Below are 72089 nucleotides of genomic sequence, written 5' to 3'. Positions count from 1 at the left end.
TCGGGAGTTTCCTTGTTCCATGCATGTAATTAAAATGATTTCCACAGCAAATTAGACAATCCAAGGGGTTTTAGAATAAATGTTTTCAACTTTTAGACAATGTATGGTTTAACCAAAAACAAATATGTTGACCAACAAGCTTTTTACCAGATGTAATAGATTTGGTTCTGGTATTCTTGATTTTGTTATTGCTGTTTTTTTTCTTCCTTCCACCCAAGATTGAACTTATGTTATTATTTCTTTGCTCTAGGTTGCACTGTAAAGAGTGTTTTTATACAGACAAATGGTTGATTACAAATGGCACATACCTGTCTCTAAAGCGTGTCAACGAATTAAATGTCTCCCTTATGCTTGTTTTTCCTAGCATTATCTTGAATTAACACAAAGAAAAAATCTTGATGGACAAAAACGAAAGTATTACCTCATTCTTAACTGTTTTCTGGTAAAAACGTAGATCACTGCAGCAAGAGAAGGCACGCAAGTTCTTCATCAAAGCGGGTCATCAAAGCGGCTGAAGAAAAAATGACACAGCACTTGTTCACTGCCAGGTGGTGAAGTGGAAACACACACACACACACACACTGTTAGTCTGAATTATGTCAGGGAAAACTGCATGCTTCTGCTTAATCTGTGTATCTAGCATTTATAATACTGTATGAATTATTTATGGATCTAAAAAAAGCTTTTTTTATCCCTTGCCTTCAGGTGCAGAAAAGGTGGCAGTAAATATGATAAGCTCTGGTTGTGTTAAGGTGGAGGCTAAGAATTTGAAAATGAAGTGATGTTTGCATCTAAAGACTGAACAGAAAGCCAAAATGATGGATAGTTTTTGCTCTTAACAACCATTGCATTTGATTTTTGCTTTTATTCAAGTCATGGAGAGGCAAACATAGGATGTACTTGTGTTTAAATGGTTACTGGCTCCAAAGAAAGAAAGAAAACATGACCGCAAATGATAAAGAGGAGGCGAGGGGTAGAAAACAAAGTTAGACATTAAATAAGCATTAATGAGCTGCACATGAACCCCCAGTGGAGAAAAGATACAACTTCCTGTACATCAGCCCGGGCCACCCAAAGAGTTGAAGCTTCTCTGCCAAGTGCTACAAAGTCTCCCAGATGTCATGAAATAACCTAAAGTTTTTAAAGCAAGTCTCCGACTACAGTTCTGCACAGATTTGGCTTCTGACTCTTCATAATGTCAACTTGCAGAGTCATCGTGTAAGAAACTTGCCAGTGCAGCTTCTTGGATTACATGAAGCAGTTGGCATTTAAAATAAAATTTGGCATGAAACAAAGACACTGACATTGAAATCAAAACTTGAAAAAAAATAAAATAAAATTGGCGTCAGCCAAGTGAGAGTGAGAAAGAATTTTTTCAATGTTAACGTTTCCTCTTTCGCAGAGGACAAATGCATTACTGTAATTCTGTAAATATGAAGTAGGTTGTTAAGGGAGAAAGTAAGTCCTCTCAGCCAACTATGTGTGTCTAAACAAGTGTTTTGGCAGACTTCAGGAGAAACATTATTGACTATATATACACACACACACACACACACACACACACACACGCGCACACACACACACACATTACCCCATCCAAACCCAGTAGCACAGCGTGGGGGAATAGCTGCACTGAACAAGCTGAGTCTGGTCTAAAAATTCTTTTTGTTGTCTTCAAGTGTATATATTTATAAATATTTTACACTTTTATTTCACACTGCTCTGGTTTTGAAGCAGAATTTGGATGAAATCTGCGAAACTGCAAATATCATACCGCAGCTGTTGTGTGATCCATGGCAAACTGGACAAGGGAAAAGAAACTGTGGCTATCTATCTCCTGTCAACACTTATTATGCAAATTTGTCCTCCACTAAAGACAAAAGACTAAACGGGAGACCACGAGAAAAGCATGATTATGACAACCAATTAGCAGTCCTGGTGTAGCTGCCAAAATTTTAATCATAACTATAGATCATTGGTGTTAGAAAAATGGAGTGGGGTCCAAAGTCAGCTTCTGCGCATGCATGTCATTTTTTCTCGCCAGGAACTGCAGTGATGAATAAGGAGCCAATATGATCCAAACACGACTGTTGCTAATTTGGATTAGCTGATAATGGGCTTTGTGAGTTTTAGCTTTCTGAATGTGCATGTTCAGCCTGATGTAAGCTAAATATGTATGGAACTAAATAATTCAACATTTAGTTTTAGAGATGTGATCTCTCGCTTCCTTTCTGTTGACTAATCAGAGACACTGCTGGGAGTTCATTGCTCTACAGAGACACAATTGGTAACAAAATATAAATCTGGATGAAACAGACATGGTTTTATGCCTGAGAGCAGTGGGGCAATGCCCCCCTCACACCAAGGCAGTGACAAAGCTCTGCCAAAATGTTTGTATGGGATTTATCTGTATAACTCGACAAGAACGATCTGGTCCTTTTTGTTAGCTTTTGGCCTAAGTGGTAGTACCTGGTGTTTATCTGTTTATTTGTCAGGGACAATGCAAAAAAAACACATTGTAACAGGTTCCAATAACTTGTACAGATGTGTTGCATATAGGGTTTCTAGCTGAAACTAATTTGCATCAGATGTTCTGCACTGCACCACTTGGTATAAAGTAGCTTGAGGAGTAGGGGAAAAAGAGTTGCCTGATTCACTGTTGTTGAGCCTTTTTCTTGCAGATGTTTTGAGCTGGGTGGTGTGCATTCAGCTTCTGGCGTTTTTCAACATTGCTCAAGGTCTCTCAGTTTTTTTCTAGATGTTTGTGACAAAAAGTCTGCAGAGGAAGATGGGAAAGAGAATATGAGAATGCATATTTAATTTATCACAAACAAATATACACATTGTTTGGCTGTCTGGTTTCTCCATTTGTATATTTGAAGGAACACTAACATTTGAAAGTACACTTTTAAATTCTTCAGTGTTTCTATACTTTTATCAATAATAAAGACACAGTTCTAATAAAAATGCATATAAAACATCTTCAAAATTACTTTAATCACTACTAAATGATAACATTAAGCATTCTGCGTGAAATCAAATGTGTACCATGGTATGTAATTTTGTATACTCATAAAATCATACTTTTTAATCAACTTTTTTCTTAAGTAATTGACTGAATCGTTTCCATCTTAAAAGCCTAACTTCTTGTGCAAAATATCTTGCAAGTGGGTTTGCAGCCTTTCTCACACTTTTGTTCTCTGAATTGAATCTGCTATCCTTGAGCTTGTGTACCATCAGTAGATACCTGAATAGCAAAGCAATCTTCCTCCCTCTCCCTTGCTCTTCTCTATTGTTGCATTGCATTCAGAGGGAGGATGAAGAGCTGGGAGGTCACAGATGGAGAGAAGTGTTATGTTTGTTCCTGTCTCTGCTCTCTGAGTGAATGTCTCCACAGATGGGATTACATTGAAAGGCGAACACAAATTTGCAGAGCACTGAAAGCGCTTTAGAGGCACAAGGCCATACCAGGCACATAGCTTACTGTACTTGTTAAAGAGTTTTTCATCATCCATCTTGTTATCAATATGCCATGGTATTTTGTATCATAAAAATGCTCACTCTGTTGCCACAAATTCTTGGTATACTGAATATGTTCTACATACTGAATGTGTTGTTAGGATGACTACATAAATGTACATACAGTGCTGTGTAAGGAAGAACGTGTTCAAGAATACACATTTTAATACATTATATTCATCAATTAACAAAATACAAAGTGAGTGACCAGAAGAAAAATCTAATCAATATTTGTTCTGACCACCTTTTGCCTACACTTACGCTTGCACAAAGTCAAGGATTTTGTAGGCATATCATCGGGTGTATTATTAAACAATTTTACATACAAATGTAGGAGGAACACAACTGGGTGAGGAAAAGCCAAACTCAGCTAAGAAGGTGAGGTTACTGAAGACAGTTTACTCTCAAAAGTCATACACCACGATAAGACTGAGCACAGCAACAAGACAGAAGAAGTGGTTTGATCCCCATCAAGATAGCAAAACTGTCTGTGTACCTTATTAATGTGTGTCTCTATGTGTCAATATTTGTGTTTCTATATGTGTGTGAGACAGAGGTAAAGTTCAATTGTAAATTAAGGATTAGGATTTGAAGATATCTTCCAAACTGCTCTGATTGGTTAATATCACCTGTGTGTAACTGTATCCGGAGAAAGTGTCCTGTCATTAACGCGGAAAGAATGTCGGTCAACATGCAGCATTTGCTCATTCACCGTGAAAAAAAAAAGACAGTGACTTGTTTCACAACAGAGTGCCACACTTGGTCCAGCATGCCAGCTGTAGCTTTTTTGACACAGACATCGTTCTGGCTATGTTATGTTACTACCAACATTCCCAGGGCAGAGGCGGATCAAATCTGATCCCCCTTTCCAGCTCCATACCTTTCATAAAGTGCAGAGAGCTGGCATATTGGTGTAATAACCCCGGAAATTAAGGCAATGTGAAACTGCCAAATTGAGACATAGCCCTCTAAAAGTTCCTATAGAAGAAGACACAAAAAAAAGCTTAAACTGTAAGTCATTGTCTGTGAAATTACCTCACAGTCAGTTCCATATGGCATTTCTGAACATGTAGATATGTAATTTGTGTGGATAAAGGATGATGTAACACATTTTGACTCTCAGCCTACATCCACACTACTACGTTTTTGTTAAAAAACAGAGTTTTAAAATGAAAATGATCTCCGTCCACACCAGCGTTTCAGTTGCATTTCCGGGTTGATCTACGTCTATATTAAAATGACTGAAAACACACATCAAGTGGCCATTCACGTTGTCACATACTGGCTCAGGGAATGTGACAAAGAGGGAGTCCACGCAAGGTACTTAGTTAAAACAAGGGTAATTTATTAAACTAGGTGCGACAAAGATGCCACAGCATAGATGGAACCTGCAAGAAGGGAGAGACCAAACTGAATACATGGGCCAGCTTTTGTAGCCCATGGGCCCAAGTGAGCGCAGTCACCTGAAATCTTTCCCAATTCAGCCAATTACCTGCTAAGGTACCTTCAAACAGTGAGAGGGTCGTCAAAGCGTATACTGGGCAAGTCCGTGCCGGTGTAGACAGGAAGCAGATTGTCTCTGCAACTGCAGAAGATTTGCCGAAAGAGGAAAGCACTACTACAGATGAATAACTATGCATGGATTGAAAGTACTATGGGAGTCCAATATGGCGGAAAACAGACTGAGAGTTGTAAATATGGCGACATGCACAGTACAAGTGTATACGCGTATTACAAAATATTTTTATAAAAATACCGAAACCAAAACACTGTCAGTAGCATCATGTTTTTGCTTTGCATGACTGATAAGACCCAATCAGGAAGCCAAATGTCAGTGTTTGTGTCATTGTTTTTAAAAGTCCTTAGTTTTCATCTGTCCACACTCAAACGCTACCCTGGAGTTTTAAAATGAAAACAGCAGTGTTTCAGACTTCTCCATTTTAGATAGGATGGGAGGTGCAAACATAGCAAAAGGTATGCATTTTAAAACTAAAACGTAGTAGTAGTAGTGTGGATGTAGCCTCAGATGACAATGGAGCTCTTGTCACCTGGGAGCTCACCAAGCCAAATGTATGAGTCTGTTTGGTTCCATAGTTACTTGAACCAGCACAATGTTGTATAAACAGTGAAATGAGGAAATGAGAGCAAGTTTAGGATAATTTTTTTAACGATTTCACAAATCCTCCACACTTTAGCGATGTCACCCACTTCAACTGAACATTCAGTCCAATACACACCCATTATAAATGGAGAAAAGGACTGAAAAATCATAAAACTTAAATTTAGATATTGTAAAAACCTAAAGATATCAAAAAGTTGAGTTCAAGTTTAGTAGTTGTTACAACTGGTATCAACAACAGGGTAGCATTAGGGAAAGGATCCAAATGCAGACGGAGGAGGCAGCACTATGACAAGTGACTTATGCGGTGATTCATCTTTCAGGCAGGTACAGACATACAAGTAACTGTTAACAGAAACTAGAATGCAAACCCCAACAGGGCTACTAACTAGGAATGAACTAGCAAGGAACAAAGGAAGTAGCTTAAAGTATTGTCTCGTACAGACCGTCTGTACGAGACAATACTTTAAGCTACTTCCTTTGTTCCCCCCTAACCCCTACGCGAAAAGTACAATTTAGCGTCACGCCCTTTTAACAAGTTCTTAATGTTGTGAAACAGTTGATGTTTGGTTAGCGTTAGGTATCAAAACTACTCAGAAAACGTTTAGTTTAAATACTGTAAGTAAGTTGATGTTATGTTACTTAAAACTTTAAATAAGTGTTGACTCATGGTTTCACACTTATACACAGACCCCACTCTCCTGGGTGAAAGTCCTGTCTGTGTTTAATTATTGGCTCATATATATCATATATTAGATCATATAGTGGTTGGTTGGCATTGTAACTGCTGATGAATGATTTTGTTCAAATGATCCACGCTGCTGTGCTAGCTATGCTTTCTCCTCACCCATTTAGTTTGGTTGTTCATGGATACTGCTTCAATGGTATTTTTGGGCCTTGGGACAGAATAAAATCAGTCATACTCATGGCACATTCACAGCTTGTCCTTGCTATCAAGTTCCAGAAAATGAAGTTGGTTTGTTAAATAAGGCAATATTTGGCATTCATTGTCTGCAAGAGACTGCAAGATAGCCTACCCTAAAACAACCAGAAGACGCCAGCACCAGTATCTCATTACTGTTGCTCATCAAGGTTGCACAACTAAACACATGGCTGCCATTTGACAAATCAGCAACCGTTAATATGTAGCTCCCACAATCCTGTGTTGTTGCAGTTACGTTTACTGACATAAGTCTCTTCTTATTTCATGTACTGCATGCTAATTTTAACTCCCCTATGCCATTTAGCATGCTCTTTAGCATACTCTTCTGAGGCTGGTCTATCAAAATATACAATAAGCAAACACTATGTGCTATTTCTGTGTCTGCAGCTATGCATTTTCTTCTTTGCTTGGGCATGAATCTGCCCAATAAATCATTATTTAGACACCTGTAGGGTAGGTAGGGGTTAGATGTGATGTCTAGGCAAAACAGATTCCTCAGTGAAGGACTGCATCACCCCTCCTGCAAAATTTTGTCTCTGAGAGTTTTCTTGTAAAACATCCTGCAGTGGATGTAAAAAAAAAATGCATTACATAAGTAATAACTAATAAGAATAATTAATAGTGGAGAAAAATGTAAATTTTTAGTTTAATGGCATCAGATGTTGGACTCTCAGATATCTAACTTTTAACAAACACACCTGCAAGTTAACAAACCATGCTTGCTTCCTCACCTACATTAAATTTTTTGGATGATCAAGAAAGTAAAGTAAACCACAATTAAAAATGTTAAACACATAATAAATGTATGGATACCTACAGTATCGCAGCAAGTTGCAGTGAAACCGCCAAAGATGTCTTGTTACAGCTAGTTGATCACTGGCCTCAAAACCAGACTTTTAACTGGCTTATCTGTAAACTTCATCAACAAACTGTACTGTCTATGTCTTATATGTCTCATTGATAAGTTTAATATTTTTTACTTGTCATATTTAAAGCAGTGAGGAGTGGATTATCCCGGTGAAATAAAGTAAAATAAATAACAAGTTTCCTGCCTTAGAAATATAATGACTGCGTAAAAATAAGCACATTACAGTAGTAACAATGAATGATAATTATCTGATCCACTCAGCACTAAGAGATCTCAAACACACAGAGAAGTTAATCAGGAGCAGGTGTACCTCCTTGGCCAACGCACACCATCACAGCTGCTAACAAGTGCTCCAGTGATTCCTTGTTTATCAGTATCCTCCTCAGTTACAATGTTCTCTGGTTTTGGCTCCTTGAAATTGTAAAAATCACACTTCAGTATTTGCTGAGACTGTGTCAAGTTTTTATTTCACACTAGGGCCCAGCTTTGGAAGCAGCTCGACAGTATGTGATGGTTTTCAGTGCCGGGTGTGTACTGTAATGGACTGACAAAACATTCAGCCATTGCCTGTCAGTGCCATACCATGCAGCTTCAGACACATTTAACAAATACGTGTAACTGTGGCAAAAACCACTTTTAGATAGGTGTTTAACAGAAGAAACATAAATCATGTTCAATCATGTTTGAGTTTAATGGTTTAATAAATTCCTTATGAATCGATCACCAGCTTAAATAGTCAACATTTTCACATTACACTACTTGTACAACATGCGGAAATTGCATTTAGCGTTAGGTTATTCCTACTACAGCTATGAAATACTATACAAAAATAACAATATTGATCAAATGAAAATGACAGCATGGATATTTTACGGTAAAGTTTTTCTTGTAAAGACACATGAGTGCCTCCAGTGATTTAACGTTTTGCTTGGTAGTGTCAGGAATGAGAGGCTGTCTGACAAAATCATTGCTATACACACTAGACCTTTAAGATGCTTACTGGCATGGACTAAAATATGAGCACCCCTGCATGTCTGTCACGTAATGCACTATTTATTTAACTTGTCGCAATTACAAATGCTTTGGTATTCTCATGTTTGTTTCTTTTCTTTTTATTGGAGCCGCACATAAAAGCAGAAAAAAGCCAAATCTGAGACATTCCACAAAGAACTCCAAAAAATAGACTGAACAAAATTCTTGGCACCTTTTCAAAATGTCCAGAAATAATTGTATTTCAATCATGTGATCCTACTTTACTTTTTATATTTATATTTTTCTTTGCCTACCAACTTCTATTACTATTTCTATTCATTCCTTTCCTTTATGCCTTAATGTGCAATGTGTGCAACTGTGACACAAAATCCCCTCTGGGATCAATGAAGTATTTCTGATTAATATGTAATCAAACTCACCGGTAACAATTCACAGATACTGGCAATATAGAAATACCACTTACTATCGGTTCTAATGGATAAATTGACTCAACCTTTGTGTTGTGTGTCTGTGTGTACCACACTGAGCATGGACAAAAGGAAGAAGACCATATAGTTGTCTGAGGATTTGAGAACCAACATTTTGGAAAAGCATGAACAATTGGACATGTTTTCGGGCGAAGTAGTGCATTATGTGACAGATAAGCAGGGGTGCCCATATTTCAGGCCATGATTGTTTTGACAAAATAATTTTAAAAATTGTTTATATTTTCATTAAAAAACTTAGTAACTGTGTAAATGACAATACTCTTTACTTATTAGTGGGCTACAGTATATGATTAATATGAACTTTGCTTTCAATAAAAGAAGTTAACATCAGTAAAACTTGAATACTTTGGCCTACCTTACAATGCTTGATGGACAGTCAAGTTCTGTGTCCTGGGGGACACCACAGCACCCATAGGGTGCCCATGCAGACACAGAGAGAACATGCCAACTCCACAGAGAAAGGCCACAGATTTCCAGATTGGGTTCGAACACACAGGCCTTGCTATGTCCCTGAAATGCCACATGAAACTAGCCTATACTATTAGTGTATGTTATTCAGTGACAACATGTGATGAAGTTACCTGTGTTAGCAGTCATGTATCTTATTGTGTCTTGTAAATGAGAGAAGCAAAAATCAATCATGTTATCCGTCCTTAGTGGGGTTTAGATGGGTTTGTAGACAGAAAATGCAGATGAGAGAGATTTTCTGTTATGCTGATCTGTATTTGTCTTCCAAAAGCCCTGTTGTGGCTTGTGAGCCTGTTGCTATGACAACCACCATTTGATGCTAGTGGTGTGTAGGAAGGCAGAGAGATATGGCTGAAAAATTAGCAAACGGCTTTATGCATGTTTTATAATCTATTCATAATCTCCATGTATGCGTGTTTGGAAGAGGAATACACATACTCCAGAAAATCACATTCATTCAAGTTTTGAGTAACACTGCGTCATATTCCTTCCCATGATTCCTTCCCAAAGATTATTATACTGTAGGCCTAAATGCCCTTAAAGTGAATACTTTACTTTGAGTATGATGAATACATAGTTTTCCTTCATTAGCTCACTGTATTGCATCTTTTGCTCATCTCCCATGGAGATAAAGTAGTGACCCACACCTCTCGTGAGAATCAGTACCACCCCAGTCCCTGCAAGTAACATATTTCCAATTTGCTAAAAGGTCAGCCTAAATGTAATCAAATGGTGTTATTCCACATGGGTATGCATAAACAACTGACATTCAGATTTTGACTTTTAGAAATACCTTATTGATTAAAGACAAAAAAAGTAACAAGTACAAAGTATAATGAATAGTGCCCATTAAACCATGTCAGTATAGTCAAATGTCGAATCACATTGTTAGGATCACCACAGTACATGAGTACAGTAGGTCTATTATTTAAACATGGTTAAGAATTACATTCATGGATGAGAAGCTACATTGAATGTTATATGTATAATGTATAATGTCACTGTGATGACATCTTGCTATGCATTTATTTTTGCTACTGTCTAATAAATCAAATCAAATCAAAAAAATATATCTAAGATGATGTTTACATTTTCCATCCATCCATTCATCGTCAACCGCTTATCTTTTGTACAGGGTCGCGGGGGGCTGGAGCCTATCCCAGCTGACATTGGGCGAAAGGCGGGGTACACCCCAGGTCGATGTTCACATTTTGTCATTTGCAATTTTCAATGTTTCAGAAAAAAATACATCACCATTTCTGCATAGATCTAATGTGCTATTTTAAATTACTGTGGATAGAACAGTGTTTATCAGCAGTAGCCTGCAGCAATTAGGAGAAAGAGTCCCACTGTTTATGAAAGTAGTTAAGTACCGGTGCAGACCCAAAGGCAGCCCTCATAAAGATAACTCAGAGATATTGCCTTTCCACATGAGCAGAGAGAATACAGTAATTAAAAGGATATAAAACCTTTAAAAGATGTTAATTTATTTATTTATTATTTGTCCCAAGAGCATAAACTAACATAAAAATGTACAAAGTTGGTCAGTGTCACTGAATTGTACTCTTTCCACTGTGTTAAAACTTTAAATCAAAAGTTGGGGACTCAGTTACACAAGCTATGTCACAACTTAGCACATTTCTCCTGAGTGATGTTCACAATTAAATGGATTGTTTGCTTGGACTGTTTGCTTTTGACATAGAAATCACAGATGCACCACCAGCTACAAGCTGATCAAGATTATGGACATCCGGCCTTGCAGTGTTGTGGTAGCTATGGTAACCTCAAAGAGCACCAAATGTTCTACTTGAAGTGTGAGGGTATCATCTGTGACACTGTGCCTCCATCCCTGTACGGAGGCAAAAACTGTCAAAAATTCACATGAATGCTCCAAGTGTCCACATGATTTCCTGTTAAGGGGCCTGTCCTCGCATCTCTGAGATTTTGGCCACAATTCCAATAACGGCAGTGAATAAAATGTTGTTTATGATGCTTACACAAGTTCATCAGCAACATATCTTTTCAGAGGCAGTGTGACATTTATCAGTCTGTATGATTCACAGAACACATTGTTAATAGTTCAAAAGGACTATTGCTTTAGTAGAAAGTAGTCCACATCAAGGACATGGGTTATGTCATTGGTTATGCTTTGAGCAGAACGAGCCTTCACCTCCGTTGTTGTAGATAAACTTTTTTTGTAATTTAGGTAAACTAACCCTTTATTTAACTGTAAATTACAAAATAAAAGTAAATAGATGTACAGACGCCTAATTACAGAAGCTTATGCATTCGCATGAGAGAAAAGAATTCTGCTCTGTTTATCTGAATTCACATAATTAATTAACAAGATACTTAAAAAACCCAAGAGAATAGGTCATTTAGCTCAATGTCATGGAAGCAAAAATGCGTTTTATTTGGTTGCCTGTCAGTAGCGTCATATCCCCTTTTCACCAGATGAAATAAGCTGAGCAAACATTACCTGCAGAAAAATATTGAGAAACTAAGTCATTATACTGAGAAAGTTTCTCATTATTTTGAGATACTAAGTCATTGTGTTGAGAAAGTTTCTCATCATTTTGAGATACTAAGTCATTATACTGAGAATGTTTCTGATTATTTTGAGATACTAAGTCATTGTTTCGAGAATGTTTGTCATCATTTTGAGATACTAAGTCATTATACTGAGAAAGTTTCTCATTATTTTGAGATACTAAGTCATTATTTTGAGAAGGTTTCTCATTATAAAGACTAACAGGATCTTTTTTTTCATCACATTGGCATAAATAGGCTTCCATAAAAACTGTATGCATTATTTTCTGAGAAAACCTTTTTGAATGTCTTCAGAAAGTGCTGTAATAGCCCCACAGCTGTAATAGCTCCTCTGATGCTTGAGAGAAGTATGCCTTCAGACCGTCAAAGGTTTCCATCACAGGCCCCATGACTATTGGTTTTGGTTTCTATGACAACTAAGTTGAACTATAAGTTGACTCATCTTTCACAAGAGTACAGGATTGTGGAGAAAAATATTTTGGTCAGAAAATTATTTCAGAGACAATCATGCAGTGTCAAGGAAAAAGGGAAAGAAATCCCTTTTTCTTAAAACAATGACGAGAATGTGCAGATGGAACAACATTGTTTGATCTGTTGATGTATTAGGCATTTTTCTGCAGTGTTTTTTTTTTCACAGTCCTAATTGTGCTGTATGCCTTATCTGTAAATCTCTATCTGTTGCTCAAGTGGGTTTTGCCTATTGAGTTTCCATTAGAGAAGCCTTATTTACACCTTTGAGGTACATACTTATAGCATCTGCCTGCTAAGAAAAACTTAATGACAAAATGTGATCTACACCTTAAATAGAGCTTGTAAGTCAATACATGAGCCAGCTACTGTATGTTAAGCTTGATATTTTTGTCACTTTATGTTCTATATATAAATCCGAGACACAGCAACGGCATATGATGTGACAGAAACATAGCCCACATTCTCTATTTAATATTCCTCCATGAAGAGACTGCAAGGGATTTCAGATGTGAGCGAGAAGACAGACATGTTGAAACAGTGAAGCAGGGGAGTCACTCGAGTCCATTCATAGACTTACAAATGCTGGATTAACTAGATGCAGCCATGGTAACATGAGGATGAGCAGAGCATAGAGTAGTTTCAGAGAAGCAGTGAGGTACTGCCTGCGAGCTTTGTGACGCAGATTCCACTTTTGCTTATGCTTCTACTTTATGACAAACAAAAAAAGCCTTCTCGTGGATAATTACAACTAATCTAAGTCACATTAGATAAATATACTGCATGCGGAAAAGGATATGTTGTTTTTGTTGGGAGGAACCAAGAAAGGGCTTTAACTTTTATAATATTTTAACCTTCACTGAAATACATAAGGCAAGAAATAACTTGGGCGATTGCTAACATTATAGGAATCCTGCATATTGCTTAGAGCAACAATGACTGTTGAAGGTCAAATTCCCTGTTGAATGTAATGCAATTTCTGGCAGTGCAAGTGACAATTTAAACTGATTTCATGCCAGAGCTTCAAAAATTGAGATAAACAGAGTAACAGAATTAGAACTGTGCCTAATAAATGGCAACAGAAGACCTCCTAAACTAATAGTAAAGGCAGCGTGTACTATGAGTCAAAGGTCAGAGAAAGACCTAGCAAGATAGTCTACAGGACCACCAGAGTCAGTAAATCTAGTCATATGATTGTGCAGACTTTTCAGCCAACCAAACTTATAGCACTTTTACTTAAATTCAACATTACTCCGCATATTGCAAATACCCCTGTCGTCTCAGAAAGTTGAAAATGATCCTCAAGGTTGCTTTGAGGATCCTCGCTATGAGATTTGTGCGAAATAACTTTTAGTGTCGCTTCTTCTTTCAAAAGGCACCAAACACTGCAACATCCATGTCCCTTTAGAGGCTGTTGCTATGGTGACAGCGTACCAAAATCAATGCCAATTTAGCTGTTGTGTCAAGCACATAGACATAATTATTAGAACATAAGCACATAAATAGGGAGTTAAACCATATTTTACAGAAGCTGCTCTGAGAAGACACTGGAAAGTGAAGTCAAGTCTTAATGCTGTCATGTTGCGTCTATCATTTATGACTTGTTCTGGAAATAGTTGTGTCTCAGGCACTCTGGGCTGTCCCTGAAATGGAGATACCTTTTATTTAAGAATATCTCAATCTACCGTGTACCTGAGCTCGATTTTTTAATGAACTCCCCACCTCCTACCTAATGCTTTTGTTCTACTTTTGCTACTGTTTCACAGGGGTTATATTTATATTTTAAAGTGGGCTTTTACTTTATACAATTTCAAATGTGTCTTTCCCCATTAAAATTCCGGTTTTGTATCTCACGTTGAAGTCTCAAAGACTTAAACTTAGACAGCTGACGCAGTGATTGACTCCCTCCTGCAGTGGAGGATTGGAGGAGGATTATAAACCCCCTCTCTAAAATGATGACAGTGATATAAGGGATTCTAGGATTCAGATTGGTGATACTGCACAACTTGTACTGCTTAGACAACCACAGTTCTGGAGAGCCATGTTATACCGGGAGTCAGAAAAGAGAGTAGGTGGTTTTGTGGGTAGGTGGGGAGCAGGTTAAAGATGCTCTATCACTCGCTCTCCTGTTATCCCAATGGCCTTATAGCGGCATTACTCATTTTAGGAAAGAGACACTCCTGTTACATAAGCCAATGCTACAGAGTCTGCCTACCATCTAAAATCCTGCAGATCCTCTGTATACCTGTACATAATTGCAATGTGCTACCAATGTTCAGATCAGTTTCCTCTTAAAAATGCTCAGCTGCCACATGCACACAGTGGTCTCTGCAAAGATATACAATTTCAGTTTTAGCCGGGTAACTTTGGAGATTTTAAAGGCAAATGTTTACATCATAAAATCACTGTTTCCAGTATTTCCTGCTTCCAAAAGGTACATTTCACACATAAATGATAGGTGATCTTGAGTGATTATTATTGTTGTTATTTAACAGTAGTCTTAACCAACAGAATGCATTCAGGCTCCATGACACATAGAATTTTCTCACACACCTGGTCTGTGAAGAGGCTGAGCGTGATACCTCCAGGAGTGCAACAATTAGGCTGTTAAAGTTGTTTCTACCTTGATTCATCACCTCTCTAGGGGCTTGAGTCCTGTACTGACCACACCCGAGGAGAAGAGTCAAAACGTTTCTTCCCCCACTTTACTTTGTATGTCGTGCTTCAACTCTGAAGAAGGCGAAACAGTCCATGTACTATTAATCTGGTATTGCTTACATTACTGCCAGTCATTTTTCAAAGCGGCTTTGGAAATACATTTTCATACCCCCCAAGCAGCACTAGGTGCAGCTCATTTTAGTGCTCTTTGACAGTCACTTTGCAGATACTTGAACTTAAATTCATGACAGATGTTAAAATGCAGGAGACAGCTTAGGAAAAGAACCCTTGACTCATGCTCTCTATGATCAATTCAAGCCCATCATGAAGATCTCCCTTGTCTCTAAACATAGCATTGTTGTTGGCACTGACCCAGTGAATCGGATGTGTGATTTTGAGATCTCTCGGTTTACTGTAGCTTTGTCTCCATCGTACCCTGTGGGACTTTTTGCCTCTCCATGGGTTGGCGGTTCATATCTTGAAAAGGCCTTCATCAGCTGAGAGCAGAGCTGGATCTTACTGTGCAGAGAAATCAGCAGAGTAGTCTACCATCAGCTGCTTGCGTGGGTTGTGACGGCTATTGAACATTCTGGGATGGTGTGTCTTGTGTATCAAAGTATGTTGGTTGTCCCGCCAACATTTTGTTGCAAAGTCAGGCTGTGTTTGAGCAGTGTTTTCTACCTTCCCATCTCAAGTGGGTCTTGTGACAAGTTAATACAACTGTATCTGTTCATCTTTTCTGATTCAGCTTGTATTGTATGCAATCATTTGGTCTTGCATTACTGTAACAACACAAGGACATGTGAGTCCAGTGTTTTTTATTTTTTTGTGGAGACATGGGAGAATTGCTCTTGCTCTGGGGAGATGGTCTTGTTGAATGACTTCAATGGCACCAACTTCCGGAGGGACTTTGAGGAGAAAAATCTTTTGACCCTGCTGTTTCTTTTTGTTGCAGGATGGCTAACGTGCAGAAGCTAACGTCACCCCAGCTGAGCGGTGGGAACATCACCAGCGTCACTGTTAAAAAGTCCTAAAGATGATGATAGTATTACATTACATATTGCTGCAATGATGCACGCGCACATAGACACACACATACACCGTTAAACACCGTGCATCGCTCTAACGCGCGCACACACACCTCCCCTCCTTCCTGCATCACTGCCCGCTGTTACCATCACACATTCACGTAATACTCCCTGACTTGTTGGAAATGCTGGAGGATCATAAATCTCTCTGATAGCACACTGACTGTAAAAATTCTGTGGAAGGAAAAAAGTGAAGCCAGCACCACGAACATTCTCAACTATCATACAGAGGATTGGATTATTGATTATTACCAGTTTGCCTCATTGAAGGTAAGTGAAGGCAATTTGCATAATCTCTGTTTTACCATAACAAGACTGCAAACCTCTGCTGTTAAAAACGCGATAAGTGAAAAGATGCTGAGGAATGTTCTCCGTGTTTATTCATTACTGTCATCTTGACCTCCTCTACTAAAACTTTTGCCCCATAAAACATTTACTTTGAAATATCAAGCCGTGCTCACGTGATTTATGAAGCCTGCAGGATGCGATCTGTTCAACTGCAACAACAGTCTAACCTGGGTGATGCGCAAATACTGTTTATTTAAAGTGTCAGTGCTACTAAAACAGTGAGGTTGTCAGTAGTCTACATTTCCAGGTTATAGTAATCGATAAAACCTGCTGTTAAAGTGCACAGCTAATTCTACCCATTACAAACCGCTCAACAAGTTAATTAACAATGTGAGCTTTACAGTTGATAAAGAATTGCTCAGTTTTACATAAGGCATGCTCTTGATGCACACAGATTGCAGCACGCTTTGAGTTCACATTTCCAGTCTCACAGTCTCGCGGTGTCCCGGTGTCCTTGTCATAATTTGTCATCATTTCACACGCAAAAGTGCTTGTGATTGCAATACCCACTTAATATCCCGATGCTAAGCCACCACTTACACATAGGCTACACCCCAGAAGAGGGAAACTGCTCTGACAAGTCAGAGTGCCTTTCCGCCACTGAATAAACCATAAAAGAAAGACATACAGGTGTGTGTGTGTGTGTGTGTGTGTGTGTGTGTGTGCGCGCGCGCGCGCGCGTGTGTGTAAACCTTCAGAGGTCTTTGCAAGGGATTCAATGTTGTGTGGTTTTAATTTCAGCACTGGGTTAAATTCACTTGGATCAGTCCTAGGGTGTCAGATCAGTAGCATATTATGTAAATTGTGCAAAAAAGTTCAGTGTCAAGTTGTTGCAGAACTAATGGATGTTCACATGAAAAGGGATCTTGTGTTGGAGCACACTAAGAGCAGAAAACACCATGTGGGGATTTTATAGACACAGATGGTAGCCTACTATTGGAAATATTCATGGCTTATTTATGAATGGCTGACATTTAAAGATTAAACAAAATCTGAGGTTTAGAAAGGAAAATTGTTGAAAAACACATTGAGATAGCCCCCGTGATGCTGCTGCATGTACCACTGCTTTTCAGATTTTTAAGACATTTTTTTACAGGTGTCTGTTATCATTGAATGTAATGTATAATGTTAAGCTTATTTGAATAGAGCTACAGTCAAGCTTCACACTGAATTGAATGTGTTGCCTGGGTCATGGTGTTTGTCAATGGACATTCAGTGACAGTTAATTAAGTTGAAGACACTGTCAGATAGCTGGGGCACACACTCTTTTCAGACCAACAAATGTAAATACAAATTTATTTGTTATTATTAGTGTGGCTAATGTTCCGTAGGATTTTCTTTTGTAAACTCTGTTTGTATTCTGATCATTAAGTGGAGTTTCAGTGAAGTGGCCGCATCAGTAATGTCGATGAGTGTGCAGGGAACTATTCCGCACAGACAGTGCCATGGTGCATACTGTAGCACCTGGTGACCATGGCAACAAAACAACATCAGAAGAAACTGGACAGATGAGCCAGTGATGCCGGTAGAAAAGATAAATGGTGGACTCAAACCATTGCAGAGCCCAAGCACAAAAGAAGACTGATTCGTGCTCATCAAAATGTTCCTCCTCTCTCCGGACTTTGGGAAAAACAAACATATTTCTCTGCTTTTGTTCATGTGTGATGTAATGTCCATGAAAATTAAAAGTGTAAATGTGTTCTTTGTGTTCACAGCTACCGAGAGTGACATTTACACCATAAATGAGGCATTACAGGCTTTAAAATTTGGCTCATACATCATCACCACCATCTGCCCCCTGTCACCAAGCCTTTCCCTTTGAAGAGGCTCGCCTGCAGCCAAATCCACAGCTCTCTCTGGCCTGCTGCCACTGTCTGACATGACTTTGACATAATAATAATAATAATAATAATAATAATAATAATAATAATAATAACATAATCATTATTTAATCAAACAAAAGGCCCCAAACCACTTGTCAGTCGTCATTCAGTGATGGAACAACATTTTAATTGAGATGGACCGTGTGACCCTTTTACACTTCAATATGTTGAACATGAATTAAATTATTAACAAGTGGATTAAAAAATGGCAGTCGATTCATGTCACCCAGCTTCAAATTAAGACATTTTAAGATTTAGCACTTCTGTTAGGCCAATTGCTATTTTATTAAATGCCACAACACTAAAATGTATCATCTCTTCTGCAAAGTTGGAATATGAGCATCTGGCATATTTTATTTATTATTACTTTAGTTGTAATGTTCCCCTTTGGCCCATCAGTGTAATTCTTCCAACAGCTGGAACACTGTTTATCTGCACATTTTTACCTCAAATGATATCCTCATGATATCATTTAATGTAATTTCCACGGTTAGTTGTGCATGTGTAACAAGTTAAAGATGTAGGAGACCAATTACTGTTATTAACTGCCAGAATTCTCTCGCCAAGTGAATCATTTTTCCTAATGTTGTCAAAGTCAGGCCAACATGTGTAGGATATAATCCCTCCAACTTGTGTCAAAGCTGAAGCAACAGTGTCTGAAAGGTGTTAGAGTGAAACATGTTTTATTTTAAATTATAACATTTCCCCTCAGGCTGCAACACAGAGTGAAGATGCATCATCCATCCTTTGTTTTTATTCTTCAAAATTAGACCTGTGGTGGGTGTCTATGTCACCTGAGATATCACACTTTACAGGTGGATAGATAAAAGAATGCATGAATTATAGAGTGACATAATTTCTCAGAAGCGTAAATAGATTATTAATGCCCATAATCTTAATCTTCTCACATCTTACAAAACATCATAACATAATATCATATATTTTTGTGGTTGAGTCCAGTTGGTAATGTCATCCAGATGTGTGTAGTTTATTTCTAGGAGACAGGAAGAGCATGATGAGATGGCAGCTTTATGATCCCAGTATTTAAAACAATCACGTCAGTCAATTTCATTTCTTCAACCCAAAATTGCATGTTGTCTTTTTTGCATTTCTCTTGCTTTTCTCCCTGATTCACAGAAGTTGCCATTTTCCAGTGTGTATTATTGGTCCTGTCACTGATAGCCTGGGGGCAGTGATTCGTTTGCTCAAAGTAGATTCTGAAACACCTACAAACGTGTCCTGAAGAAAAACCTTGAGATGCCCTAGTCTCGATCTGTTTGAGACATGGTTGCCGTTGTTCTCATAATAACAAAGGATGGATGTTCTTCTTCACAATTTTCATTCAACCATACAGCAAGTCATAATGTAAAAAAAAAAATATTGAAACATTACTGTCACAGATGAAATCATTTAAGTTGCCAATTTTTGCTATACGGCTCTAGGTCTTATAGTGTGCATATTATGGCCGTTATTTCTGGAAAGCAAAATAATGTAAAATGGAGAGGTTTTACCTTTAACTACGCTGTTGGAACTTTAATTGGACACAATGCACCAGCTCTGCCTTTGTCATAATCCCCCAAGGGTGTCCACAGTTAAGTTTTCTCTTATTGCTGAGTTCTGCGACAATCTGTAAAAAAAAAAAAAAAAAGAAATAATAAAAAAAGAAGCATTTACATTCCCATTAATTAAGAACATTTCATTCAGATCTTTCAAAAGGCAAAGATAAAAGATTCCTGATTCAGCAGTTGTGAAGTGCCTTCTATCGTTTTCTTCTTCTGGCGAAGGAGAACAGCCTATTATCTCCAAGACTGGTTTGAAAGGAGGAAAAACACGTGCTCACAAAATTCTATCTTAGTAATCATACTTACTGTTTAGTGATTGGTGCACTGTGGTGCTGCGAGTCAATGCTTCTGGGAACAGGTGTAGGGATCTATGATTCATTGTGTGATCTAATGATTGCATTAAATGGTCTCACATCAGCCTCGCCCCTTAACTCTGCGTGGCGGGCGCGGTATTGTTTGTCTTTGTGAGGTGGCTGTTGGTGATGTGGTTATTTTGAGAGACAGAGGCCACCGAAGTGTACCAGAGAGGCCCATTCAGGATGCTAAGAGGCTTAGTTTCTAAATAATAGCTTGAATGGAAGATTTGGTTTGAGCAATTTCTCATTGACCACAAATCTGATGACGTCTGTGGATTGAATACACCACATAATGAAAGAGTTTAGGCATGACAAAAAGAAAAGAAGTTCATTTTGTACATCATATGTGCTTCTATTGGTTTGAATGAGCATCATGGCACAGGAGTGAGGCATATATTGTGAAAATAAATTATTCTGATACCCAGGCAACGCAGTTGTTTGAATCTAGGTGAGACCCAGAAAACACTAATGGTGAATCTGGATATTGTTCTTGCAGGATCCATGCAGAAGATAGGATTTAGCTGGAGCATATCACCCAAATGCTTATCAAACTCCAGACTAATGTTGTACTGACAGCCCTCCTCTTTAGGACAGACGGGCATGCTATTGTATGCCTCATGTTGATCAGGCAAACGGTCTACTGAAATGCATCACTGTTTGGGCTAGAGTGTCACAGTAAGAGATAGACTCTTTATTTGAGTAGTTTGCAACATTCTCCAACCCTCTTTACTCACCCCCAGGAACCTTGTTCTTTACATGTGTATGCTTCTGGATAAAATAAAGCCCTTAGTAAAACTCCTTGTCTGGGATGAAACAATAAAAATAATGGCTAAATAAAAGAGACTTCATCCCTTTTGGGTACTCGGAGTAGACCTCCAAATGCACTTTTACAACATTAGAGCAAGTCAGTACAGTTAATAAATCAGCATCATGAAAATACTACACGTTGTTGGGTCAGCTAGAACCAATTTGGATCATGGGATTTCAGCTTTAAGATCGACAAACATTAGAAATGTTATGGTCAGGCAAAATTGGAGCTTATACTAAAGCCGAATTTTTAAAAATCAATAGAATGTTGTATTAATAAAGTATTTTCCTGAGCATTTGTTTGATATTGACAGAGCACCACTTCCATAAATATTGTGGGAACTTTCCATATACAGCTAAAAGTACTTTGGTTGTCACTTCTAATAACTTTTTCTCTGGCAGTAACCAAAGAGCATTAACTGCAGTAAAGATCAGTCCATCAGTCCATCTTAGAAGCTTAGGTAATATCAGAGGCAGGTCATCTTTTTAATGCTGGCATGAGCACTTTTAAAAAACTGAAATAAAGATAGAAAAACAAAAGTATTTTGACTGGCAGATTTAACGACTTCCCATGTAAAGAACAAGTCATACAATCTTTCTGTGGAAGAAATAATACAAAATAACAAAAGGAACTTGCAGCACTGGAGCATAGCTACTTTAAAACCCTCTAAATGTATAGGACTGTATTCAAATGAATCAAAAACTTAATGGATTATCTTTTTTCACCCTGCAGCGCAGCATATGGATCAAATCAGATAAGCTATCAGTATGAACAAAGAAGCTTTAATGAGGAGCATCAGCGGAGAAAGACTTTTTTAAATTATAACAACCAAGCAATTTACATAAGGTTACACTTTTTATATCAGCTCCACAGCAGAGATCTGCAAAGAACAGAGTACTGAGTCCCCTTGTGGACAGTAGCACAATACACAGCTTACTCTCTTCAATTAAAGGACTCTCTTGATTCACAAACACAAGAGCTTCTGCATGAGACATTCTGCTTGTAATACAGTAATAAATCACATTCGTAAACCATCCCCTTAACTCTCCAAATTTCTTTTTATATTTATTAGACCACTCTTTGTTGTACTACAGATATTACAGGATGCTAAAGCTGGGAGAAATCTCTGCCTCTGATAGGGTCTTGACTGAGGCTCCAGACAGAACCTCAGTCAGAATCTCTCTACTCCCACTCTTCTGTTCTGGCTGCCATTTCTACTGAAATGCCTGCCAAAAAAACTGGGTCTGTTTTCCACAAGCATCCTATTTCACCAGTAATATTTAGCTGCTAGTGGTGGACCGGCATAGTATTCTGCTGTGCAACTGCAATGATTCAAGTCACCCTAATTAAAAGTATGTAATTTCCCTTCTGCAGTAACAAAGGTACCAGTGGGAAGAACTTTTTCTATTAGTTCATTTTATACTAAAAACACAGAAAGTTACTAATGAAATAGACATTGAATTGAAAACACTAAATGCACCACCAAGATATATATATATATATATATATATATATATATATATATATATATATATATATATATATATATATATATATATATATATGTACATATACAAATATATATATATATATATATATATATATATGTACATATACAAATAGGTTGTGAAATTGGCATAGATATGTGTAAAAGTAAGGACTTTGTGTGGGTGAAATTCATTTATTGGGCTTTTAGTTGTCTAGTTAAAGTATGTAGATTGCAATCATTTATCCTGCAGAGTGACCACTGACTTTGACTAAGAGTTCATTTTTTGTTTTTTTTTTAAAGCTACTCCATTAAGTACTGTAAGATGATATGAAAATACATACTGGGAGAAATTTGTCTACCATCAGGATCTATCTATTAACATATCTCAGTGTGTGAGGCCATTGTGTACAGTACTGCAAATAAATGAGCAGTTCTGGATTTGTATTTGATTTTTGCATCAATGTGATGATGTACCTTATTTAAGGCATTTAATTCACTGGTTTAGCCAAAAACAGACATTCCTGTCTGATATATTATCCATAAAGTTCTCAAGAGATTAAGAGATTAGGTAAACTATATCTAAACTTAACGATATCAGAAATGTCATCCACTGTGATATAATGTTTTATCCATCCTCACACCTACCATTAAGGCAGGTGACTCCAAATTGTAGCATTTGTTTTACTTGTTTCAGCAAAACTATCTAGCGTGTTTGTTCTGTTCATTATCACAGCAAATATGTTATCATGCATATATACAGTATATTGTATCTCATATTGTGATGCTGATTCAGTGTTCAAACATTTCCCTCCCAGATCTACTTAATTGATGTAAAGCTCTTGCTAACCATTGATTGTGAAGATGTACCTCAGTGAATATGAATACTGTGAATAAGTGCAGTGTGCATGTCATTATAACTGTGGGCAATGTCATCTTTCAACAGCTAGCAGAAATTAAAGAACAAAACTTTTCAACACTTATTCCTCCAGAGCTTGCAAGTTAACAGCTTTCTCAGCTTACAAGAGTCTTTCAAATGAGAGAGAACAAAAGTTACTGCCATAGTGCAGGGTCAAGTCCATCTGACTATTCTTCGGTGTAGAAAGCAGACACATGAATAATGCTCATGCTGCTGCTGCAGTACAGAGCTGACTCACTGCAGAGTGGAAAGAAACAAGCCTGGCAGTCTGACAGAGCTCACAGAAGATGCTATTGGAAAATAAAAATTTTATTTTGCTTTGCTCATGTGGTAATTTGAAATAATTTGCTCCCACTAGCTCATTTACACTTACCTATTATCAGATGACCCAGAAGGTTTCGGAGAAAGAAATAATGATGCGACCAAATAGCTCCCTGTAAATGTGTGCATTGATTTACTGCATTAATTTGTGTTAAGTGTCAACGCCGAGCAGCATTGTCTTCCATTTCCATTACGGTCATTAAATTAAAATGTTTTTTCAACAAATACGACTACAGCTCCAGATGTAGGCTTTTCTGATTCAGGTGCTCACGCTTCAAATCCACTTTGTACTGTGGAGATGCATGTCTGACGAAATGTTGCTGTACTATACAGGTAAATCTAACATGTTGCACATTGCTGGCAGGTTGTGTTGTGGAAGGATAGTCCCTGGCTAGGGCACGAGCTGCCATGCCATTTGGTTGTCTGACACTCGGGGAAAAGAAGGATTACAACAATCCCTCAGAGGTGACCGACAAATATGACCTCGGACAAATTGTTAAATCGTGAGTACATCTTTGCTTCGTTGATAAATGCATAAAGACGTTTTGGGAATTTGCTCAAAATACATCTCCTTTTGTCTTTTTTAACAGAGAGGAGTTTTGTGAGATATTCCGGGCGAAGGATAGGAACACCTTGAAAATGTACACCTGTAAAAAGTTTCACAAAAAGGATGGAAGGAAAGTGAGGAAAGCTGCCAAGAATGAGATAATGATCTTAAAGATGTAAGTGAAGTTTTACACTCCTTATTATAAAGCTTACATGTCTGTCTGAAGCAGGTCCTGGCATTGAGACAAAGTGTAATCACAAATGATCAGCAAAATTCTTTCTTCAGGTCGAACCAAAGACATAGTAAAGTGTCAAAAAAACAACGTCCTGAAGTTTTGCCTTTGTGCACTCTAAGAGTAATACACAATGGCAGTACACTACTGTTCTTACACTCCCATGCAGGTTTTACTGTACAAATTTCACACTCCCTAAAGTCTGGTGATGGACTTTTCTTACTATCAACAAATCCGATGAAAAGACCAAAACCAACAATGAACACACCTTTCTAACAACTATTGATTATCCTTTAACACTTTATTTTGAGGTGCCATAGTAGGACAATATTTGGTATTTTGTTATAGTAATTGTTGCTGCAATGTAGTCACACTTGCACCATGAACAATACACAATAAATGCCAACAGAACAAGTGATGATAATTTATAATTATAATAATTACATACTATTATTGTGATTTGTTATTACTGATTAATTCAAGTTTGGGTCCAATCAACTGGTGTTTTAAAATAATAATATGATTGTATTCTTGAAATTATCAGTAAATCACTTTCCATGAGCTCTGAACCTAGCTTTAAAGACAGCCATCATTAAACCGCTGTCTAAATAACATCTGACATTTTGAACAATTATAGACCAAATTTCCAATCTTCCTTCTATGTCGAAATTACTTGAGGGGGCGGTCGCTGCTCAACTTGCTGCCCACATATCCAACAACAATCTCTTTGATACATTTCAATCTGGCTTTCGGTCCTGTCGCTCCACTAAAACTGCCTTGACCAGAGTAGTCATTGACATAATAATTGCTGCTGATTCTGACTTAAGTTCAGCTTTTGACACCATGGACCACAGCATACTTCTAAGCCACCTGGAGAAGCATATTGGTATCCAACGGATGGTGCTTTCATGGTTTCACTCAACGAGGAAGTTAAAACAATACAATCTCTGAATCTTCTGCAGTAAAGTTGGGTGTCCCCAGGGATAGGTCCTTGGCTTCTATTTACACGCTTCCCCTTGGTAACATCATCTTCAAGTATGGTATTAATTTTATTGGTATGCTGATGATACACAGCTATATGTACCTGTAAAGCCAAGTTGCCTTTCCAACTCCTAAATTTTGAATTTTAAAAATGGATCTATATGAAGTTTTTTCTGTTAAATGCTGATTGTTGGACCAGCCAAACAACTGTACGCGGATTTCCTGGTTAACACTGACTGCTCTATCATTTCGGAAAACTCAACTTTCAAAAACCTTGGAGTGATTTTTGATTGTCATCTGATATTCCAGTCTCAAATCAAGGCTATTAGAGAGACAGCATTTTTTCACCTGAGTAACGCTGGCAAAATCCAACTGCTTCTATCACTGTGTGATGCTGAAGTTGTTATCCAAATGTCTGTACCTTCCAGACTGGATTATTGTAATGTCCTTTTCTCTGATCTTCATGACTGCACTACTAGAAGTCTTCCACTGCAGCTAGAATCTTGATAAAGATTTGAAAATTATACCACATAACACCCATTCTGGCTTCACTTCACTGGTTACCAGTGCAAGGCCTTGCACCACCTTAGCTATCTGACCTAGTCGCCCTCTTCATTTTCTCAAAGCTGGTCTCCTGGTCATTCATTTATTAAACAGAAAAAATCAATTGGCTTCAGAGCATTTGCCTACCGTGCTCCTTACATGTCCTGTCCATTACATGTCAAAGAAACATGTTAAATTTAAATATTTAATTCACTTCACTACGGCCTCTGTCAAGTCCAGTTAATGTGTTTGTTTCCTTTTAAATTGTATTGTAACACTGGTTTTCAAAGCTTGTTTTTATCCATTTTACCTCAGCTGTCCTGAACGTTTGGCATGAGACTGTATAGCTTGTTAGTTTATACTACTCATTGACTGTTTTTATTGCTTCCCCCCCCCCAAAGGGTAAAACATCATAACATCCTCCAGCTGGTTGACGCTTTTGAAACTAAGAAAGAGTACTTCCTATTTCTGGAGCTGTGAGTATTATTAGAGGCACTTGAGAGGAATGTTGGCTCAGGCTGGTGTGCACTGTACTTCCTCAACTCGTCTAAATCTGGTGTTTTATTCAACATGTGAAAATTGTTCTGCATTCCTGTCATTGAAATGTGACATGCATTTAATTTGGATGTCCCATCTCTTCAGCGCTACCGGCAGAGAGGTGTTTGACTGGATCTTAGATCAAGGATACTACTCTGAGAGGGACACCAGCAATGTTATGAGACAGGTGTTGGAAGCGATAGCTTACCTGCACTCTCTGAAAATTGTCCACCGAAATCTTAAGGTATATTGCAGTGCTGACACCTAGTGAATAATAGTAGCATTTCACCACAGGCCAAATAAGATGTGTATGATAAATGTTATCCAGCCTGATAAACCTTTATTTGTCTACTCATACAGCTGGAGAACTTGGTGTACTTTAATCGTTTGAAGCACTCCAAAATTGTTATCAGCGACTTCCAGTTGGCAAAACTGGAAAATGGATTCATTAAGGACCCATGTGGGACTCCAGAATATCTTGGTAAGTGACTGTAGAAAAATAAAAAAGTTTTAACCAAGTCAATTACCTATCATCAGAATGTTTAAAGCTTACGTTTGCTTTCAGCTCCTGAGGTGGTCGGGAGGCAGAGATACGGAAGACCTGTGGACTGTTGGGCCATAGGTGTCATTATGTATATACTGTAAGTGCCCAGTAACATGCTCACAAATATACTACAGTAATGTTCTGAAGTATATTTAAGTGACTTTATAAAAAAGTTTGTTGTCCTATAATGTTTTTACTCTGCCAACTCAATAGTTTGTCTGGAAACCCTCCTTTCTATGATGACGCTGACGAAGATGACTCTGACAATCGTGATAAGAACCTTTTCTTAAAGATTTTGTCAGGGGACTACGAATTTGATTCACCATATTGGGATGACATTTCAGATTCTGGTAAGAGATAATCCGTTTATTAAAATGCACGTCATCATTTGGGGAAGCAATTTCACTGTTGTTATTATATTTATTTGTTTTTAAGCCAAAAACTTAGTGGCATCTTTGATGGAAGTGGACCAAGATCAGCGATTGACTGCACAGGAAGCCATTGCTCATGAATGGTAAAAAAAAAAAATAAAATTAAAGTTAATGTTCACACCAACAAAACTGCAGTTGTGAATTTTGTTATACCACAAATATGGTAACATGCCAAAAAATGTTTCCTCTTGTTGCTTTTTTCAGGATTTCTGGAAATGCTGCCTCAGACAAGAACATCAAGGATGGTGTTTGTGCACAAATAGAAAAGAACTTTGCCAAAGCCAAGTGGAAGGTACTTTTCATATATCTCATACATCAATATATTTTTGCACATCCTCATATTGTAAGTTTTAGACAAATGGTTATGTTCGTAATCATGACTCTACTAGGAGGACTTTAATGCAGTGTGTATTTGAAATATTTTGGAATTGCTATACTCAAACTTCAAACTCAAACTTCTTTGACTACTTCAAAATTAATTTTTTTCATAATATTACCACCATTTTAAACTGAATAAACATTCATAGACAGTACAAAAAATATTTGCAGCTTACCTTTTATTTTCATAATCATCTTCTCATGTCTAAATTGTCAAAACATGTTCATGTATCCCTACAATTGCGCCAGTTTGATTTAACTGATCTTTAAAACTATTTCCAAAGTTTATTTTAGTTGTTTGTGTGCTATTGGAGATTTTTCCTTGCTGAAGCCTGTTATTTTTCTTATCAAAAAAGACAGTGTGCATTCCAGAGGGTGAGACTGGATGTTCAGCATAAAAAATAACACTTAATTTAAACTCACTGTCTCTTTTCATTACTCACAGAAAGCTGTTAGAGTGACCACGCTCATGAAGAGACTTCGAGCGTCTGATCAGGCTGATTCTGGGGCCTCCACTCTTGCTGCAGGGGCTGCAGCTGACCCCAACACACCCAGCGACGGTCCTGCTCCTCCAGCTGGCAGCGGCGACAGCGTTGCTGCCAGCATAAAGGCTGCTCTTAGCGACAAGGCTCCTGATACACAGACTGCCACCATGTCTGCACTCTCTCTGCCCTGTGCAACCAGACAGGAAGTGCCGCAGCCACAGGCACGGTGCAATGGCGATGTTCCCCAAATGTTGCCACAAAGAAAGGGAGACTAGGCATTAAACAAACACAAAAAAAGAGGACCCTTGCCAACCAACAAGCACATGTGCAGTAGAGCCAATCAATTTGGCATGATGATACCATGTATATGCTGTTCGACTATTCCCCGGTTTGCAGAATTATTTCACAACACCACGCGTTTCATCATTTTTGCCATCTGTACTGATTGGTCTATTGAATAGTGTTCTCAACTCTCCCTCGTTATTTTGTGTACACGTCCCTTTAAAGCTAGTTGCAAAGTAGCTCTTCTGTTGTTTCCTTTTCCTTAAAAACTGTAAAAAGTCATAGTGTTATTTAGTGAAATCAATCTTCGATCTTTATTCATTAGCTCATTGTGTAGAGGTGTATTTGTCTGTTTTAACAAATTGCTAGTTTTCAGCTTCAGAACGTACAATCCTGAGTTCATGTCTTGTGACTTAAAATTTTGAGTTGAAAGATTTGGTAAATTGATCATATAAAAATTTCAAAATATGTAAATTTATTAGAATAATTTCCTGCATGCACGTTTGAGTAAACTCTCCAGAAACCATGCTTCTAATTAGAATATATTCACAGTTACAAATATTCCCAACATAGCTTAAAACTTCAAGATTAAACATTTCAAAAAGATATTACACCAACTGTATGACATACTGATGACTGTCAGTTTATTAGGTAAAAATCAGATACATAACATCACTTAGTGCACACAAATTAGATATCTGCAGGTTTATCTTCAGTTCAGTACAACATCAGTCAACTTACAATTTTACAGCAGAAAGAAAGCATATTTTTTAAGTTTAAGTGCCTTAATATTTGTTGCAGTAAAGTACTGAAATGTTTCAAAAGAAACAACTTGATTATTATTGCTTACTGATTTCCTTGAAATGGTTTAGCTGTTTGCTTTTATGTTTAGTTATCACTGCTGTATTGATACTTGTGTTTGTTTTCTTTCGAACTTAAATTAAAAGACAGAAAACTCAATGTAGAGCACTGTATGTGAAGTGATGTTTTAGCTGTAGTGTCGTCACTTGTAATTAGTGAATTTCTAGTCTATAACTGAGTCCATATACTGTACCACTATGTACATTTGCATTGTATACATGTGTATTTTTTTATTTATGTGTGTATTTGGCAACATTTAGCTGAGCTAATAGGTTGCTACAACGCTTGTGGATGAATAAAATGAGCAATACTAATATTGCTGAAACTGTGACATTTCTGTTCCTCACTGACAATATTAATATTTGACAAGACAAGCTTCCACCAATCATCATTTCACTTCCACACATTTTTTATTGCAAAAAATGCAAGCAATCCTGGTCATCCTGGCATTAGAGAATATATTTGTGCACATACTTTGTCAGTACTGTAGCTAGTTAAAGTTAGTATAATTTATATATAAAAGAGTGCTCATATCAGAATGAAATGAACCCGCTTAATCATTTTTAGGGGATGCAAACCAAGATTTCTGTAATTAATGTCAATTAATACAGAGAATGAATAACGAATCTGACACTGATATATATAGTTTCCATTAAATAAATTGTTGTAGCCAAGGTTAATCTTTGATATAGCTTCAAGTGACTAATATGTTTTTTGCCAAAGATCATGTTAACCAAAATTAGGCAAATTACACAGTGGTAAATTAGATAGCAGAGGAATTGTTTTTTTGTTTTTTGTTCTTAAATAAAATCAAAATGGATCTGGACTTCAATCAAAAATTAGACAAGTTATACAGTGGTAAATTAGATAGCAGAGAAGTAGTGTTTAACAGAGATAGTGGTTTGACGAATGATAAATCAAGTTCTTGCACTGATTTGGCCAAAGACATTCGTTTATTTAAAAATACAGATCATATCGTGTTATCTGTATGGTTCCTGGTATATCATAGCCTGGGTTCCTAAAATCGAATTTGACAGTGGTTGTATTTATTAACCGCTAGATGGCAGCAACGTACCTGACAGCGTGTAGTTTAAGTGCGTGCCGAGGAAACAACGAAGAAGAAGTCGCTCCGTGTCCGCAGTAGCAACAGAAGAAGAACGTCCGTCTCCATTTGTCACCAGTTCATTGGAGCAGTCGACGGCCTGGGCGAAAATCCACTGAAATATCGAAACTGAGCTCGATTAACAAGTAGGCAAGGTGGGTCCTAAAGAAATAATATCAATGGAGAAATATATAGTTAGTAAAATGTTCTGTATTTCAAAGGATGCTACCCAACTGCAAGCTGACGCAAAGAAATTGGCTTTTAACGTTAAGTCAGTGTTAGCCACGTTAGCTCTGATTCACCCTGTGAATGGTCTTTTGCAAGGGGCTAACGTTGGTTGTAATTTAATAGTCTTTAGCTCGCTAATTTAATCACGCCTTCGTTGGCATTACAATGCGACTGTTCCCCTGAATTATTTTGTTTATTGCAATAAAATCATTTTCAGTACCAACGTCGCTTGTTTATGTTGTGGCGTAGTTGTGAAGGCCCAGTGATGGCTATAATTAGCGGGCCACTCGTCTGTCTGTCGGCCAGCATTAGCAATCACACCACCCAGTGTTACTGGCCCCAGGTTTGTCATATTCAGCCATCTTTTAAGTATCTTCACTGTAGCACCGAAATAACTCTCCAACATATAACGTTAAACAATCACGTTTATGTGGCCATGCGCTCATAGATTTCTGATGGGATTTAGGGTTGTGCAGTCCAAGTCCAATTCTTATCAGTTGTATTATGATGGATAACGTTATACCTGCCATTGTGAAGTCACAAGTGGTGCATTCATGGACCGTCAAAAAATTATGCAAACCTTCAACTTTGCTTCCAGATAAGATTCTGACTTACAAACATGTGGGATGGACCAGGGCAAGGACCACGGGGAGGACCACCCTTTCGGTAAACGAGCATCATTCAGTCATAGTCATAGATTTAAGACAAATTTCAACTGTAGTAAGAAAATAATATAGTTTTTCTAGTAACTGCGCTTCTGTGTGTGCCTGTATTGCTGTTTGCTAGAGTTGGGCTATATGGTTAAAATCTAGTATCACACTGCATTTAACTTTGTAATGCAGCACTGATGTGGGCTATTTGGTAATAATAATGAACTTAATGTTTCCCACTAGTGATATTTTGTTGTAAGCTTTGGTTATGTGAATATCAAACAAATCAGTAGACTAATATATTCATATAAATATATATGTTCCAGTGGTGATCATCGTGGAGAAATGTTTCGTGGCAGAGATCGTCCCATGCCTGATTATAGAGGCAGAGATGGGATGAACATGGGTCCCATGGGTCATATGGCCCTAAGGCCTCTAGATCTACCACCTATGGACATGAGGAGGATGGATGGGCCACCAATGAGGGGGCGAGATATGGACCCACGTGATATGCGAGGTAGAGAGCCAAACAGAGATTTTTTCAGACCTGGAGAAGAGCCGGACTTCAGTCTCAGAAGGAACTATGAAATTTCCATCAGAGACAAACTGATGAATTCCTCTGATTTCCCGGGACCAGGCAGGAACTCAGACATGGGAGGGAGGGGTATGCCACCACGGGAGCCAAACAACAGATTTATGAACATGAGAGACAGAGAGTCTTTTAATTACAACATGCCACAGTTCAACAATCCCAACAATGATGGAAGAAGAGGGTTTCCCATGGACCGAACAGAACAAAATGATGGATTTAGGGACATGCGTGACCGGCCCCCAATGGGCATTGGTGATACTGATCGCTTTGATATGGACTTACTGCCAAGAGAAAGGAGGATGATGGACACTGACAGAAGAGGGGGCCCACCTTTCAATCCAAGAGGTGGATTTGATTCTGATATGGATTTCAGAAATCGTCTTGGACCATCAGCTGAATTTAGAGGTAGGGATCGGTCTCCCTTAAGATTTGGAAACAGTGATGTCGCTCCAGTGGACAGGGCAAGACCAGACATGCCTTCCGATGTTGCTGGACCTCAAAGATCAGAGATTATGGGTGCAGAAGTCAGAGAGGGAGAATATCCGGATTCAAGTGGCAGTCCCCTCATGGATTATCGCAGTGGTGAAGAGATGACTCTTGCAGAAGAATGGAAGAACCGTCGAAAGGAAAAGAGCCCTTTCTTAAACATGGATAAAGGGATGGCAGGTGTCCCAGAACCCAGCTTCCCTGTAGGTTTTGGCAGAGACGTGAATGTTGGAGATCCACCACCATTTCAGGAAAGGAATCGACCACCTGTTGAATTCCCAGGGAAAGATGTTGGCTTTCCTCATGGTGACCACTTTCCTGCAATGGATCTACCATCAATTGGCAGAAAAGCTCCACAAGACCATCCACTCCCTGAGAGAAGTCCCCTTACTGGCCCTCTTGGGAGACAAAATGAGAGTAAACATTGGCTTGGAGAAAGGGACCCAAAGCATAGTCAGAATAAATCAAATCGTGACGAAAGGCCCCCTTACCATAAAGACAAGATTCAGCCCTCACATGAGATTCAGGTGCCAAGTGATTGTTTTAAAGGGCTGAAAGATATCCCACACAATCAGGGACCTGCCAGAGGTAAGATGGGGGCAGAATGTGATTTCCAAAGCAGCAGCGCTGTACAGGCAAGGGACCAAGACTACAGGGACATCGATTACAGGACAGGGTCCGGGAGGGATTTTGATTACAAACACGAGGCGCTTCAAGCAACAGAGAAACTCATCAAAGAGTCTAAACCAATCGCACCCTCAAAATTTAGTGAGTCTGGTTCTCAGGTAGGTGTATTTTTATTTTGTTGCAAGTATTTGTTTATCAGTAACAATTGCAGTTATTATATTTTGATGTCATAACCAGAATTTGAATAAAATTTATATTAAAGGATCAAGATTACAGGAATGCGTCAGTGGAGGACAAAGTTTCCAATACAATATCCATAATTGGTATTCCAAAGACTGCCACGATGGAGCAGGTAATCATCAAACAGAAAAACAACTTTATATGTTAATTATTATGGTTACTAGAGTGTTGGTATTAGTTGGCATGGACTTAATTCACTCATTTTGATGTTCTCTTGCAGATTCTTGGTGCCTTTGCAGTCCGTGATGGTGTGCCAATGCAGGGGATGAAAATCAGAAATGTCGTGCCAGGTAAGAATGAAGTTTCTTTGTGGAACTGTAAGGGGCAGTCGATTGCTAACATGTCCCTCGACATTTCGCTTTTACAACATTCGAAACGCCGCATTCTATCTTTTTGTTTTTTTATGTTCTTGGTTGCTTTTGTTGGTGGTGGTCTGTGTGAACTTGCTCAGTAAAGAAGGAAGGGGGGTTCTGTTATGCCATCCTTTTTGATGTCTGAGGATGTGGGGTCATTGTCAGCAATTAGAGGTTTTTACCAAGGAATCAATATTAGGAGCTTTTGGAGAGTGATCGTTCCCAGATGATTTGTGACAAGTGACTCACTGAATATGTCCTTCAGGGACACTTTATCTTAGTGAAAAAAGAATTTCAACAAACCTGAAATGGAGAAACTGCCTTGCTAGTGCTTTGTTCATCCTTCTGATCTAAACATCTGCTTTAGAGTGGAAGATTTCCGCAGTGGATCGCTGTAGGCATGGTTATAGATGATGCTGTGCCTTTTTGTGAAGATTATGTCTCAAAGGCCGCTCATTTTGCCAAAATATCAATGTCTTATAACAGAAAGGGATATTACCTGCTTTTTTTTTATTTGACATAAACACGAGTAGCAAATCTTTGTGGTGGTGCGCACCACGCAGTTGTTCACTGCCACTGGTCTGGAATATGTCTGTTTAGGCTTGGCTTTATCAAAGCCTTTGCTGGCAAAGTCTGATTTGACATCAGTCTTGAGAAGACTGAATAGAAAAAAACAAACAAAATGTGTGTTTTCCTGAAAAGGTATGTATGTCAGTAAAGGTGTAAAAATTCGCTCACACTGATCCCGATGTATTTACGAACTGTCTTTAATGTTTTAGTGGGTGACTGTCATTACTGGCATTGACTAACAAAAACCCATCTGTATTTCAAATGCTGTCCCCAGGTTACAGCTACGATACGGCCTATGTGGAGTTTTTAAACCTCGAGGATGCAGTCCACTTCATGGAGTCCAACAAGGTGGCCCATCCTCGTCACTCTACGAAGGCCATCTCTCCCATCAGGATTATGAGGGGTTGAGAGGGCATTTAGTAGATGGGGGAGGGAGAGAACGTGGGAAGGGGTTGCTATAACTTTTAGTGAACTTATTTTGGTTGAGGACATGAAGATGTCAGTTGTTGACATTTTTAGATGATAAGATGTTAAACAGTTGTTCCTAATTTTACACAAATTAAATTGTAAGTACATATCCATAAAGCCATGATAGTATTTTAAATTACTTGTTTGGCACTTAAGAGTTAAACTGTGTGTGTGCACAGATATACAATAAGTTTCTATCCCATTGTTCACTTGCCTTATTCATCTTAAATTTTCAAATTTCAACCCCACACTGCCTAACCCTGGAAAGGATTTCACCAGAAAATGCAGATATTTGAGTAAAAAAAAATCTGCCCTTATGTGGGATTGTCTAAACGGTTAAAGGTGGGGTATGTGATTCTGGAGAAATACAATACCATAAGAAATTACCACGATATAGAGCGAAGAACGACCGTAGCTAAGTTGTGGGTTAGCAAACCGTCGCTACAGTTGCTACTGCGAAGCTAATGTTCAGAGAGGACCAGATGTTTCAGATCCAGCACACCAGCCTCAGACAGCGAAACACACAACTCTCCTGCTACTACAGTTAACGTTACAACAGCATATCTTGAACTAGAAAATAAGCTGAATGTCTTTGGGCAAGTAATTTAACTTTGCAGACACACAAATCATGGCTGGAAGAGGGTTTACTTCATATTTACAGAGCCATGGTTGTGTTCAAAAAGCTGATTTTCTTTATTTATTAAATTTTTTTTTTTTTAAAGCAAACACACAATGGACAGCTAGCGGGCCATGAGGAAATTTTAATGAAAAATATATCTATTGGATTAAAATTGCATACCCCACATTTAAGGTTTCATAATATTAGGACAATTGGACTGTAGGTATCCGCCATTTCCTGGGTTGTGATTTAGCCTTTGTAATGAAGAGGATTGAATAAAATTAACGCTTGCAGCACTTTTGAGTGTTAGAAAATATTGGTTTCCTTTTTGCGACTTGCGAAGAAGGTTCTGTTGTCAAGGAAGCAACTGCAGTTTTGAAAATCTTGCCTTACCAATGACGGGGTGGGGGGGGGTGTTACGATACAGGTGAGAAATGAAATAGGATCCGGAATTCCAGTTTGAGTAACAGATCCGTGAGATTGAGCACGCATCAGATTTCTTTACTCGCGACGATTGTGATGTCAACAGTAGACGGAGTAGTATTGCGTTCCAAATAATCTTCCAGGATGTGTATAGAATTGATTGGTCACCACAGCACTTTGTTGGCAGGATGTCTCATTGTGGTCGGGAAAAAGTTGACCAAGATTCTACTTTTTTGCCTGAAAACCCTGCATTTATTGGTGGAGCCCTTGCATTGGCACCCCTGCTGCGTTGCCGGACTAGCCCTGGTCAAATTAATGAGATGGCTATGTTTTTGTTTTTTTTTTTCACACAGGGCTAAAGTTGGTCTGAATGCAACCTTATTACTCAGAATCAGGGTGCAAAAATATCATTGTTGTCCACCAGCTAGTGAATACTCAAAGTGTACCAACCACTCAGTAGATTACCATGGTTTTTTGGCTGGCGAGAGAAGTAGATCTACCAGTCATTTGCGTATTTTACCAGCATTTTGGCTGGTGCTAATTTTGAACACTGCTCAGAACCCTGTGTTTACAGTGTAATTGTTTAACATAAGGTACCTGTTGTGTTAGCTTACCTTGCAAGAGAAAATAACTTTTTTTAAGTTTTTTTTTTTTTTTTTTTTTTTTTTTTTTCCAGAACAAGCTTTGAAAAACAAAATTTTTTCAAAAGTAATGTTAAGACAGGTAAAACATTGTAGTGATCTGAACTTTGGTAATTTTCACAGCCATTAACGGGTCTACATTGTTTCTGGGAGGTTTTAGTTTTGCTAGCGGCGTAACTTTATGGAAGACATGGTCTGTCGGTTGGTCCTCTTGTTAACTTTGGTACAGGTGTTCATGGTGCCTGGAGGATGAATCCTGATGCCTTTCGGGATCCACCACCATGAGACCAAATTTGTGGTTTAGTGTGAAATTTCTCAGCAACTGTTCGATGGAAGATTGCATTTTGGTGCAGTCATTTGTGGTCTTAATGCACATTGGCGGTCCCCTGACTTTCTGTCTAGCGCCATCATCAAGTCAAAATCTTAATTTGTCTAATACTTCGGTTTATTTATTTAAGTTTCTTCAAGAGTTTGATTTTTCTTCTCACTGAGCATTACAGCCTCACAAAACTGCTAGTGTGGCTGCAGACTCCTTATCTTGTTGTCTTTAGGTCTCTGCGGCAGATCTTCTTGGCAAAATTCTTTCATCAGTTCAAGGCATTTTCAATCATCTTTGACCTTCTTGAGTGCATGTCCTCTTGATGGTATTCTCATCGTTAGTAGATTTTGGACTCCAGGATTTCTTCTTTCTTTCTTTCTTTGAATTGCTCTAAGCAATTTGTGAACAAAGTTCACATCTCTACTTATTAACCAAATCTCCAACACTTGCCAGGATTGTTGTGCTTTGATCATGTCTGTAAAATGATGGAGTTGCTTGGTGTCGTTTGAATTGCTGCTGAATTGTGCAGCAGTTTGTTTGGCTCTGCTATTTCTATTGGTAGAGCATTTGGTTTCACACAGCTTTATTTTCACTTTTTTCCAATATTCTGCAGCTTGTGATAGCTCAGGATAAAGATGATGCAGTGTGGTCAGTAATTTAATATCATCAAAGATTCAAATACGCTGTCACATGTGGTAAAGGATGGCTTCTGCTTTGTGCTTTATGGTATTGCTTTATGTATAGTTTTAATGGTTATTTTTGTTCTGTGTAAATGAAACACTGGATTTAAATCCACCTTTTGAGATGCACAACCCTCATCAGAATTATGGATGTTAAAGACAGTACTACCGATTTGCAAGAACATTTAGATGTGCCATGAGCTTCCTTTTGAAACAGCTAATGCAGTCTTGTCTTGATATTGGATTATTTACAACAGCATAGTTTGGTTTGTAGACCTTATCTAATGAGAGTATGGTTCACATTTGGCACCACAAAGTTCTGTTTTCTCCTGGATTAAGCTATCAGCAACTTGCATTTTGATAACAAATTGATTTAAGTCATTTTCAAGCAAAACTTGCTAACATTTCCTAGTTCCAGCTTTTAAGGTGTGAGGATTTTCTGGTATTTTGTGTTAGTAAACTGCATGTCTTTGAATTTTGGTCAGACAAAACAAGCAATTTGAAATTGTTACCGTGGGTTATAGAAAGTTTTGGTCCAAACAATCACTCGATTCGTTGATAGAATAATCGACAGATTAGTCGATACTGAAAATAATTGTTAGTCACAGCCCTAATTCAGAGTTCCCTTATAAACTATTTAGCCTAGTATATGAAGCATGATCCTTGATCTGGGCTTTGCACACCACCATAAGTGTTCGCCCGTTTGATCCTCAGCAGTGAAGAGGAGGGCTAAACCTGCCACAGTGCATGTTGGGTGTCATTGGTATTATTGATATAAGTCACCTAGGTTGTATGATGCTGATTGATCATTTCTGTTCTTCTTTCAGGGATCCCTAAAGGTTGGCACTAGAACAACGTCCATGAAGTACATCCAGCCAGACGAGTATGAAAGAAGTGTTAATGTGAGTGCAGTGACAGGAAATGTATACGTATCTCAATTGTCAACCCAAACAAAAGCCAGTATTTTAAATATGGTTGGTGCATGAATAAAGGCACAATAAAATCAGAATTTATTGTACCTGTATATTAAACTTTCACGTTATATATTTGGCCTAATTGACACAGTATTTTTTCAATATAGAAACATAGCCATACTATAATAACCAGTTTCTCTCTTTAACAGAAATACTGTTATTAGTCATTGATTCTTCTAAAGCCTAGTTCACACTACACGATTTTTAGCCCGAATTGCAGCTCGGCGAGCTCGGAGACAATCAGGCTGTAATCGAGAGTAAATCAGCAGTTGATCGGTGGTCACCAGTTATGTGTGAACTACTCAACAACGCATCAAAACAGCTCGCTGACACATTTCTGACCCATCGCCAACGTCTGCCGGATATCTAGCATGCCAAATATCTGGAGGACTCAGCCGACTCGACATCCACATCCAGCCAATGAGAGCAGGCAGCTGGCGGAGCAGGCAGCTACTTTTTCACCGTAATACTTTACTCAACTCCAGCTCTCTCTGTAGCTCAGACAATCCTTGCTACCTGCATCTGCTAATCCATTCGTCAGGTGCCACAGCTGCTGTCAGCTCATGTAGTGTGTGACCCCTGTCACCGATCAGCCACATAGTGTGAACGCCACAGCGACTTCAAGACTCCCATCACAAGACGGCAAGTTGTGTACTGTGAACAGCACAGCAATCGGCCGATGCTGAAAGTCGTGTAGTCTGCCGAGCCTTTAGCCATTATTTCTGGGGGTGGAAAAAGAAAACTATAAACATTTCCTGCAGTTGTTTTGCAGTAAAGACCTTGGATTATACTCTGGATCGAGTCATTGTTGTGTGTTAACAGTAACTGCAAATAACAGGGACACATTAGAGCAGAGCAGAAAACGGGAAAGCTGAAATTAGGACTGGTGGCTTCTAATAGCTATTCTGAGATAGCTTGGGGGGAAATAAAACATTAAGAAGGCCCAGTCACTATTTGAAAATTTATGGTCTCCATTGTATGTATGATCTCCATGTAAAGTATCGCTTCGCTATATTGTTTACCATACCACAGTTTAAGATCAATGTGTTCATTCCTTCCATGTCTCTATGAATTAGGAGTCGGATCACAAAGTACCTCAAATCCAGATGCCCCAATTACCCAAACCAGATGAACCTGTAGAAGACTTGAAGACCAACCTGAATGGGTCAAAACACAAGGACCCTATTGAGTCGTTGTCCCACAGCCAGTGGCAGCGCAGTTCTGACTTGACTCCTGAGGCCTGGCAGCAGCAGGTGGACCAACAGCTCCAACTGCAAGAAACTGAGCAGCAGGCAGAGTCTTGGGGCAACCGCAACCCTCCTCATCACACTTCACACCAATCTGACTCCGTCTTTAGAGATAGCAAAAGTATGTTTACTTCATCTTTTGGGTGTCCGCTAAAGCTTATATCCATAAACACCATGGTACTATTTATGTGATATTGTGATTCATAAACAAGTCAGATAAACAACGTTTTTCTCGTCACCATACAGCCATGATAATAAAAAATGTGAAGCCCACCACGACAGTAGAGACTATCCTGAAAGCCTTGGATCCATTTGCATATCTGGATGAAAGAAATGTTCGCTTAGTGAAGGCCAAACCACCAGGAGCCAAGTGCTTTTGCTTCGTTGACATGGACTCCCATGAGGTACCACAAAATACGAATGCACACAGTTTGCTATTGATTTCATAATTTCATGTTCTTTCAAAGTTTGTGATTACCGTCTTTGTCCAGTGTTTCCCTGTGATTTCCCAGCACATAGCATTGTCATTTCTTTTTTTGTAGCAAGTGACACGTCTGGTTGAGCTCCTCACTAAACCCAGACCCCTTTATATTGATGGAGTCAGAGTTTATGCCGAGGTTGCAAAACCCCTGAAGAACCAAAAGTAAGGCACACATTTTGCAAAGATTTTATTATCAGCTTTTTCTAGTAGAGGAATCTTACCTCATTTGTCCCTGATGATGATTATCTGTCTGTTTCAGTTTCAGAAGAGACTTTGATAAACCGAGCACTTCCATCCTTGGGTATCCACCTGAGGCCAGCATGGTGGGGGTAAATTGTTATTTTATTGTATTGTGTGAAAGTTATTAAAAAGAAAAAGATGGTGAGAGCTGTCAGATGACCTGTGACTTCTGTGCCCCTGGAATTTCAGCAGCAGTACCCGCAACCTCCACAGTACTTGCAACCTCTACAGCCACCTGCTGGTGCCTCCGCTGTAATGCAAGGTGAGACCTGCTCACACTGTTTATTATCACTAAATGTAACCTAAAACTGTTTTAAGTATTCTTACATTTTCACCAGGTGATTTGATGATTCCGAGCACTAATCCAGCTCTGTCTTCAGACCCCAGCATTGGACAGGTAGGTTACACAAAAAGTAGATAAGAGATCTTGTCTCAAAGCTGGGCAGTAAACTTTACATATCCTTTAACACCTCGTAGGGAGTTGGATACGGTGAGGCTCCACCTATGGATCCATTGTACCAGGCTGGTGGACCCCATGTGCCCACAGAATCAGCTGGTATTACAGCCGCCGTAGACGGATCACAGACCTACATCTTTGGTAAAAAGCAAATTCACTGTTTAAATTCCGAAAAGGGTTAATCAGCTGTGAGCATTGTTATGCCACTGTAGTAAACTAATCCAGTTTGCACTGTATTGTGATATTACCAGTAGTAAATGGTGACTGCACTGCAATTTAAAGCCAGAATGATTTTCCTAAAAAAAAAATAAATAAATAAATAAATGTCTGGACTTACCTCAGGGTTGTGTGAAGGTGTGAAACTATCAGAAAATAAAGGTTTTCACTTCTTTGACTTTCATCAAAGATTCACAGGAACTGAGTGGTGTGGCACTTCTTTTCGAAGACTTCTCCTTGATCTATTGTGGCTTGAATTGTATCTCATTTGTATGCTTTGGACAGAAGTGTCTGCCAAATGAATGAATGTGAAATCTATTTGTCCTAATTCCTCCAGGCTCTGAGACTCCAGACATGACCAACTACTTGTATGATACCACGTCGGGCTTCTACTACGATCCAGAGACTACGCTGTACTACGACCCTGGCTCTAGGGTGAGATCACAAGACAGCACAGTGATCCAGCCCTTCCTCTGGCCTATAAATGGACAACAGTAGTTAGGGAGAAGCTAGGGCTGCTCAATTTTGGCAAAAATCATCATCACAATTATTTTGGTCATAACTGAAATCATGATTATTAACACAATTATTGATTGTCTTAGGAAACATCATGCATTTATGGAACTTTTAAAAATAAATTATAAAAATTTTTAAATGATTATGCATTGTCCAAAATAGACCATAAAATAGGAAATAGTAGCTTAATCAAATGTTTTTAACTTTAAACAGCATCTTAGATCCATGAGCAAGACAGCAATGCTGTATGTCTGTGTGTTTGCGCACGCACACGGATTGTAGCAGAGCAGGTGACAGGTGAAGTACTCAAGTTGACGACAACCCGTCATGTTACATAATGCCGAAATTTAACAGTGGTGTTCCGTTGGGAGATGCAGTTACTTGAACTAACAGTGAGGAAGATGTAGGCAAAAATTGCCTACGTTTGAAGACGGGGGCACAGTGAATTGTTTACAAGCACAGACCCAGTAAAGCAACGCTTAACACCTGGTTTGAGCATAAATAAAATGTAAATTGTTAAACTTAGTAGAGGAAGAATCCGCTGGCCGCTAGGCTAATGCAGCGTAGATAGGCGGAAGCTAATAACAGTGACTAGCAGGCTGTAGCAATTATAACCCCATCATGTTGGCTCGCGCTGAAGTATACATCAGTTGCTGAGAGTGAGTTGGGCTTTTAAGGAAGGGTGAGGGGCACCGTTTTGAAGGAAAGGGTGCGCTGGATTCATAACACAAAACAGCATGGGCACACTAATCGTTTTAATTTGATTAACTTGTTTTTATGATAATTGGAAGCCAAAATTAAAATCGTAATTAAATTTTGATTAATTGCACAGCCTTAGTGTGCTGTAGTCAGTAACCTACCATAGTATAAAATTCTGTATAGCTACTACAGAGGAATGAATGTATACCTATAATCCTAACCTAATCAACTATCCACTGTGTGATATTGATTTGAATCAGAGGGCAAAGACTACAGCTTAAGCTTACATTATGCAAGTTTTCAGCCTGTAGCCACTATAAATGTGTCTTAAATAATTAGTTTTAGTTGTTTATGTTGTAATTTTGTAATATTTTTTTTCCTCCATTTTTGTGTATAGTATTTCTATAATGCTCAAACCCAGGAGTACTTGTACTGGGATGCTGCATCAAAGACTTACATCCCAGTTCCAGGAGGGCACTCTGCAGAGCCACAACCTGTGACCATGACTGTTGAAGACCAGGCCATTCTTTCCAACCCAGCAGCAGATGCTCCTCTGGAAATGAAGAAACCATCGCTGCCTGCCCTCACTGCAGCCCCTCTGCCTCCAGTTCCCGTTTCTGCCGCCAGCTCTGATTCGGAGCCCGTCCCGACTTCTTCTACAGCAGCGCTTGAGAAGAAAGATGATGACGATTCCACTAAGAAGGACAAAGACGAGAAGCCAAGAAGTCTTGCTGCTGTCAAGGTAGCACTTAAGTTACAATGCCAGTGCACAAAATGTGAAATACAGGGCAGATGGTTAAGAAATGCATGGCTGTTTTCAGATCATGAAAGATATGGAGCGCTGGGCAAAGATCCAGAATCGTCAAAAGGACACTGTCCGGGCAGCATCGCCATTGCTGAAGACTGGAATGGACGATGATAGGAGGCAGTCCAAGTCGGCAGACGCTGGTTTCGCCATCTTTGAGAGGAAGGTTAGGCACGCACCTCCAACAACCACACATAATCTATTCTGTGCATTAATTGTAGATATAAGAAGTATTTACTTATATTTTGTTCTTTGTTTACATCCTTAGATCTCAGGTGGAGATGATCTTTTTAAGAAGCCACTTGCTCCTCCTAAAAAAGATGAAAAGTCAAAGGTGAGAACCTGCATGGTGTTGACTCTACTGTCATACCTGACTCACTTTGATTACTTTCCTCAGAGTGCTATTTTTCTTTATTTTTTTTATTTTTTTTACATGATTTAGAAATTGTGACTGTTTTTGTGATATTTGTCTGATTTACTTTCCCAGCGTCCAATGGGCTCCCTTGGTCTCCTGGCATCCGACTATGCAGCTGGAAGTGATGAAGAGGTGGAGGAAGACAAGGAGGAGGCAGCTAAAGGCGGTCAGGGCAGCCAGTCTGAAGACAAGGACAACAAGCTGACAGACTGGAAGAAGATGGCCTGCCTGCTGTGTAGGAGACAGTTTCCCAACAAGGACGCTCTGCTCCGCCACCAGCAGCTTTCTGACCTGCACAAAGTACTGCCTATTTACTTCTGCATGAACAGTAGTTGACAGTGGACCCTATAAACACAGCCTCTAATACTTGTATTGTCTCAACAGCAAAATATGGAGATCCACCTTAAGATCAAAAGGTCAAAGAAGGAACTAGAGGCACTGGAGAACCAGGAAAAAGAGGTAAGTGAAAATGAATGATGTAGGTAAAATATGCTGAGGAGAGTATCAGGTTTTGAGTTGATTACTAAAGGTGGAATTTGCCCTTCATAGCTCAATGCCAGAGAAACCTCCAGGTCACCAGAACCGAAAAAAAGAAAACACCATCACCAGCAGCAGCATCATAATACCTGGGCTGGAAGCTCCAGGTAGGTACGCCTTAACCAACAGTTTTTTCAAAATGGGGATACGAAGCATTTAAGTGTTTTTATTAGAACATTTAACTGTTAACCGGAAGTGTTTGTTCCCTGTGTTTAGGGAGATGAATAAAGTCAGTGACAGACCTGGTTTAGGAGCTGAGCCTGTCCCGGTAGGTATAAAGCTTTATTTCTCTGCTTAAATTCATGTGGTGTTTCTTGAAATTTTATTAAACATTACATTGCACTTCTCTGTTTAGCAGAAGAAAAAGAAAGAGTTTGTAGTTTGGGACAATACCACCTACAAACAAGCAGTACGCAAGGCCATGTTTGCGCGGTTCAAGGAACTTGAGTGATCTCATCTGAACACATCGTCCTCACTTTGATATGTGAACTGTTGTAATATGACACGCTTGCCTACCTTGGCATGAGAAATCCCTTTGACTGTCTTTACTGTTTCTCTGCCTCGGACATTGTCACACTATAGAGCCACTGTATGCGTCACTGAAAGGAACAATTATGTGGTCTGTAAATCACATTACAAGGCTACTGTGGAGCTAAGAAGAATTTCTGACATCCTCAACAGTGGGTGTTGTATAGAAAATGTTTATTCATGCTGTTAATTTGAGTATTTTTGCCCCTGTCTTCGTATGTAGATTTGTGAAATGTGTCCAGGTTGTCTTTTTTTAAAAGGATGTTACACTGGCCACTATACATTTTGTTTTAAAACTGAGCAATTTTTACATTATCATTTTCAAGGGTCAGAATTGCTATTGTATGTACACATTTTGAAGTAAAAAGAAAACGTACTAACCTGTTTCAAAAGTGTTTGTTTTAAGTGTTTTAATTGTGTGAATGTGTTTTGCAAGAGCCCATGTTTAAAGGCTGCGATGCATACACTAGGTGGCAGCAACAGACCATTTTTTTGTTTTGTCTGTGAAATAACCAAGCAAGAATGCTGAATCAAATCAGTATCTGCCAAGTTAAAGAAAAAATGATAAACATCATGCATACCTGCAGTTACGAATTTGTGCCATGGATTCCAGTAAAGAGTTGTTTTGCCAACGCTCTTTATGCATTTTATGCCTTTTGACATGGTTTCTGTTCTTAGTAGTTTAATGTTCCCTAATTGAGCACTGCAGGAGTTAAACATGAAGCCTCACCTCTGACCTTTACTGACATGCCCTCACCCTCCTCATAGCGGTGGTTTAATGAATGGAGAGGATTGCATGGGTTTAGTGTGCTCACAAACTAGCTCTTCTGAGTGCAGTAACAAGAACACAGGGGAGCCTGAGGAGCTGCAGTCAATGACAAACGGCAGAAACACTCCTTAAACACTGGAGATTGGGAGGCTAACACTTTTTCATCTCTGCAAGAGCAATCAGGTTTCCTACTGTGTGCTTGCTTCTGAACCTAATGAGGAAAGTTAGGCCTGGAAAATTAATAATGCGGATGTCACCCAACAGGTATAGCTTGCGTTTTTGCATTCATATCTCCTGACGGCCCAGGTCTCTCTCCAACCAGCAGTGGGTAAAATCACAAATGTGAACATGCATGATTGACAGTATATGGAGTCTGTCTGTCTGAGGATACAGGGAAACATGGTTACAAAGCTTGACAATCAAACAGTGTAAACCTTGTTTTGTGGCTTGGCAGTGAAACAGAGGAAAGCCCAATAAACAAAACCACAGTGATTATCTCAGGTTCAGATGTTTTTGCAGTAAAATCCTGGCACATAAATTTTATGTAGCTTTTCGGCTGTAAAATCGACTTTTGAAACAATTAAAATGCAGTGTTTTAATCTTAACTCTTGACTAGCAGGGAACAGAAACAACTACAGCATTGTGAATAAGTAGAACACCATTAGAGCAGACCATGGTCAACACGAGTACGACTGAAAGTGAAACCTCCAGCCTCCTCCTGATTTCAATGTAGTCAGGTTTCAAAGAGACCATCTCTGTACTTGAATGTATCTAAATTGCATTCTTCTTAAAGTCTGGCAGCATGCATTCAAACTCTACACACCCTTCCCTAAGGAAAACACCCTGTTGTATTGAGTATAAACTTGTTCTGTTCATCTTGCTCCTTATAGAGGCATGTAATTATAATTATTTTTTTTATATCTAATGTGGCTCCATTCCTACTGATATAGTCTAAAGATGGTCATCAAAATTTCCCACATATTAACTATAACATCATATCATGTGATATACTTCCTCAGTTAAATGCTTCAGATGAGGCAGGTTTTATAGAATGAGACAATGTTTCATGCCAAAATATGCTCTTCTCTGTTTACCAAGAGAATTGAGAATAATATAATGAAAAGAGGGACTCCATTTACCAACATTAAAAAAGGAAAACCATTGTACCTATTTGACTTTGAAGCATTTTGGTGGTCACAGTATTTCCATGTGTCCTTGAAATAATGGATTGCTTGCACGTCTGCTGAAATCCAAGATTTGCTCACATCTTTAGATGTTCTAAGGTCTTTTTAAATCACTTCCATATTTGCTGTATTTTATTTCTCTGGCTATCCGGCAAGTTGAAATGATCATGTATTTTAATTCCATGTAGGTCAGTGCATCCTGTGATATCAATCAAATGAATAAATTCATACATAAAGACTTAGGCACACTATCTGTGTGTGTGCATATAAATAGAGTAGTTATTACCAAATTTCGCATGGACTTAAGATTTCATGTACTTTATTGACTCTTTTCATGACCTAGAGTATAAATTGAATAAACTGTTTGTATATTTTATTTTACTATATATTCATTTTAGATTACAGTTTTGGGGAGAGAACAAACTGCCATTAGATAATGGAAAGTCTTTGTTCATACTAAGATTACTGTACCATCCAGGTCCTATAATATACAAGGACTAACATTCTGATATATGCAGAGGTTAGCTAGCATTTCCTTTTTTTACTTTAGCAGAAGGGGGGTTATTTGGAGGAGGCAGTCTATTTTTTGTGGACTAATTTCCATTCCTCTTTTCTCCATTCTGTCACAAGACCCAAAAGACACCCCCAGCTCCCAGTGACAGATGTCGTCATTATAACAGTCTATGGAATGAAAATGAATGTGCAGTCAGTCTGAGAGGATCAGAGGCCAAACAGAGAGAGAGGGCGCAGAGAGCTGCCATGCTAGTATCCCCTGTATGTGTGAAGGGGAGCTTTCAGGCAGTGTGAATGGCAGAAAAAGGTGGACAGGGGGGGCCAATTATCCCAGCTGGACGGCTCTTAGCAGCAGACGGGTGGAGCTGGAGTAGCAGTCTGGGGACGAGACAGAGGAAGAACACAGTCAGCAGGACTGTCAGATGTTGAGATGTGCTGTCAGTCCACAGAGGCGAGAAAAGGAGGGGGAAGCCTCATTGGATTGCTTTTAATGGAGGTCTGACGCCAAGCTGCAGATGGACAAAGATGCTCTAAATGTTAAAAACACATCAACAATCTTATAAGACTTGTATACACTTGGGATTTTTTTTAAAATATGCATCCATATCAACACCAACAGACAGGCCAGCTCACCAGACACCATCTAGTTTTTCCAGTGTTTAATTTCCTTTTGAAGAAGCCCCTGAAAGAGCTGTTTTCTGTATGAAATTAAACCCATGTAGCATTACAGATGAAATGGATATTTTACAGTATGCTTACATGTTGGGTGACTGTGTGGTTATCTCAAATCTCTTCTTTGTCCGTTATGACAAATGATCAAAAAGACATCCGATGTAGAGGGACTCCCCTTAAGGAGTAGCATGTGTTTGTGGTCACCCCATGCAAACAGAGGAGACTACACCATCACAGGCTCATAGGAAATTCATGCGTGTCTGAAAGTAATTTCACCATCTGGCTTATCCTTTCAAGTGTAAGTTGAAAAATTATGTCTGTTATTGATTGCTAATCTATAACATCATCTTGAAAATGTCCTTGTGATTGTCAGGCGTGGGACATGCTTCAGAGCACAGCTTGTGTCGACAACATTTGGACCGTTGCTCTTTGCAGAACCAATTCCACTGGCAGTCCTGTCATTGAGAACATTATCATTCAAAACATTTGGAAATGATGTCATGGTTCTGCACTCTAGCACTGATGGAGAAATGACAGCAGTGATAGCACTATATTAATACAGAAAACAGACAGCTGGAACGTTTCCTTCTATTCTGTCTGTTCTCATGCTGAAAAAAAACTGTTATTACCACTCAAAAGACTGATTATGATTCACAGCTAAACAGTACATTGCTATAACTAGGCATTGCCTTTGTAAACAATACTCTAAATGAGAGCTGTCAAAGATTTGTGAATTGGAACTATGTAGACTTTTGTGACTTAAAAAGATTAGTCTTGTTGTAGGCCTACTGTAACTCTGCCCCCATGAAGCTAAAAAGTTATGCTCTGCACCATTTGCTATCATGAAGCTTGGCAGTTGGTTTTAATGCTCTGTAAATCATTATTATCTTCTGACAAATGTTTCTTAGTCTCATCACCAGAGAACATGTATTTGACAATGTACATTTTCCTTTGCCTGGTACTCTCACCTTACTTTATGTTCGGTAGTGTGTTTTTTTTTTTGTTAACATGGTTTGGACACTTTAAATCTATGCAAAACTTAAAATAAAAGTAAAGCTTTAAATGCTAGTTTTGTTCAGTTACGCGGTTCAGCTAATGCTAGGTTAACCTGTGAGTACAGTGAAGTATGTTCCTGCAACATCACAACCTTCACCTTCATCTTCTTTCACATGCTATGCTAGCTAATTTGGAAATAAAAAACATAAAGGTGACTCTAGGTACAATAAAAAATTGGAATGAAAAGATAATGGGAACCTGACATTGACACAAAATATTGAGTAATGATTTTGAATGTATATAGGCCTATACCACAGTGGGTCTATATATCCTACTACTTCACCTTGCCAAATGGCAGTTCTCATGTTTACCCTTCCACCAGACACAAACATATTCTAGATGCGTGAGTATTTATGCTAATTGTGTGGGGAGTTGAGACCAGGAGGATTCTTTCACCAAAGTCAAATACGTATAATAAGGAAGCATTATATTTGCCTGAAGGCAGCAGCACAATCCCCCGCCACAAAAGTGATAAAAAGTAATTATCTAAGTAAGTAATTCTCTTTTTCTAGACTTCATATATCCACCAGGTCCATGACGTGTTAGAGTCAGCTAGGTGCTCAAGTAACTAACTATTCCAGGCCCAGTCCAGCTAATATGATTTCTCATTGTGTTCAAGCACTAAGACATTTAGATTTTCAATCTTGTACATTATTAATGGCCTATTTAATTTTTAATGGGATATAAGATTGAGTGAGTAAAAGGGCTGATGGACCATAAGGTTGAGGGAAGAAACAATTAAATACTGAGTCAATATTAGCAGGAGGGAATGGACCTACAATGTGTATTAACTAACATGTTCAGGTTTATTTATTTGATTTTCTTTCATTTGGTGTGGAAATACCTGGCAGTGACGTTGTTAACATTTTGCGGTAATAATGACAACCCGCGGGAATATGTTTGATGAATTTAACATAACGGCCATATGGATGAAACATCATTTCAGGTCATTTCCCTGCCTCCGTTTATTATTGCAAGTCACATGAGGTGGAAATAACCACCCTAGCAATCAGCCATTACTGCTGTATTGTGCATTACAATGTTACCTCTAATAGGCCATTTTGATACCACATTGGCTGCTTTCTATCTGTCATCTCCTTCTCACACCTGCATTTTTTCTCTCTTTATCCAGTTTAATCTTCAACATCACTTGCAAACTGGCAGCTGATACCTTTGTAGCTGGATTACATTAAGCTAAATTGTGTTTGTTGATGTCATAAGAAAACCCTCAAATTAAAAGCCCTGCTGCAGTTTTTTTCCTGCTGTTTGGGAATTGACTTTAAAAACTAGCTGGTCATCTACTCAGACATGCAAGGGCACTTTTTTGTCATATCGTATTGCTTGAGATATCTTCCTCTAAGGAGAAATATTATTGTGCATGATTGCCAGACAGGCCAAATTCTCTCATGTTAAAAACCTGAACTGACTTTTTCTGATATATTGTGATGTCTTGCCACAAACTTGGAGCCCTTTGCAGTCACTGTAGACGAGACGTCTGTGTTCAAGGCAGGCAGGATGATGTACATGTGGTAGGTCAGGAGTGTGAAATGTACACTCCTCCATCAAGTATGTCCCCCTATTTGCTTACTGCCAAATGTTATGGTGGGAACACCTTGGGAGTTGAGGGTATGACAGCAGAACATCCGCACTCCTCCTCCAGTGCTGTGTCTATACTACCACGGCCTCCCCAAAATATCTGTGGAAACTTCTCCTGCTGCTGCAGTACCTGTATTTCTCAGCATATAAAAACATTTAACATGGCAACATGCATTGTAACAGCTGGAACACAGATCCCGGATACAGACCCCTGACGACAGAAACAAAGTTATGCTTTTCAACCTTCTTACAGGAAAATACCTGTGTTGTGGGGCCCTGTAAATGTGCACAGAATCAGTGGGTGCTGAAAGGTCCTTGCAACACCAGCTTTTTACCCAGAACAAAAGCTTTCCTCAACTCGGTCTTCCCTCTGTGGAACGAACCGGAGAACACATGGCTAGTTTCATCAGCAGTAGGTTTACATTAGTTTTCTTCAGCTGATAAACCTATCAGCACTGCTTTGGGAAACAGATGAAGGCATAGTGTTGCTGCCTTTTCTCATTCACCCGACATTACAACTTGATCCACTTTAAGCTGGCTTCAGGATATTCTCATTCCGGTTCTTCACAACATTCAGTGCCTTTTTTTTATACGAAAGCATTGTTGTAACATAATCACCTGCGTCGAAGCCTATTCCTGTAGTGAAAATGCCTGTACAAATTATTCATTGTCCTGGAGGCACAAAACCAGTACAGTGACAGCATTAACAGCCATACCACGAGTGTCAGCTTTGAGGGATTATAGCAATCTGTAATGTTGCCTGCACTCCTGCAAATGTTGTTGTGTGCAATCTGAGCTCAGACATTTTCATTCACTCTTCTTCGATTTTCGCTATGATAGGTAAGTCCCCCTTTGTGCTTATCTACTGTATGTAATGGGGTTTGCAAACAACATCAGTTTTAATGTTTATGTCTATGCATGTAGATAAAAGATCAGGACTACCATTTGCCGCCTGTTACTGCTTGCAATTTGAACATCACATCAGTAAAAACATGAGAAAGTGAAATGAAAGAAACACCTTTTCTGTAACAAAGTCAGCCTGTACGTTGGTAAGTAACAGACATCTTTGTGTCTCATTAATGTCATTTGTCTTCAGATGAAGTGTTTGAGGCCCCCGTGGGTGACAAACGGAGGCAATAAATCATTTTTATCTCTTTCAGAAACACAGACCGTAAACTGCCAATGATAGTGTCAGATAGTGTGAGCCCTCATATGTTTATGCAAGATTTTTAAACTACATCTAAAAAGCTTTATGTTTAAAATTATCCAGTCGACCTACCAGCCTTTAATTTCCTGTCTTTCTGTGTTATGCATCTAAGTGCCTCACACACTCAGTGATAGCTGAGAAAGCCTGTCTCAACCCAAGACACTCTCACCTCCCAGGAGAGAGCACTGACGACAACTCAGCCTTTCGGGGCAGCCGGTCCCTGAATGCAGCATCGGTGTGAGAGCAATGAGTTTGCTACTGAAAGTGCCGCAATGTGTGTCTTAATGGGAGCCTGTTAAACTGCAAGTATGGCAGCTCATCTGCATGAATGTTAGCAGAGGTGTAGTATGTTGAGAATTTCTTAGGTTCAAGAGAGAAATAATTCTGTCAATTAGGCTTTCAGGAAAGATTTCCCACTTCAATCTACCTTGGGATTATAATGAACCAGCAATTTCCTGTTGGTTAAAGGAGTCTAAATTATGCTTTTACTGAGAATAATGTATTGAACCATTCATTTAAAATTGTATCCCAGTAAAAATCTTTTAACTCACTTTCTGATTATGAAGTACTGATTCACAATGAGGGTAGTGTAACCAAAGTGTGCATGTCTAACCAAAACCTCTCCTAAACCATCCCATGATTTCTAGTTACTCAAATGTACAGTTATGAATCTTCTTGGAGCTTAAACATTTAGCAATTTGTTTCACTTGCCTATCTACTACTATCTAACCATATACCTATACTTTTATAAAGAATTTTTAAAAATGAAGTGACTTGTGACTTGTGACTTGTGAAATTTTTACAAAATCAGACAGCAACGAAGTTGCATATTTTTACACTGTCTGACTGCTTTAATGATCCTCTTTAGAAACACATTTCTGATCTATGTTTTTGCACAAAAAATAAATCACCAAAACCAGTTCAGTTTATTGAGATCGGTAGTCAGTATATTGATGCTCATCTAAACATCACATCAGGCACTTCTGTCACTTCTGTTGAGCCCACCTCTCTGTCTTTGAATATATTTGCTCAGAACGCCTGTATGCAAAGCTGTAAGTGAGCTGAGAGAATCTTTCAAGTTGTCACCGTCCCGTTTCATCTGATCTTACCTTTGAAATCCCAGACTTTTTCTTTAAGTCTTTTTGCAGTCCTAAGTTCTTTCACTCCCTAATTAGTGTCAACACAGTGACTCTTGCCTCTTATCCTTCCACATGTGCTTTTAAGCCCTGTTCTGCTTGTCACATTGGTGAACCTTTTCATTTTGAAATTTCACAAAGCAGAAATGAAAGACAGGGTGTAGAGCTGGTGTGCTGAAGAGCAAATCTACCAACTTCAATGTAAACAGGAGGAGCCATGTGTCACACCCCACCCTCAATCACAGATTAGGTGGTCATCCCAGGACCTACACCCCCTCTGCCTGTCCAAAGAGCTTTAAATACCCTAAACAGCGAGTGATTACTATTAGCAGGGCCTGATTGATGGCTTCACAATGCAGAAACAAGGCAAACAGTTCTGGAGGGGTAAAAGGGACAGTAAGTTCCTCCTGAGTCTCCTGGTCTGGTCTCTGTAAGCATAACCACGGTACAGTGATCTCTGATGCAGATAGGTGCTTACAGGATAATGTCATGTTGGTTTGACAATTTTTCGCATCAAATCCCTATCGGAGGTACAGATTTGAGGCCTTTTGCATCAACTGCTCTTTAATTTATGATTTCTGTTTTTAAAACTGTGATGCATTATACAAAGCACTACAGTACACCATGATCTGGTCTCATGTAGCTGTCTTAATGTAGATTTCATGCACACAGAAAATACAGATCCAGTAAACTGAAAAACTAAAGCTGCGTCTAGTATATCATGCATAAGAATCTGTTATATTCAAATATGGATACCATGATTGCACTATAATTCGATTTAGATGAGGGATTACTCTTCATTTGTGCACGATAGGACACTGAAAGATTTATAGGATTACATTTATTTAACAGGATTTCTGTGTCACATCAAAACCTTAAAATGTTACATCTGTTCTGACCTTGTAGTGAACTGTAATGAACATGTCGGTCTGTTGGTCCACCACTTTGGTCCAGACTTTAGGCTGAAAAAGCTCAGCGACTGTTTGATGGATTGCAGATATCCATGCTGCCCAGAGAATGAATCCATATACCTTTGGTAATCCTTGGACTTTTCCTGTAGCAACAACAATGAGCTTCACATTTGAGGTTATGAGTGAAATATCTCAACATCTATTGGATGAATTGCCATGAAAGTTTGGATGTTCACGTTCACATCTCCTTCAGGATGTGTTTTAATAACTTTGGTGAATCAATTACTTTTCATCTAGCACCATCATCAGGTCAAAAATTCAATTTGCCACATGACCAAATATGTGTAAAACAAATAAGAGTGCCATCAGTCTAGGCTGTACTTTGTGTTTAGTGCTAATTAACAAATATTAGCATGCTAACACATTAAAACCAAGATGGTGGTCATGGACAACATAACCATCATACATTAACATGTTAACATTGTCAAGTGAGCATGTTAGTATGTTGAAGTTAGCCTTTCTGTCAAATACAGCCTCACTGAGCTGATAGCATGGCTGTAGACTTTTTAAGTTATTCTGGAAATAAGGCTGGAAATAAGACTGAAAAGTTTAGTTTTATTTCATAAGATGACATTTCTTTTCTGTTAGTGAAGTTTATTGATAGTTGCTATATTGACCCAGTAGTACTTAGATGTACTGATACATACAGTATATAGCTAAATATGTACATAGTATGTGTTAATTCTATGATATTCTTGCTCTGGCTCTATATTTTGCCCATGTGACCTACATTGTCTTGCAGTTTACATTAGGGTTACATCACATGTGATCTTTCTCACAGCCACCACTCTCATTTTTCGATTCTGTTTAGCATGCCATTAGATTTCTCTTACCATTGATCAAATCATTATGATCGTCATGATGTGCTGTTAGCTGGCTAATGAGGCTCACGATCCAGGAACACAGAGATCATCAGTTTTCTGTGCTTGGATCATCTCCTTTGACATGAACATAATCACCTTCATAGATCATCAAACTGTATCTGGAGTGGAGTAGAGTGAAGTGGAGGGAGAGAGGAGATTGTGTTACAGAGTCAGAAAACACAGCCACCTTTATGTTGCAGTTGTATCAGGCCTGGCTGGCATGCATGCCACCGCTGCAGCTGTTTAGGCATAAATCAAACAAGGAAACTTGATGAGGCCCTCTAGCAGACAGTGTGTGGGCATATTTGACTAATCAGTGACCATGGATGCCCACAAACTTTCCAAAGGTTCTTAACGTCACAGTCAGTGGAAAGCACTTTCATAAATCTAAATAAATGTTGTTTCTCTTTATGTGTTCGACACGCAAAATCAACAATCAACTGTCATCATGAAATATGCCGACAGTTTAATGCATCTGAGAATATTTCTAAGACCTGATACTGTACTAGCCTACAATGATTATAATGACAAGAGTACACTGATGTGGGTCTCTCTAAGAGCTTGTTTTGTGTTACACTGCGTTCTCCTGAAATCCTAGAAGGTGTTTGATCTGCTGTTCTGCATGTGGCCGGGACCATTATATGTCCTTGGCATATCAAATGGTTCAACAATGGCATGTTATCCCTCTGGCCTCGACTTCCATCTGAATATCATCTGTCAGGCAGTACAAGAGGAGACCTGCTCCAACAGAAAGCGCCCATAGCATCTGAAATTACACAGCAATTTATATGTCATCTGTAATCGCTCTGCATCCACTCTGTATCCTGTGACAGCCATTAATTATCAGTACTTTATGTCTCTCTCCTCCTCTGCTACCTGGTTTCTGTGGATGTTCAGTCACAATACAAGCTTTGATATTGGAGACAGTGCCGATGAAGGTGGACTGCATTATACCATGATGCGATTTCAGAGCCTCTTACTGAGAAGTGAAAAAACAGTTATCTGACCCGCTTTGAGGCATTGTGAAATAAGGTATGTGATGAATATAGTAGCTGTATAGTTAAATTAATTATTCCCATAAATTGAGCTGCTGCAAGCTGTTAATACAATGGCTCATACAATTTTTTTGCCCTAAAGGAAATAGGTAATTTTCAGGTCAAGTTAAAGAGCAACACGGGATTAAGTTTCTGGTGCTCTGAGCATCGGGTGCCAAACACAATAATGTAAGGCCAAAACATCTCCACATGCATTCACCTAAAACAGGGACTAAAGGGGTCATGGACACAGGAAATATGTAAAGCCCTTTCTCCTCACATTTGTTTGGGTCACATTTCTATAGGGTACTATTTTTCTTTACATTTTACTTCACTTTTATTTTTATTGCAGCAATGTTATTGGTTGTAATAGGCTTACTAAGAGTTCTTTTCAGGACATTTCTGTGCACAAAATAAAACCCCTCATCTGTGTGTGAGCTACGCTTGGGTGTACTATAAGGAGACAAGGAAGATAAGCTTTGGACAGCATTTATAATCTCCCTGTAAAGGCAAAATACATGATCGTGCGCTGTACAGTTTAATGTGAAACAACAGCCTATAGTTTTCATTGGTACATTTTTCTCAGTAGAAGGTAGTTCCAAAGAAAACTTAGTGTGGTCTGTGGTTCATTCTGAGTAACTAGCACATTGTTTTTGGAAAGACACACAGTTGGGTTTTTCAAATGTAATTTTTCAATGGTTTAAGCACCATAAATGAAATTCCATTTAGCTCAATTTTCAGGGTGGCAGCAGAAATTAGATATTTCAAAACCTGGGTAAAATAAAAACATAAAAATCTGTAAAGGTTAGATATCACTGTAATATCTTTTTGTTTTACAGGGCTGCAACAGTTTCTTTGTCCCTCTGCTTTAACCTGAGGCGTATGAGAAACATTTCAGAAAAGATAATTGGATAAATCAGGCTGCATTTCTCCCTGCTGCATTGGATAATCCTCAGGTCTGTAAAATGTCGTATTGCCAAGGGATCCAATTCACTGACGCAATATCTTGAGACATGTAATCAGCACACAGGAATTATGAGCAATGAGGAATATCTCTAATCCTGTTCAATAGACTGTCCATGGAGCTTCCCAAGGATGCTGAGGCCTGACCCTACGAGAATTCACATGACCCGTCAGTGAACTTTAGGTATGCCCGACACACATCAACCTCTGACCTGTGCTGATACAAAAGAAACAAAAAAGATATATGATTATTTCCTGTAAAGTTTTACTGACTGATAAGAAGCATAACGAATGTCCCAGGTTGTTAATGAGGCAAACCAAACCTTTGCCAAACATGTAAAGTAACTGAATCCCATATTAAAAAAAGCATGCATTGTCTGAAACTGTTAACACTTTCCATTTATATATATTCTCTGAACCTGTTTTCCTTTTTCATATACTCTATCTATCTATCAAGCTAAAAAAATAAAGCAGCTAAATTATATCACCATACCGCTGTACACTCGCTTAACATTTCTGATTTCTCTGTAGACTACAGGCTTAATCTCCTGCATACTTCAAATCACCACATCTGTCCCATCTCTGCTCAACATCTGACGTCGTGCAGCTGTTGCCATGGGGAGCCCTCCCTGCTTGGAACAAGATTTGCCTGCACTGTACCATTGTCACAGTTTACACGTGCTAACATCTTAACTGGTCCTCATATACAAATGACAAAACATCATTATTGGGTATATGACACTGCTGTAGTCTGTGTCTGACAGGCTTCAAAGCTAACACTGCTAGCATATTAACAAACCAGCTAGACAGGCTGCACTTACAATACATACGCTAATTCTTTCAAATTATATCAATCTAAATTATAAATTCCAAATAAGCAACAAAATAAATGAGGTATTAAGCAACATTTCTGAATATGCTGTACAGTTCACATGCTTCACAGTAATATATTACAAAAAATGGTTCTGACATTAGCAACACACAGAATCTATAACTAAACTGCTGGCAAACGTTTGACAAATCTGTATGTCATTTGAGTAATTTGAGCGTATTCTGGTTTATTTTGTATTGAAGCAACAAACTGAAACATAAATCACCACATAAGTCAGACTGGCCGATTATGTGTAGGAAGAGTCACGATATCAAGAAAGAGAGAGAATTTATAAGAGCATTTCATGATAATTCACGGGTCATAATTTTTTTTAAATAAAAGTTTTAAAATTGAATGTAAAAGATTTTTATAACCATTTTCAAACTGAATGAACTGAGTATATTATGCATTACTATACTGTCTTTGTACAACAAGTCCCATTATAACAACATGAAAGCCATAAAAGCACAGAACCTGTGGTAGAACATGCACCTCCATGTCAGAAATCAATCTGAGCAGAACCTATGGCAGTTTGATGAGACCCCGGAGTATACAGCTCCTCTCAGGTCCCTCCATCAGACAGGGGCCTCATCTGGACCACATCTGGACCTCATCAGGCCTTCAGCTAGTGGGAGGGACAGCCTCACACGGAGCACAAGGGTGATCTGCAGAGGAAATTAAGGAAACAAATGTGTGACACCTGGGTGAGCCAACATCACCTTAGATCTCACTTAATTTTCGATTTAAGTTCGTCCAGATGAGTGCAGACTGAACTTAAAGTCAAAGACATAGTTTTAACATGAAAGAAGTGTGGACATTAATAAAAGAGGGACCTTGAATATATGTGAGTTACAGCATTAGGTGATGAGATAAGACAGACTTTTATTCAGTGCTGGACTTCTTTCTATTTAATGAATTTAGACTCCAATAGACTGATTCAGACCAGCCCCTATCACCTGACATCAACACATATCCATTTTGACAAATTCCAAAGCTTCTTTGAGTTAGTTTCAGGTCATGTAATACTTCCCATATTTCAGAGTGAGAGTCTGGTCTCCAGAGGAAGGTAAACCAGTACAAGATGGAGGGAGGGCATCGTGATTACTGAGTACACTTAATACATATAGGACAGCTATTTTCTTCTTTCATGTGGTGATATCATCCATGCCACATTGCAAATGGTCTTCCAGTGGATCCAGTGACTGCTAATCCAAAAATTGCATCATGAAACCATGATCAGAGACTGCTGGTACATTACCTTACAGACATGTCCCATAAACACTGCCACTCACTCAGTAGTGAGGTTAGGCTACTTTATGGCCACAGCTAAAGCCTCATTTCCACTGCATGGTACAGCTCGGCTCAACTTGATTTGCTTTGGTACCAGGTACTTTTCTCTATTCAGTTTTCCACTGCACATAGTACCCCCTCATTGTAGACGGGATTCTAAGCTGATCATCATAGCAACACTGAGTGAACCTGCCATGACATCATCTTCAACGCAACACACTCGCTGGATCCTTTCATCTGCAACCAAACAGAGGAACATCTGCACACTGTCAGTTGTCCACGGCATGGTTTTGCGTGCTGCCATTTTTCAAACTCTGGGTCGAGTCATTAAAAAAATTGTTGTCGCTTTTGGTGGGTTTGTGCAGGATGTTCCATGTCCCACAAATTCTAGTGATGATTCTCTCTGACCTATCAGTGTTTGCACCTTGTAGTATCTCGACCAAGGTGATACCAAAAAAAGTACCCGGTACTATTCACAACTTTCAAGTCATTCCATATCATGTATTGGAAATGAGGAGTTCTCCTGCTGGGAAGTTGAATCCTCTTTCAGTTGTCATTCCCTGATTACATGTTATCAAATAAAAGTTTGAAACTAAGACATTTTCTTGCCGACAGGAGGTAATTGTATTTGAAAAGCAGGCACTTAACTTCCTGTAGCGTTTAGCAAAGTTTTCTCTGCCCAGTGGGATTCTTGTCTGCCAATTGGTTGTGTCCAAGCTGTTCCTGTTTAGCGTGTTAACAGTATATTTGACACAAGTCTTTCTCCAACTTCCTCTTAGCCATAACAGACCCGAGGGCAGAGCAGGAGGCAGCAGTACATTTTGAAGGTTAACCCAGCTAATGAAGCTAGGCTGGCCAGCAGGACCCCCTGGGTTTTGTGGCAAAGTCATCCACATGCCACTCTGCAGGAGAGCCGGACCAAGAGAGTCTTCATGCTTGTTACCAAGCCCCTGCAGGCAGCATCAAGAACAGCCCCAGAGCAAAGCTACTGTTAATGAGAAATGAGCCCACTCAATTATTACTTCCTTGAGACTGATGCTGATGAAAATACAACAGGGGTAGTTTCCACTGAGCCAAAAGACAATAAACTGCTGAAGAGTTCCAGTTTACAGACAGTAAATAGATTTAAATGAACCCCTTAACTTACAGTTTTCCAATTTTGTTTCCACTGAAGTAACTTTAAGGCCAGAAACATCTTATTCCACGCTATCTGACAGTATCATGTGTCAAGTGGGGCAGCTTTTTATTGAAGCTATATCTTGTTTTCACTAAGGGAGAAAGACTCCATGTTTTTATAGCTGTGCCTGCATCAAATAGAAATACTGCAGTTATCTTGTGCATAATTTTATACAGATTTCCCCAAAATAATTTTTATCTTTGGAAACTGTTGGATCACCACTAGAATTTAAGTTACAAATCTGTAGGTTTGAACAATATTTGGCTGCACAGCTTGAGTTTGCAATGACTGACTGACGGGAGTTCTGCTGCTAATTGAACAGAAGAGATTTAAATTGTATTTAGGCAAGCCATATGAAAGAATAAAATCTATATTTGTTATAACCATCTTGAACATGTTATCAGTGATGCAGATAATCACATCTGAAGTGAGAAACACATCCACCACCTACCAGCTGCATCTACCTCCCTGTTGAGTGTTTTATATCACTTTGTGGTCTGTTAGCATGCACTGCAAAAAAGTGACGGAATGTGAGGGATGCATGAACTGGAGGTAAAGGGTCAGAGCAGGAGTGGTTTTACTCCCAAAACTGGCCTCATTTAGGTACGGCTAATGTGGTGTGACTGGAAGTTTATTGTGATGAGGTGTTACAGGACAAGAGTTAATACTGATTCAGCAACAGGACAAAGAGCTAATTGATAACAGAATAAGATTATAAGACGTTGCTGCAAGATTTGTAGCAACTCTATGAAGTAGCCATGAGTATGCGCAGTACTGTCATAAATTTCAACATACATGGTATTGCAGAAATGTCATTGCCACTAACATGCGGTCAGATGACTGGTTGAGTGTAATGATCCCCTGTCATTTACAGATGCTACGTGGACAGACGGTAATGAGGTGTCTGTCCAGAGTCTGAGATGTGCTGGAACTTTCCCTCGGCCCGGATAGCCGGCTCCCCTTTGTTCCTTTCCTGTTATGATTTCCCCCAGAAACAAATTTTGTTCCGTGCGTGCATGTGGAGATGCAGAGTGAGGCTGCTCTGAGTGACTTATTTGTGTTCACATCTGGAAGTACACTCGCTGAGGAGGGGCTCATGGCTTATACATGTACAGCTGTCTACTTAAAACACTTCCCTTACGAGAAATGGTCTGTCTGCACGCTGAGGCAGGTGTGTGCTTTTGTGTGTATACGTTCTAATGTTTTGCAATGTGTGCATTTTTAGCCGTGTGCATGAACATATTTGTTTACATGGGTGTATACTGTGTGAGAGGAGAGAGAAGAGAGGAATGTACTGTTCTGTATGTTGGTGGTCTTTTGAGTATTGTTTTTACATGTAGCGATGAAGGCTTAGCATGAGATTGCATCTTTTGCCAGTTTATCCAACACTGTCAGTGATTTAAAATCCCTTTTTTTTATCCATTTCAAACAATTGGATTAGAGTCTGTTGTTGGCTTAACCCAACATATTTTATGCCTCAAACAGCAAACTTCTGTCACATTGTTTTTAGACACATGACAAAAGTTGAAAAAGACTTTCTGAGGATTTAACCATTTCATGTCTCCAGTATAAGAGGTGGGGGTTGGGCTGAGATTTGAAATGGAAACTAATCCAGTGTAAAATGGGCCTTGAGGCCAATCCATCGGACCTGTCCAAAAGGAAAACATATCACACTCGGGGAAGAATCTGATCTGATGTCATCAGGATCTGGGGGAGAGAAACCTGACATGTTGTTCCCTCAAGTGGTTGTTGACAGCACTTAAATTTATTGTCCCCTCATTATTTTTGTTCCATGATGAGGTATCAACAATCTCAGTAAGGGAGTCAGAATAACAGCCGCAGTGCTCATAAATAATGCAAGTGCTTGACTGGATACAGGCTGAATGGAGGCTACACAGGCTACAAACCTGAAGTGAGCTCCCAAAGAGACCTTACAGAATGAGCTTAGGGAGGTTAAAAGGCCTGTCAACAACATAAACAACATCCTGAGTGAAGAAAGAGGTGCCCTCGTGTTTTAATCTCTTTTTTTTTTTTACTTTTCTCCACTTCTTTGCAGCTTTTGCAGAAGTATGTGGCCGTTTTCAGTTTTCCTGTTCACTGAAACAAAAAGAGCTGTCTCTTGTTGCTGAATTCTTCTTCTACACCCAGTCCTAATCCTCATCTGAAGTGACTCTCCAAAGAGCCTACAGCATCTCGGAGGTCACATGCAGGATTGTTCAAGCTGACACTGACACAACAACTGGAGGCCTATGCAGCCTACAGCAGTGTGGTTCAAAAGTAAAGTGCAAATGCACAATTGGAGGAGAATCACTTGAGATGTTGTGTTTCATCGGACGAGTTATTTTGCAGCTTGTGTACTTAAAGGAGTCTTCTAAAAAGAAATACATGTATTTCACATCCATATTGTCTCTGTTTTTAATCTTTAGTATTCTTAGTCTTCTTTATATGTAGAGTCAGGCAGTGCTGGATTTATTTCAGGATGAAACCATTTCTCATTCCTCTGTTTCCACTTCTTACCCAATCTCGCATTCCCGGTCCAACAAACAATCACTTGTGTTGTTTGCTCTCCAAGCAAACAACACTCAGTCAGCCATGTGCATTAGCTTGATCTTCACAGAAGTATGTGTGATATCGACTGCTAGATTTCTGCTATGATAAATTTATGGCCGACTGTGGACCTCTCACAAAGGCTGCCAGCTCATCAGGTTTCTGATGTAAGAAGAGTAGAAAACTCATATCATACTAAATAAAGTTGAATAATTGATGCTTGTAGCACTCATTACTCCATTCAGGGCCAACCGTGAGTTGTTTATTGCTGTAATGGCGGTCGATGTTTTTAATGGCTTTGGTTAATTCAGCTGCTTGTTTGCACTAGCGACATATTTACTGTACATGTGCAAGGTGATAAAGATAACCTCCATCAGTCACTGTTCTAAGGGTTGTCAAATTATTCTTGTGACTTGTGACATTCATATCAGTCATACTATCAGGGTGCACAACCACATTAGTAACTCAGTCAGTGTAAGTTTATTGTTTGGAACAAATCCAAAATATTATCACTTAACAAAGTGAGTGTTTTCTGTTGTGAAAGTCATAATTCAAAGTCAGCAGATAACATTAGTCATTTCTTTAAAGCACTCCTCTCAGTGGCTCAGAAAACATTAAAAACTGTTTTAAGGGCTGAGTAGTACTCCCCATGATGGGTAAACTGATTTTGATATGTAAAGTCCCTTTAAATCTCCATGTCAGAGCCACATAGAGTTTTTGTGATTGCATGTAAGCCCGTTGGGTTCACATTTGGAGTGTTTTGGCAAGCAAGCTGACCGGGACACATTAAAGTCGAGGAGGAAGGTTTCCTCTTCACAGTAGCTAAAGGGAACACCCTGGTCTCACAGTGTCCCTTTAGTTGTGGCAGACTGTCCCCTGAGACCCTCATTAGCAGAGCAGTGATGACTGAGCCTGAGTGAGAGCTGTGTGTTGGAGGTCCACTGGGGGACCTATGGTGGGTGACCCTGCCAGGGGGTTAGTGCGGGCAAGAGAAGGAGGCAGTGGACTTGAAAGAGCAGGGGACACGGTGGGTGCAGAGAATCTCTCCAGCGGCCCTTTTAGTCCGGATCAGGTGTCAACACCGCATGCCAGAGTTTATATAGCATCGGGCAACAAGTTGTGAGGAAATCTGATCCTCTTAGAGGCAGCGGGTTTGGCTTTCCTCACACTCAGGCAGCCCTGTGGCTAGCCACCAAGCCACGGTTTCCCCACTACTTGGGGTGTGCATTACCTCTTCAACAGTACTGAACCATCCTGCGCTCACCTCTTGCCCCCCCCCCCCAAGTGTGAAGCCTGTCCGCCCGCTCTCAGGTTTCACAGACACCGCTGGTAAAGCCCTCTGACGACAGCCCCGTCGGCGTTGTATGAAGCAGAAAGAGGATCATCTGACGTGAGCCGCTCCCTGGTTCTGGTGTCTGTGGAATGCCCTGAAGAAAGAGAGCAGGACATGGTCACTTCTAAGAGGAGGACACCGCTACTTCTGCCGCTCCCCTCATCTCTGCATGTAACGCAATCTCTCCACATGTTCTATGACAGAGTAGTAGGCTCCTTTACTCAGATTGAACTCGTACCTCCTCCCGCTACCACCCATTTGACTCCCTCCTATCAATATCTCTCTGGTCAGAGCAAGCTTGGCTTATCTCGCCAGATGAATAGGGATGATTAAACATATCTGCATTTGCGGTTGGATGAAAATGGCAGGCAAATGTAATTGAAAAAACTTGACTCTTGATCCTATTGACAATTACTCATCCCTTTTCCCTGAATGATGCTCTCATTCTAACTCATGATGGACCAATAACCCGCACTGGGGGAGAGACAAGAGGCGCCAACTGGCACTGACACAAGAGGTGTTCTGAAGAGTCATATCTCCATGTGCGACTTGGTATAAACAAACAGAAGAACTATGTTCACAGTTACCTTATAAAGATTAGATAAATGCAAAATAAATCCGAGAGATTGCTCATGTCAGGGCACATCAATCATCTAGAAAATAAAAGAGGTAGGGTTTAAAATCTCAAATGTGACCTATGGGAATCCTGCTCATGGAAATAAATCAGTTTTATTGGTAATGTTGTGTTGAGTTTGATGACTTCTCCATGTAGCTCATTTGTGACCCAAAGAGGGAAAAGCTTTGAGTCTGGCAAGACACTCTGCCTGATCCACACATTCAGAGCCTGGTTTTGTTAAGAAGTGAGAATTCCCATGATGCTTCGCCATATATGAGCTCATTCTGGATTGCTAGGACTGTTTTGTTTTTGCTCCTCAGCGAGGCATGTCCTGATAGCAGGAGATAAATGAGCTCTGTTTTAAGTGTGAGGATAAGTCTTCTCCACTTTGAGAAATTGCTCTTTTCTCTCCTTGGGGGGAATGTTGGAATATGCAAGATATGGGCACTGCTTGAACTTGACTTTATATAGTGTAGACTGACTTTTCTTTCCAGATCAGTTGCACCAGGCACCCAAAGGCATCCTACTTCCTCACTTATCTAAGAGGATGTGGAAGATGTATTAATGAGGACTATTAATAGTTTTATCTAAAGACAAATGTTTTCACAGATGCCGTAAAAAGCTCCGAAAAGCCTTCTCTCTTCTTGTAAACAATCTTCTCATGTATGACAGCATCTCTGACAGGAAGCCCAGTAAACACTCTTTAAAGTAATCCAAAATAAATGAACCTCATTTGGAGATATAGTTTGGATGTTGTAAATATTGCTTTAAAAAGGTTTACACACGGAGGTGAGAGTTATTGGTTTATGCAATGTGAGGCTGCTAATGTGGGCCTCTGAATGCAGCAGATACTAGAATCTCACAGTCACTCTCCAGGTGATGTATTATCCTAACAAAATATTTGTTTCTGCCTCCTGTGGCGACCCTATCAACGTGTTTAATTTCCATTCACATGGCATACATTAGACTGTGCCACCTGAGTGACCAAATCGGGATAAGTGTGCACCATATTTAAAAACCTATCTGCGATTTGCCAAAGAATAGTAATAGATAACAATAACAGGAATAATAATAGGGTAATAGGAATAGTTCAACATTTTGGGAAAAGCACTTCAAGTTAGATGAGAATATCAATACCACTCTCTTATCAGCCAGCATAAAGACTGCAGATGAGAAACAGCTACCCTGGGTCTGGCCAAATGTCACAAAAGTCGCCTACCAACACCAAAGTATAACTTTCTGGAGTCTCCACTGGTCACCTCGCTGTGACAAGACAACAAAGAAGTAACTGCACCCAACCAAGAAATAGTTCACCACATAACCTCCACGTAAAACTACAGCTAACAGTAAAACATTGGTTTTTGCAAGGCTTAAACAAACATGATTTAACGTGTTAATTAGTGCCGGTAGGTGTATTTTAATACCTTTGGACAGCCCCAGGCTGGCTAGGCTAGCTATTTAACCCTGTTTCCAGTTTTTATGTTAATGTGAGCTCACTGTCTGCTTGTTGTAGCTTTATGTTTATTGTACAGACATGAGAGTGAGATGGAGTTGCTCATCTGATTCTTGGAAAGGAAGCTAAAAAGGCATATATTCCAAAATGATAAACCTTTAAATGGTTGGCTAAGAACTATGTGCTATTAAAGAATGAAGAGAAAATGGGAAGGCAGCTGCAACCCAAACAATCAACAGTAAGCAGTATCAAAGTGAATAAACAGACCAAAATGCATGCAAACAGTTTGGAGTGGTAACCATGACAAATGATGCAAGAGTTGGTGAGTTGCGCGTGTCTGAGCAGATATGATAACCTGTAACCATGGCGTGTCGTCTCCTCTCTGGACTTTACGTCTGCTGATGGATTCCACCCAACTCACTCGAAGATAAGAAGTCTCAAGAAATCAAAAGAAAAACCCAGATCAGATCAGACCCAGATGAGTCTGCCAGCTTTGCCAGAATGGCCACCGATAAGGCCAGTCCATCATGCAATAAAAAAGCAACAACATCTCTGAGTTGTCTGTGGGGGTCTGCTTTCCGCTTTCCCTGTTCTTCTTCCAGTAAAGAGCCTCAGCAAACAGATGGGAAGGCAGACAGCTTGGGAGCTTGAGAAAGATATAACATAAATTACACTCATACATTTGGTTTGTTATCACATTGCAAGCTTTCCTTAAGAGTAATGGTGAGTTCGAGGCTTCCCTATCAAACTTTCTCAAAAATAATAACGCATATCAGCATCCCAGTATGAGCAGCTCTGTCAGCATGAAAGAGCCTTGCGTGAAATGAAATCTGGGTGCTCCGAATGTTATCCAGGAGATCTAACTCAAATACCCCCATCCCCTCCATGCAACAACAAAGGGATGCTCTGCTGATAATCTGTATTCCGTGCATTGACAGTGAGAGGGAGGGGGGAAGCTACACGTGAGTTGAAAGCAGCAAGACCACTTGCTACTACTGTTAGACAATGGGGGGGGATTGTTTGAAGTGGGAGATAAGAAAGGCATATCACAACGAAAAAGGATGAGAGTCCAGCAATACCCATGAAGCAAATAGCGTGCGAAGCAATGGTAAAACAGCAAATGCATGGTCATCACAATACATGGAGGTTGGATACGGACATTTAATGGGACGCTATAATCGTAATCTTAATACAGTAAAAGCAGCTGGAGTAGTGCACTAAAAGCACATATACACTGCTTTGTTTACCACTACTCTGAGGGAACTTGGGTCACATACAAGCATCTAATTTGAGACCTTCAAATAACACTAAACATGGGTTATTGGTTTAGTCAGTGTGGTTATATATAGTATTTGTTTTCTGTGACTGAAATTCAGTAGCAAGGGGCTATATGGAGAACTCGAAGGTTTCTGGCCCTAATTCTAATTGTCACTCTAAATAAGGGCTGATATGTTAATTACTGTCATGTTTGGGGAGCTAGGGAAACACTAAAGGGCTAAATCATGTTCATTTTTATTCTACAAAACAAGGGGGATTTAGCCCTCACTTATAGTCACGTGGCCATAGACGCCACACTTAAAATGAATAGCTCAACATTCTGGGAAATATGCTTATTTGATCAGTACCACTCTCACGTCTGCACAGTAAATTTGAAGGTTCAGCCAGCAGCTGATTAGCTTAGCTTAACATTAAGACTGAAAAAAGGAGAAACAAAGGTTTAAAAAAATCCACCAGCAGCTCTAGCTTGACACATCATGTCTCATTTGTTTGATTCGCAGAAAAAACTAAGTGTAAAAATGACTGCGAGGCAACCAGCGGAGACTCCAGGAAGTTGCTGCTCCCGGCCAAGAAAAGTGAAAATACAACATGTTTTTACATTTTGATTTCTGTATGGATTAAACAAACAAGATATATTGTGTTTATTTGTGAGCTGTAGAAGTTCTGGTAGGCTGATTTTGTTACCTTTGTTCAGAGCCAGGCTAGCTGTTTCTCTTCATGCTAAGCTAACTGGTTGCTTCCTCCAGCTTTATACCTTACAGATGTGAGAGTAATATCGCTCTCAACTACCTCTAGCACAGAAAGTGACTAAGCATATTTCCCAAAATGTTGAACTAGTCCTTTAAAAGTCCAAATAAGAATATTCATTCTGAATTCATAAAACATGTTTACATGATTAGAGCTGTCATACTCGTCTCTGCTGTCCGGAGACACATGAAAATCTCAAGTTCCCTTAATATATTACAACGTTTTACATGTAATATCTCAAGCCAAGTGGATGTGCTCCAAGTGACATTATAGGTTTCCACAATGTTGTCTGGTTCTCAGGATCCCCATTAAAGCTAACCAACCGTTGCCAGAGATAAGAAAGAGCCAAGATTGAAAAAAAATCACTTTCTTAGCGCTCAACATGGAAGGAAGACCTCAGAGAGGAGAAAGAGGAAGAGATTATTTGAAGAATGGGTGCAGGGTCGTGGGAAGTTTCTGTCATCAGAGCAGATACTTTCGAACTTGAAAGTTGTCATGAGAAGATGAAGCTGTTACATTGTGCAGATACAGAAACAGAAATGTTCAAGGGCTTATGGAGAAATATTCTCAGACTGGAGTATTATTTTTCTGTGAAACTTTCCCTATTTCTCTGTTTTGATGAAAAACATTCTTACCTGATTTGAAAGAACTTTTGACATATGCAATCCATATTATTTTTACCATGGCAGGAGCTCTGACCCTTGGTATGTTTCCAACTTGCAAGATATTTCTGAAGCTTTTGATTTTATGCTGTCATTGTATGATTTGGTAAAACCAAACCAAATCCAGACCAGTATCCAAAGAATTACGCCCACAATTTACGTTGAACTTTCAAATGCCAATGCACGAAGTAGTGTGCCCATTATGTAGAGAAACAAGACTGATGGGTGTAAAGTTGGGGTGGGCTGGGATTGAGGGTGGGGGTGGCGGATGGTTGTGTTGCTTAGCTGACTTTCATGCAGAAAATCAGGGTTTGTGTACCATCCCAGAAAATCAATGTTTGTCTTTTTATTAAGCGTTGCCACAATATTTTTGCTAGTATTAACCTGGTGTTTTGGCTAACCTTAACCATACCCTAATCATAGTTTATTTGTCAAAACCTGAACACGATCTCAACTTGAAATAGGCAGGTGAAAAAACAAACTCAATTTTATATTATCTTTTTACCCATTTTAAGGTGAAGAAGGAATAAAAGGTGGAGACAAAATCTAATGCATGTTGACACTGACAGTGGTGATCTCTTCTCAATGCTAGAATGGAGGTGTGCAAATAGTTAATCAATAAATTACCCACCCAGACTGAAAGTAATGTAAGATGGTGTCCATGAAGCTCCACAGTTCTTGGAGTCAGAGAAACATACACTGATTGATAAAATCCATGTTGAATGTTGTTGGATGCAAAATTCAATTATAGGCAGACCCTTTGTCCCTGAATAATTATTTCATGTACTTTATGTGTAGAGGCCTCGGCTCACTTAACCGCTGCTCTGATTGACAGGCACCCCTGCAGATAGTGAATTAGTGGAGCCAATACAACACACACTCACACACACACACACACACACACACACACACACAATCAGAGAAGAGGAATGAATACAAAGAGGATATTGTATTGGAATTATTGTTCATTCTTCATAAACAGTAAATCCGAACTGTGGTTGTCTTTAAAAACTGATACAACAAGGTTAATTTGGGGCAATTTAAAATATATATATGCATTTACATAAACAAAAAGTGCACTTTTAAGTTAGGCATAATGTTTTCAAGTCGTTGAGCTGGCATTGTTTTGTGCCATGGGCTCTCATTCAGTTTAACAAATGGAAGCTAAGACAATTGTGGCACTCGGTCAGCCTTGGCTTAGCTTTGTGGCACAGGCTGTATGTAATACCACATGATATGATGTCAAAACACCCAGCCATAAAATGGTCAACCACCAGTTTAGTCAGTATTTGTTGGACGTATAAATCCTGGACTCCAAAGAAAACCTTGTTGAAACATGTAAAAAAAAGAGACCAAGACTGATGTTGCTGGCGCCCGAATTCACAGCCAAATTTCAATTATATTGTTAAACTGGAGTTGTTTTCATTCACTGGAGTTGTTTTCTTTCAGTGTGACACACAAAAGCAACAAGATGAGCCATGCATGTGTCTGGGTGTGTTGTGTGGATCATTCTCTCACTCTGTCTTTGCATTGCATGCCTGGCACAAACTATCTCTCTGCTTTGGCTGAGGCCCGGCTGTTGTTTCTCTCCACGCTCACGCTCTGGAGATAAGGACAGGAGAGGAATCGAGATAACGCAGAGGCCCAGACAGACCCCCACTTAATCCCCGGAGAGCCAACACTGTGATAGCCTCATTCCAACCCTGATTTAGTGACTCTGACACTACATAATTACCCCATAAGCACAGATAATCACAATCTGTATCAATGAGCAATTAGTGTAGACATGGGCTGAAGGCTCCCCTGGGGAGGCCAAGTTGGAAGCTTGCAAGGAAGCTCGGAAAGGAAGGCGAGGGAGGACTGATGTGCTTACTCGAGCTCTGAAAAACAAAATGTTGAACTACTCTGTGTGCTATAAAACAGATATCTGGGATTGACTAACACTAAATGTATGGTTGTTTGACCCTCACATTAGCTGCTGCATCACCTTGTTCCGTCTTTAGATATCTGAAATTGAAATGTGATCTAATCCCCTGTTTTGAGGATCAAATTTGTCCAGCTGTATACTCCAAACAAAAGTGAATTTGGCAGGTTCTCCAAGGCTAATGAACTGCTGTTAAATATTCTTCTGCAAACAAATGCCTCTCTCCCCGCTCAGGCGTGGGGTATGTTTGTTTAATGGCAGCCATGTTAGCTGGAGGAGCATTTGAGTTCAATGGGGTGCAGACCCCACTTGCAAGCCCCTCAAAAGAAGGAATAAATATTCATAGACACATTTATGCAAAATGTCAAACAATTACATGAAATTCTTGACTGATTGGACAAATTTAGCTGACTAGGCTGTGGACGCTGAAATGCTCCAAGCACAAGCGGGTGCTTCTTTTTGGTTGCCAAATTTTATTTGGAGAATTCTACTATTTGGTCCTGCCTCTGCCAGTTGAAAATACATCTTTAAAATATGGTCTTTTTTGTGCTTTGATGACTTCAATAGAGAGATCCATGTGTTTATCACCTCAGACAGCTGCATTTTTCTTAGGTTCCATCTAGTTCAAATAACCTCCCTCCTGCTGTTGGTACCTCCCACAGTCCTGTCTTCTAATTCCTGACCCCTCACCGTCTTATCGGTGACGTCCTCAGACTCCAAGACCCCTTTACTTGTTGGAGGAACAGACATAACCCAATAAGTCTGTTTACTGCAGTGGTCAGAGGTCAGGCATTTTTACACAAGTACACAGACATGATCAGCTTTTGCTGGGGAAAACGGAGTTATCTCTAGATTTGTGCAAGTGAACACAACATAAAGGTCAGTGGTGAGGTAGTGAAGACCATGTGATTTTCTTGCGTTAAGAGTAAAGAACATTGTTTCCTAGCATCATAACCCCCCCTGGAACCGTAGCTTTAAGTTAGATTTTAAAGTGTAAAAAGTCATCACTGCCATCTTTGTAGACCAAAGTGGAGGAGCTGTGTCATCTTACATCAATTATCAACATACAGTTCTTGATTTTATTGTTTATTTAATTTATCACCAACACACGTGTTCTGAGTAGAAACTGGGTTAAGGGTGATGATTCCCAAAATAATAAAGAATGTTTTTTAATGGTGAAATTGTTTTTATGAAAGTGGAATTTCCTTATAATCCCGAATTCCTAGAAGCTCCTCTGACCTCACCTCTGTTTCAACTTACTAAAAATGTTTTAACATGTATTTAACAGCCAGCCATTTCTATTAAGATGACATTTCATGTGGATTGGCCCAAGGCAGGATTTGAGCCTCTTAATACAGCGTAATTGAATTGTTAAAAGGCTGCACTATGATAACCATTGGCTTTATTGTTCTAATCTAATTGCCTTAATTTTATTTTCCAAGGGGAAA

General features: G+C 39.3%; 3 protein-coding genes and 1 long non-coding RNA gene across 8 annotated transcripts in view; 3 read left to right on the top strand and 1 right to left on the bottom strand.

The window, feature by feature from the left end:
* Positions 1-1381, top strand: part of LOC123956695 (macrophage-stimulating protein receptor-like) — a 13514-nt gene extending 12133 nt beyond the window's left edge. The window contains exons 22-23 of one of the 2 annotated variants that reach the window (XM_046029061.1): positions 455-548; positions 706-1381. In XM_046029061.1, the coding sequence (XP_045885017.1) occupies positions 455-515 (61 nt within the window). In that variant the 3' untranslated portion in view covers positions 516-548; positions 706-1381. The remainder of the gene's footprint in view (positions 1-454; positions 549-705) is intronic. The other variant, XM_046029060.1, reaches the window with a different exon arrangement.
* A 14565-nt stretch (positions 1382-15946) lies between these two features.
* On the top strand, positions 15947-29997 carry camkva (CaM kinase-like vesicle-associated a). The gene is made up of 11 exons (XM_046028788.1): positions 15947-16432; positions 24210-24348; positions 24436-24567; positions 26550-26624; positions 26791-26929; positions 27046-27166; positions 27251-27326; positions 27443-27579; positions 27665-27743; positions 27865-27952; positions 28484-29997. Exons 2-11 carry the CDS (start codon positions 24254-24256, stop codon positions 28796-28798), a joined length of 1257 nt encoding a protein of 418 aa, XP_045884744.1. The 5' UTR covers positions 15947-16432; positions 24210-24253; the 3' UTR covers positions 28799-29997.
* LOC123956539 lies at positions 19060-20031 on the bottom strand. Its single transcript, XR_006821568.1, has 2 exons — positions 19905-20031; positions 19060-19387 (listed from the first exon to the last, which is right to left on the bottom strand). It is a non-coding gene; the product is annotated as an uncharacterized LOC123956539 (long non-coding RNA).
* A 775-nt stretch (positions 29998-30772) lies between the features above and the next one.
* On the top strand, positions 30773-45171 carry LOC123987502 (RNA-binding protein 6). 4 transcript variants are annotated; one of them, XM_046076460.1, is made up of 23 exons: positions 30773-30923; positions 31595-31662; positions 31973-33509; positions 33614-33703; positions 33812-33881; positions 34789-34862; positions 38492-38566; positions 39715-40006; positions 40132-40289; positions 40428-40528; positions 40626-40689; positions 40796-40868; positions 40945-41003; positions 41084-41204; positions 41617-41714; positions 42892-43236; positions 43316-43465; positions 43568-43633; positions 43787-44014; positions 44099-44173; positions 44264-44358; positions 44468-44519; positions 44607-45171. In XM_046076460.1, exons 2-23 carry the CDS (start codon positions 31616-31618, stop codon positions 44700-44702), a joined length of 3966 nt encoding a protein of 1321 aa, XP_045932416.1. In that variant the 5' UTR covers positions 30773-30923; positions 31595-31615; the 3' UTR covers positions 44703-45171. The 4 variants fall into 4 exon arrangements, with proteins under 4 accessions (XP_045932416.1, XP_045932415.1, XP_045932414.1 ...); XM_046076459.1 differs by having other exon boundaries at positions 40626-40695; positions 44610-45171; XM_046076458.1 differs by having other exon boundaries at positions 40626-40695.
* The last annotated feature ends 26918 nt before the right edge of the window (positions 45172-72089 follow it).

Source organism: Micropterus dolomieu, linkage group LG18, assembly GCF_021292245.1.
Source record: "Micropterus dolomieu isolate WLL.071019.BEF.003 ecotype Adirondacks linkage group LG18, ASM2129224v1, whole genome shotgun sequence".
NCBI lineage: Eukaryota > Metazoa > Chordata > Actinopteri > Centrarchiformes > Centrarchidae > Micropterus > Micropterus dolomieu.
Note: the sequence above shows the minus strand (reverse complement) of the source record. Positions and strands in the feature narration are given on the sequence as shown.

Bases quoted from the DNA above. Each gene is read 5' to 3' on its own strand.
- LOC123987502 (XM_046076458.1), top strand. From the start codon at position 31,616: ATGTGGGATGGACCAGGGCAAGGACCACGGGGAGGACCACCCTTTCG. The intron at 40,529-40,625 runs GTAAGGCACACA...TGTCTGTTTCAG, and splicing joins AAACCCCTGAAGAACCAAAA to TTTCAGAAGAGACTTTGATA. The intron at 41,715-42,891 runs GTGAGATCACAA...TTTTGTGTATAG, and splicing joins ACTACGACCCTGGCTCTAGG to TATTTCTATAATGCTCAAAC.
- camkva (XM_046028788.1), top strand. From the start codon at position 24,254: ATGCCATTTGGTTGTCTGACACTCGGGGAAAAGAAGGATTACAACAAT. The intron at 27,327-27,442 runs GTAAGTGCCCAG...CCAACTCAATAG, and splicing joins GGTGTCATTATGTATATACT to TTTGTCTGGAAACCCTCCTT. The intron at 27,953-28,483 runs GTACTTTTCATA...CATTACTCACAG, and splicing joins TTGCCAAAGCCAAGTGGAAG to AAAGCTGTTAGAGTGACCAC.